The following is a 72,089-nucleotide window of genomic DNA, read 5'->3' on the forward strand; positions in this document are numbered from 1 at the left end:
AAAAACAAATGCTTCGACAGAACATGCCAAACCGTTCGACTGAGGCCTGAAGCTGTGCCCAACAAGTTCGACTTCCCAGAACACCTCCAGAAAGTAATAATGCATGCGTCATATGTAGAGGCCGTATTGATATGCACTAAAAGCTGGCTGAACACACATGCATGAAAAATTCATTAATCTTGCTCAAAATATGCACCTCTAGGAATTCACTTGCATGCATTTAAAACACGCAACAAATTCACAGGGGCAAAAGTATCTTACTTTATGTAGTGTACATTAAGCATGCACAGTTGAAAGCATAGATCGAGAAGTTGGCCGTCAAAAGGAATTCGTTACAAAGTTACCGTGTGAAAAATGTACCTAAGTTATTCAGCCCGAAACGTAGCTCGCAGTTACAGAGTTACTTGAACAAAGGAACGAGTTACTCCCAAATTACTTCGGACACAAAATAGCACTACACAGGTGCAGTTGAGTTCGACCCTGAGGTGCCTGCGTTGAGTTTTCGTTTATGTCCAACAATTCGAACGCTCTACATCTTATTCCCTGTGGGCACACGATGGTTCAGCTTCATTTCAATAGCAGCAGTTCTTACTTCCTGAACAGAATACTGTCATTGACTGGACATCACGTTTTATGACATAAAATGCCGTGGAAGAACCATAAAGAAAGCAAGGAAATAAGTGGACGTGAGTGAAAAGCGAATTAAAAGTAACTTGGAACTTAGCTTAAGTTACTTTGGCAAAGTTACCTGAAAAAGGAGTTCCTCTGAAAGTTACCACGGTGCAAAAGTAGCGAGTTAAGTTATATAGTTTCCAAGAAAAGAAACAGTAACAGTAACGAGTTACCTCGAACTCTGGTTGAAAGTGTGTAATCGCATGAAAATCTAGCCTCTAGAATCATGTTCCCTAGTTAAGAGTTTCAAGCGATGGCTGATGATTGGAATCAGTACTGCACGAAGGGCACCTTAAAGCTGCAGCTAGTCCAATATATGAAAACACTCCTGAATTCTGCATTCATATGCAGTAAAAGCCACTCCATATTGGATAGGACAATACTAAGAGGGGCAAAAGCATATAAAGAAAAAAAGTATTGCATGAAAATTTTGCCTAACGTACAAACCCGTATTAGTACGACATACAAACACACCAGCCACATGTCTCTTTGGTGCGTTCCAGCATGTTTACTTTACTTACAGACAATAAATAATTTTTCAACCTCGAATGTCTACTCTTTATTCTCCCTGCTTAAGTTTGCGACAATATATGTTTGAATGCAGCCCAAATGAAAACAATGTGATCCGTCTGATCAAAGAAGTTTCCCAGTGCTACAGCAGTATTGGACTGTACCACCTTGCCAAGGAATATACAGAGAAGGTGACAGCCAGGCCTCACTGCGAAAGAAATTGTCAAGGTTGATCATATTCAACAACCATTAATGCACTCTGCCCACTTACCTGGTTGACTGCTTCAAACTTGCTGTTGCAACTGGACTTGTGATACTTCGATGTTGGAGCTTTCACCACAAGACCTTGCTACTTAGCCTTTTTATGACTTATTCACTCTACCTCTAGTCATTTTGAACTGTCTTTACCGCCATTTACTTCCCCAGTGCACATATTTCTAGTCGATATGTTTTTACCGTAATATAGCCTTTATATCACATAATATCATTCTAGTCCTTTGGAAGTGCTTTAGTGCCGTACGGCATTTCGTGTCATAACTAGTCATATCCAAACTTCCTGTGCAAAGCATAATGTTTGTACCCAAGCATATTAAGGTAGTTTCATAAACAAACGTGCTACGCATTCCTTGGCATTCCACACCCCCGAGCAGAAAGGAAATGGGAGAAACACGAGAAGCAACACGCTGCACACGCTGACAGACGACAAAGGAAACGTAACACAACACCACACAAAACCAGCAAATCACATAATCGAAGTTCAAAGTACAAAATTGGAACGACACGACCTCACACGAGTACAAAATAGACAGGAAATAACATGTATGTGACGGGATTTCACACAAAAAGCGTAAGGAATCCAATCACGAGGGATTTCTGCAGCGATCCGTGGCAAAATTTTAGCGAAGCAGCAAGGGAAGCGCTCACAAACAGCAAAACTTGTCACAGCTTACATGCATTCCAATGGGCTGTAATGGCTCTTTTGAGCACCGCAATATGGCGGCTGGTTGGCGTACCCTTTCCCGCGGTACCCTCAGTGCACCAAACAGCCAGGAGTTATCAATGCGAGCTCTGCACACCAGTTAGTTTTGGTTTTCGCTGCCTCGCTAATCCGGCTGAGAGAATCCGAGTGACATCGACAGCATCGGCCAAGATGGCGGAACGCGTGATGTGCCTTGCGGGACCTCGTTTTCGTTTGAATGTTTTATATTTTCCTTCGGGCTTCTTCCGAGTTGGAATACTGTGTGTGTTACAGCCGGGAACTGTTGCAGATGAACTGAGCTAGGCTGTGGTGATATATACTGGACGTCTCTAACTTGCATGTGTCGAACGTTAGTGTAGTTGCTTCTTTTGTCCCTGGAATGTTTTCGGAACGCTAGTGTGTTGTCTTCGTGGATTTGTGTTATCTTTTTGTCATGCGTATTCCGATACTTACCTAGTGTGATTCAGTGCTGTTTTCGTTCACATGAGTGCGAGTTCACATATGTGCACGATTAATTGTATTCCAACGTTGTGTTTCAAGCTCGGAAATGACTCAGCGACTTGGTGGCACGGTACTAGTCAGTTAGACATGCAGTCTTCCGCGAGGGATGTTGAATACGGTGTGCTGAGATTTCGATGTACGTGAAAGATCGTTCATTTGTACAGAATTAATCCGTTCACCGACTATTGTTGCGTAGCTTACGATGATTGTTGTCCCGCGACGTAAAACCACGAATAATGGAATTATCAAATTGTGTTGTATTCTGCGCACATATAATGTGGGTTGGAAACCAGCCACCAATGGCTAGCTTACGTAGAAGAGCAGTTGCTAGTTTGTGTTTGTCCACTACAACGGGATGATCAATGATTTCTCGCTTGGATTATGTGCTTCATTTGTTGCTTTGGGGAATTTGCATATGAAATGGTACGCACACTACCCCTGTTACGTCGGTTGCCTTTTCGTTTTCTCGGATGTCCCTAACTGGACCCACAGGCGGCTGCAGAGGGGGGGTCGGATGTCCTTACTCCCTCCTCAATTTCTGTTTTCACATGGTGTTTAATTGATCATGGGTCGCGTACCTAGCGTGCTGTTCATGGCTGGACCCCCTCAGATAAATCCTGGATCCACCCCTGACTGGATCTTTTACGAGGCTATAGACAGATCTATGACAGATCGCCCCATGCATGTTGAAACGGATGTTCATGGCCACCACAAAAGGAAATGGAGCTGTAGGTGCCTGTCCTGTCCAGCACCTGCTCCAGAACCGCTTCTCAATTATTAAAGAAGGTCAATCGTTGTATATATACATCAAAGTGTAAAAAAAATATGCTTTTATGCGGAGTGTTATAAAATATGTGTTCTAGTTTATGCTCTGGGCATCATTTGTGCATGTTCCACAACAATTCGCTGACTCACAGAATTTTAGGTTGTCTACCGCCGCTAGGCACTGTAATCCCACCTAATGCGTCGTGCTCATTGTTGTGCTTTGTGTTTCAGAGAATGCCCGTCAACAAAGTGAAACAACTGCTTGGCGAATGTCCTGTCACGAATGAAGTCCTACTTCGAGTTGCGAATATGCCCATCAGCGCAGCAGGCGTCATTTCTTGTCGCTGCTCATTATGATCCGCATTGACTAATGGTGTGACTTCATTGTGCCGGCGCTCGGGGTTGTATATTGTATCATCTCCAGGAGGATGTCGGCTGCTATCTTCTCAGTGTTTACATTCAAGGCATTTGTGCTTGTTTGTTCCATATTCGGTCACCTAATGCTTTCATTTTCTTCTCGTTATGCAAGGATATATCGTACCATCGAATTTACGGATATATTCGTCCAGAGGCTGCAAATGAATGTGTTGTACTTCATTGCATTTCATTTCATTTTACATGTACTTCCCGGACTTATCAAGTTTTCGAGAATCCTGGGAATGACGGAACTAGAATTTTAAAGCATAAGAATCAAGTGGCCTTTTTCGCTGTCTTTACCCCTGACAGAAAACACCCCTATAATGATATCAAGTGACCGTGATATCTTGATAGCATTGACATTTGAGTGGAATAATTACGGCTTTGCCAGTAGATATCACATTTCACCTTTATAGAGTAACTTATTTTAGCTTCCTGTCCGCGTGTTTTTGCCTCTCGTATAGTTTGTATACTCTGTGTTTGAACTCGAAACAAACAAATGATTGCCGCAGGTTAAAGCACTCGATTTTGTACATTTAGATAGGTTCCAGACGATTGATTAATATGTTTGTTCCTAATGTCATATTAAGCGATTCCTATATATGGGTCATCAATCGCGGCTCAATAAGAACTCACAATTAATCGAACGAATTAAGAGAGCTTTGGATTAATTGAAAATATTTTATTTAAGGCACAAGAAAGCAACAAGTTTCTACAGGCAATGGGGATACGCTGCACGTGTTTATTTGCTGTACATTATCTCTCAAAATTGCCATTATTCACTCAGTTCATTATTATACTCTGCAATCGCTGGTCTAGTCCATCGGCCGCGCTCGGTGGTTCAATCGGTAGCGTGTCCGCCTGCTGATCCCAAGATCGCGGGTTCAAACCCGGCCGAGAACGGTGGCAACTTGGTGGAAAGGTACAAGTTGGTCAGGCACGCCGTCCCTCCGCGAGGGACGTAAAATGTGACGTGCCGTCTGTCGAGATTTCGGCGCACGTTAAAGCACCTTTAAAAGGGGGCCCTCTGATGGGATGTCTCGCGACGTAAAGCCGTGAATTATTATTCGTCCAGTCCCTCGGTTGCAGATACGTTTCACGGTGCCCAGATACAACACGGCGAAAGGCATTAGCACTCTCCTAAGGCAATGTCGTAATTAACTTTCAATAATTAACTTTATAAATATAAATGGTACGGAGTTGTTCCAATGAGAACATCTGATCTCTTTGGTCACCTGTTACCCGAGTCCGTTACCAGAAAAAAAAAAGCGTTCGATAGATCGTCCGCAAAAAATTCGTGGAATAAAACTATTTTTTCCTTTATTTTGTTCATTGCGCACCTCTAGAGACGCTGTTTCCTTCACCCCCAATATGAGAGGATGAAAGGGCACACTGTCGCCTCTTGCGTCGTGGAAAAAGATTAAAAGAAAACAGAAAATGCAACCCAAGATAAGGGCAGTTCCGATAGAGTCACCCGGTCCATTTGTTTTTGTTTTGTTTCCGCAAGTTTAAGCTCATCTTCGACGCATGGGGCGGCACTGTGCTCCTTCACCTTCTCACATTGGGGGGGAAGGAAAGACGCGTCTCCGAAGATGCGCAATGAACAGAATAAAGAAAACACTGGTGTTGCTTCACGAATTTTTGCGGACGATCTATCGGAGGGATTTTTGTTCTGAAAACCGCTCCGGTATCAGGTGACCGAAGAGATTAGATGTTCTCATTGGAACAACTTCGTAGCTTTTATAATTAAAAAGTGAATTATTGAAAGTTAATGAAGGCATTGCCTTGGGAGTCTGCTAATGCCCCCCCTAGGGAGTGCCCTTCAGCGTCTGCTATATTGCAATTGATTTCATCTCGGAAAAAATGATTTATATAGTTTTTAAAAATATATGTTCGCATTTAGCTGGGACACCTTGTATTTCTTTATGTATTTCTAGTGAGGTTCTTATGTGTCTAACGTGAACTACGTATGTGTGACTGGTAACGTGTAGTTATTTTGTAATTCTGGTCCAGGACCGATGCACCCAATATCAAGACTGAATGGGGAATTCAACTGTTCCTTCTGTCCTTATGCTTCGAGGCGGATGTCCAATCTGCGTAGACACGAAAAGACGCACACAGGAGCCAAGCCGTTTACATGTGACGTCTGCAAGAGAGGCTTTTTAGAGAAGTACAACCTCGTTATTCACTTACGTCGTCACACAGGAGAGAAACCTCACAAGTGTCAGCTCTGCTCAAGGTCGTTCACGCGAAGAGAGGAAATGTTAAACCACATGAATACACACGGCAACATCAAACCTCATGCGTGCAGTATCTGCGGCAAGGCATTCAACTGCACGACGGCACTGTACCGGCACAAGGCTGTTCACCGTGGAGACACTCGTTGTGTGATTTGTTCTCGGTCGTTCTCGAGGTATAATTATCTAGTGGAATACATGATGCAACACACAGGTGAACGCCCTTACAAGTGCGGTTGCTGTTCAACAACATTTTGCAACAAGGGCAGCCTTAGACGCCATCTCCACAGTCACGTGAATAATGCATCGTAGTAAAGCCACTTTTATTCGGTACCTCCATTTTCTTTCTTTGTACAATTGCGAGCTGCAATGTAAGTACGTACGACCTGCAAGCTTTGTGTCGTTGTTTTTCATTCTTGTTGTTTTCCTAATTAAAATTGAGTGAAAGACTGCGGCGCACTTTCTGTGTTTTAACTCTCGTCCCACTTTCTCTGTCGCCAGCACAGCATGACCTACAGGGAAAAGTTTGACTAAAGCTTCTGTTAAGTGTGTTCACTATGGCTTCTGTTTCACATTATTATAGGCATCACTGTGGGAAAATGGGAATTTTGACTTCGGATTCTCTTTCGGGCTAAACCGCCGCCATAGTCTGAATAGAGAATGCTTTCCTAACAGACAGCAAACTAAGACACAAAACGAATGTGTGTCACTGCTACACCTATTGCTCGTGTGCGTGGCGTTAGGTATCCTGCTGCTGTATAACTCTGTGTATTTGACATTGCAGACTGGGACATTGAGTCTTGCATGCATACGGGGGTGGTATGTCCTCTTAAGAGGGCATACCACCCCCTTTTTTCTATGTGAACTTTGCATAGGTTTTGTGGCTGAACTACGAGACAGATCGGAATGCGGAAACTTTCATCGGAAAGGTGACGTCAAGATCTCTTAACTCTGGGAACTGAAATATCGCTCTAGCGTTGCAATTTTTTTTAAAAAGAAAAAGAAACGAATTTTGTCGCTACCCAGCTTCAAAAAATCAAAATAAATCAATGAAAGCAAATAAAAACAATCCGCTTCTGAGGTTAACCGGGGACATGTTTCAGGATTCAAATGACGCGTTTTTTGTGTGTTCTTAGCATTCTGTTTTTCCCAAAAAGAATTAAAAGTGAGTACAGGCATGCATTCAAGGCGTTTACCACTGATTCCCGAAGATGGCGCCGTCCGCTCGCAGCGCCCGAACGTAGTCCGCTTGTAAACATCCCCGTATTGCGCAGCAGCTGATCGGCGTCCGTGGTTTCGGTTCGTCCTGAAGTCACCAATTCGTGGCTAAGTTACGCGTTTTTTTCACTTTCTTGACCTGTTCATTTGCTCTCTGTCCTTCTGTGTTTTCTGCGTGTTCATCATATTTCCCATTATGGCTCGAAGTCACGTCTACGGACAACGGAAACGTAAGAAGAAGGACTTTGCGAATTTACGTGGTAGAGGCAGGCATGTGACGGAACCTGCGGATTTGAGAGATTTTGGTAATGCAGGATGCTCCAGCCGTGCTGTTCCGAGTGATCCACCACCGTTGCACTTCGACGACTCCACATCGCGCAGATACCGTTGTAGGCTCAACTTTTGGTGGTAGTGTTGTTACTCAAACTGTAAGTGATGCCGGTCGGAGTGCTTGTTTCGCTTCGAGCACAAGCGAAATTCGTCCTTCAAATTCGTCAGTTGCTGATTCCCTGAGTTGAGATAATGTAGTCCCCCGCAGTTCAGGTTGTGACCAGCTTGCCGGTTCCAGAGCAAGTCCCGTTCCAACCACTGCCGCTGTTACACCCAGTCTATCTCCATCTTTCGATACTGGCAATGTTCACCAGACACAGAGTCAGCGCACAAGCAGTGTGAATGGTCGGCGTATAGTGGAGATTGATCACTTCTCGTCTTTGCAAAGTTTGTCGGTACATAGTCCGTTTGGTTGCGGCCTGGCTGACATGGAAATGGTATCAGAACATCGGCGAGGTCTGTGTAGCTCTTTCAGTTTGAAGTGCAGGATGTGTCTGAGGAAAGATGTAATCACAACGGAGGCACCAGTTCATCAACTTGTTCAACAACGCATGGACGTCAATTCCTCAGCAGTGAACAGTATCGTGTCTACAGGTTCTGGTTTCTCAGGCCTTCTCGAGCTCCTAGGTGCTCTGGACATACCCGGCATGGCTAGTAGCACGTACAGTAAGTATCAGGATATTGTTGCTAAAGGAATCGATAAAACAGCTTGGGAAGAAATAAGAAAAGCAGGCATCGAGGAAGTTTGGTTAGCTAGGGAGGCTGGGGATGCCGATGCTGACGGTTTTCCTATAATTACGGTCGTTGCCGATGGTGCTTGGTGCAAGCGTTCATACACGAACAAGTACGACGCTCTTTCTGGCTTGGTAAGTAAATATTTTTATCTACACTAAATAAAGGTGCCCGAAAAAGAAGGATTTATCTTGCACACCGCTTGGCAGACGGGATATACAGGAAGTCTGTGCCCACCATTTGCGGAAAGAACACTATGAGCATTTATTTGGAGGAAAAAGTTGACCCCTCTGGTGCTATTAGTGGCACTGCTGTCTTTTGGTAAACACACTTGCTAGAGTGGTATACACCCTGTGGCATGAGTTTGTACGATACGCATACAGATGCATAATTCCTGGAAACATTGTCATTGCGGGTAGAGTTTTGTGGAATACAATCCTGACATTTTTTCGTTTTTGCAGGCTGTAATTGTTGGGTACTGCACAAAGAAAATACTGTTCCTAGGCGTCCGGAGCAAATTTTGTACACTGTGCGCAAGTTGCAAGGCAGGGTCGAGCCCAAAAAAGCACCTGTGCTTCAAGAACTGCGATAGCAGCTCTACCAGTATGGAGAAGGATATCGTCGTTGAAGGCTTCAGGCGCAGCATTGAGTTGCACGGGGTAAAGTACTTGCAGTTGATCGCTGACGGTGATTCGAGCACATACAAGTCAATTCTTGAAGCCGCACCGTACCAGCATCAGGTAGTTCAGAAGATAGAATGTCGCAACCACCTTCTTCGAAACTATGTAAGTCGTCTTCGAGATATTGCTTTGGCAAGGAGAACAACCCCCATTCCCCCATCGCTGAAGAAGCTACTTCTCGATAATGCTGTTAGACTAAGAGTTGGAGTTGCTAGGGCTATTCACTATCGCAAAGAGCAGGCTGAGTTCAGCAAACAAGATAAGATTCGGAACCTGGTGGCTGATATCCGTAATGGGCCACTCCATGTGTTCAGCGACCACGCAAAAAGTGCGGGTTACTTTTGCAATCGTACAAAAGAAGGGGAAGTCAATCACGTCCCAGAGCTCAGGAAATGCGGACTTTTCAATGAAATCCTTATAGCGATGAGTCGTTTGGCAAACAATGGTAGCAGCTTGATCCTTGACGTTAACAATAATGCTGCAGAACATTTCAATTCTCTCGTTGCAAAGTTTTCTGGTGGTAAAAGAATAAACTGTTCCCAGAGGGGATCATTCGGAATGCGGGCTTCAGGGGCTGTCGTGTCTTTCAACTTTAAGCAGTACCATCGTGCTGTACATAAGGCAGTGTACAACACCAGCCCTGGGGGGTATGCAAAAATTATGCTGAAGCGTAAAGCAGCTGTTCGTGCTGCTTGCATAACGCATCGGAGTTCTGGGGCTGCTCGCTGTAAGCGTTCACTTGAAGGTGTGCCTTGCAAGCGTGCTTCCAGCGACAACCACTATCGTTCCATAGTGGATGCCCCAGACATGAACCACGATGACTATGTTGAAGCTGCTGCGGCGTACAAGGATTCCCTTATGCTCTCCCAACCAGATGCAGAGCAGCTCGAGGCTGATACTCGAGGTCAAGAAGGGAGAACTTTGTGGATGCAGGAGAGGCGAAAGCGACTCACCGCTTCTAATTTTGGCAAGGTATGCAAGATGCGAGATGCAACGAGCAGTGCAAGTACTGTTCGTTCCTTGTTTAATGGTCATTTTGACACCGAGGCTCTCCGACATGGTCGCGACACTGAGCCCATCGCAATTGCTAAGCTGCAGGATGAGTTAGGGGTGACTGTTTCACCATGCGGCCTTGTTGTTGATCGGGAGTTTGCATACCTTGCTGCAACACCTGATGGGCTTGTCTGTGACGACACTGTCGTGGAAGTGGAGTGCCCTTATTCGGCTCGGTCCCTTACCCCTGTGGAGGGGTGTGAGGCCATCATGGTATTCTACCTTGGCTTGAGTGTATGAAAGTATAGCAAAGCTGTCCCCAAACCGTCGTTCTTCCCAGGCATGGTTGAAACACGTCCGTACGTTGATGCTATATGTGTGAGGCCATCATGGTATTCTACCTTGGCTTGAGTGTATGAAAATTGTAGAAGGAAACATGAATGGTGTTCCTAGCACTTTTGAAGCTCCACCAGCCTGTTCAGATGTCGACATCCTGAGTATGAATCCATTTTGATATTTTGACAAGGTCGGTAAGTATCATAATTGTGCAGAGCTGTCTCCCAACTGTCGCCAGTTCCCCGCATTGTTGAGCACGAGCAACATCCCAACATGTCGCTCTGCGTTACGTCCTCTTGCCATCTTGCCTTTACTTGGGTGTCATTTCAACATATGAAAATTGCCTTTTCAGATTCAGGTTTCCAGTACTACTGCAGATATGATGGCCAGACGCCCAAAGGTCAAACTTCCTTAGTGTTACTGTCTTTATCTGTCATTTGGAAATTTCCCACTCTCTCCCGGATTATGAAGCACATGCCCTTGCTAATGAAAAAAAATAGCATAGGCTCTTTGGCTGCACGTTGAACATATGTTTATAAGTCCCAAACGTCGCCACACCAGCATTGGACAGGTGTTTCGGCCTTGTTGGGCCTTCATCAGCAATGCGTAGGTGGGCGACGTTTGAGCGAGTGGCGTCGGAAGGTCGGACCTTCCGACGCCACTCGCTGCCACTCGACGAATACGGGGCAAGGTGCACACAGTTAGGCGACAGTATTAAACGTCTGATCACTGACATGCATCATACGTTTGTCTGCTTACCTTTCATTCAGGCGTTCATCCATGGCTCGAAGATCTTCGAAATCCACGAAACGAAATCACCTCCTGCTCACATAGGCAGACGCGAGCTACACAACGGTCAGACGGGTCGGCGCCTCGGAGAAACGAACGCGGGCGAATCCACCGGTTAAATGAGCCTCAGCCAATCATGATCGAGAAGGGTCACGTGGGAGACCGGAGCCAATGGAAAGTAAATAGCCGGAATTTGGCGGGAAATGCCAGTGGCGACACTATTTGCGCGGCGGCGAAACCGGCTTACTGTGCCTCCTCTGACGCGACCACCAAGCCTTTGGCAGCCCGCTCGTGCAGACGCGGATGTTCTGTGACGGGGCCCACACAACAAACTCACCGCATGCAAAAATATAAATAAAATCAAATGCGTTTGTGGTGTTTTGCACATTGGTTTAGGGCCTTATGGACCAGCCAAACCAAATATAGTGGGATGATCGTGAGGGTGGGGACGTTTGCCAGAAGATTTCGCGGCACGCTACCCAAACCCGGATTTATTTATCATGAGCATTCTGCATGTATTCCTAAGAATCCTTCGCTGTAGTGCGACGATCATATGTTTAAACACTAAAAACAACAAATTATTTATCGAGCGGTCAAAAGCTTCCTTTTATGAACTGTATATGCACCGCGGAAAGGATGGAAATTCGCCTGCAATCTCTGACGGTGAAAATGAAATCATAGTTCGATTGCCGCGGAAATAAACACTTTCTTTTATTTTTGAATCGGATAGTCCGCAATTGATGCAAACTACACTATGATAAACAGTCGCGTCCGAAATATCGAATATTCAGACAAACAATTCAACACGTCAGCCTGAACCGACTGGAAGACAGGTTGATTTATCTTGCAATTATGAAATTTTTATCGTGGTTGAGGAAGGCCCGGCTAGCATTAAACCCCATAAAAAAGTAACAATAATACCGTGAAGGAAGTAACAAATTGATACCTGCCGTCTGCACGCACACTGTATCACGAAATTGGCCAAATCCGGCGGCCATTTACTCAAAATCGCCGCCAAAATTTTGGCACGATTTTCGGGTATGTTATGGAGCTATCCTTCCCGAGAACACAGAAAGAAAATTGGAATGGACAAATGGGACTGGCCATCGGGCCCGCTGCGAGCCTGGGGAACACTTAGAGCAGAGGTGGGTTTGGATAGGGCCTCAGTATGGAAATATTGGTGTATGGGCAGGGCACGGGCCAGAAAATCCGGCCCATGCAGTGCTCTACCCCTTCTCAAGAGGCGACTGCAGTGCCAAAATGCGCATGACCTGTGCATGCGTGCACTGTGTGGTTTGTTTGATAGCTGAAGAAACTCGGGACGGGGGACAAGACAGCCCTTTCTATAGAAAAGCGCTATCACGCATTTTGTTTTCCCAAATGTTCGCGTAAGCCAGACGGACACTTGGTAGTTTGACGAAATGGGCATTTGGACCGTATGACGTGCAACCCATTATTTGAGGGTGAAATCCATACCCGACCCCTAAATCCTCTGACAAGACCCGCCACCCGCGCTCTACCAGAAAATGAAATCCGCACCCAACCGGACCCGACCAGCAGGGGCTGCGGCGCCTTTGTTTACTTCTTATTTGGTATGATCTTTTCTCTTCGTTGTTGTAGCTGTAGCCGTTGCTTGTTCGTGGCCGACCCGCCAGCAGTGCTTGTGCCAAAAACGCTGCCCGCAACAGTCTCGCTACCCGCGCGGGTGTCAATAATATCACCCGCAACCGACCCGCTACCCGCGGGAAACTCCAAACCGGGATCCGCACCGCAGGATAGAGCGTGTCGTGCAGAACCCTGCACTACGCCTGAAAACTCCGCACTTCGGCTTTCCTCGTGATCAGCGTCTCACTCTGCTTCACGGAGAGAGCGGTGTCGTGTGTACGCGGTTGCTCCTCTCTGGCTTTGTTGAAGGACGCTCCTTGTGCTGTCCAAACGCGCCTGTGGGCCCCAGCGTGTGTGAGTGCATGTGTGTGGAATTTGGAGTAGCAAGCCGTAGCCATCTGGCTGACATCTCCGAACCCCTATGAAGTGCAAGAAGCGAGACCCGACACAAACATTCAGCGGTCGAGCCTCATGGAGTCTGGTGACGTACATGCCGCACCATGGTATGCGTTGTCGAGTCCGAACCTGGCACGGGCACGTGCGAAAAACGGAAGGCCCGGCCCGACAAGGCCCGCGCAATGCTCTACAGGGGAGTGCGAAACCCTATCGAAATTTGTTAGCAGTCCTGTGCGAGCGCACTGGCCTTGAGTTCTACTATGAAATAATGCGAGCCGATTGAGGGAGCGCTTTCACGACACCAATCGACAGCAACGAACGTCATGGTTCAACAGCGTAAATGTCACTAGCAAGAAAAGCAGGGATGTTTTGCAACGGGATGTTGCAGTGTCATATGACCGTCGACAACCCCGCGTCCTTTCTGGATACTGTTGCCTCTGACAAAAATCGCTATTCAGCTCAACTGGAGTCCCCCGATACTCTCAGGGACACGTGATCCTGTGACACCACGAAAACTGCAAACTACGATCACTATATCACGAATAGACACCTCCACGGACAGTCTCTGCGTATCGGGTGAAAAGCTTTAGCTCGCTGCTACCGATCAGAGCAATCTTCATCCACGAGAAAGCGAGGTGGTAACGGCGGTACGCGACAGTCACACGGCATGTTCGAGAAATGCCAGTAAAACCTACACACCAAACAGCAAACACGAAACAACCAAATCCACCGCGCAAAAGCAAATCGGGGAAAGGAGGAAATCTAAAAATAAAGGAAACACAACCCAGCTCATAGGTCTCCGCCTGTCACGTGGGCTTGTCGTGTCCTCCAATCAGAGACGCGATGAACTTCTTACAAAGTCGGAGGAGTGAGAAGGGCGCGTGTGGCGCCATCTATCGCAGAAAAAAGTTCATTTTTGAGTTGAGACCTATGTGATATGTCCTCTTAAAGCTACATGCATTACTTGAAGGGAAAGCCGCCGTCAGTTAAGTCCGGTGCACCCACCCTGTATCTCTCAGATTTCTCGTTATGGTTTCCTTTGATAGCTGCAAATCGTTAGCAGTCATGTAAATAATCAACCCGTAGCATACGTGGTGTTTCACCTAACGGGAAAACAAATCGTTTAAAAAAAATCTACTTGTCTGAACCAGGGTGTCGAACCGAAACGTTTTTCGTTCCGGTTTTCGTTCCGGTTCTATCATAAGCGGTCCGGTACCGGTTCTGCTCCAGAGCAAAAAAATAACGGTTCAGACCGGTTTTAACCAGTTCCGCTTCTGGTGTGCATATTCATTCTCAGAAAAAAAAAACAATGTTGCAAAATGTAAACTCGTTTATGCCGCATACATGGTATTTAATATTAATAGCTGCGAAATTGGTAGCTCCCGGTTCCTGTAGGTGACAGTCTGTTCAAATAGTCTTTCTTTTTTCTGGAAGCGCTTGATACAGACGGACCTGTTTGTTGTGATGTCATACGTAAAGTACTTTCTTGCTGGATTGGTGCGATTGCGTCCCATCCGAGTGCCTGTTGCTGCTTCCTCGCCAGCAAGCAGTGCCGCACGAGTACGACGCAAATCGAGGAACACCTTCACTCACAGTCACAAACGCGCTCGACGGCTCCGTTTTCTTTTGTTCGTGTCCTCTCCAGTGTCCACAAACGAGGCGCCACTTCGCACGCGCTTGCCTCGCGTATACGTAAATGTATTCAACTTCGCTGCTCTCAAACAAGGGACACGTTGCGTGATATTACCGATAGAGAAGCCGTTTCGCACCCTCCTTGGGTCGCTGTTTAGTTGAGAAGAGTTTGGGCAGATGAAATTAAAACGAACACTACGCCACAGTGGTAGAGAGTCACAACCGGTCACATATGTACATCCAAGTCATTGTGCGCGAACGATAAAACGTCACAAAGGGAGCCTAAGGGTCATTGTATACCGACATACATTGCACCGTAACCGTAACCCTCGTAAAGTATCCATGGCATGACTTCAGAACACACGACGACAGTTTCATTCGCCTACTCGTAATCCAACCGGCGAAATTTTTTCTTGGATTGAAAACCGCTAAATTAATGTATGTAAAAAACGGTATACGGTTTCGATTCCGTTCCGGTTCGTACCAAAATAGCGTTTTTTTTTTCGGTTTTCGGTTCCGGTTTTCGATTCGCTCCGACACCCTGGTCTGAACACTATGGTGTGAACGCTGTTTATGACTGGGGATACTTTGTGATGATTTCCAAGCACTTTTATCGAACTAATTCCCGAGAAATTGAATTTTCCCCGTTCACCTTGGAGAAAAAAAGCCGCTACCGGAGTTGACGTAGAACTGACAGACATATGAGCTGCCAAATCACACTTACAACATCGGAATATCTGTTATAGCAAAATGTGTTTATCACGAAAGGCTGTTGTCGGAGGCTTCGCCTGTAGCTTTATGGGCCAAATTTTCTAGGCAGCATCATGTAACCCATATAATCACGCAATATTTGTGTTACTGCAGAACACGATAGTGTCTTCTACGCTCTCTTCCTATGACGTTCTTAATGGTAACAAACGTTTAAGCGAAGGGGCATCCTTTAGGAGTTGCATGTGTAATGACGTTGAGCTCTTAGTGTGCTGGACGCCGGATGGTCTTTGCAGCCATGCGGCTCACGTGTCGCAGTGCAGTTAGAGATTACTTACATCATCTGCAAACAGCTTAAATCTATTAATAAAAAAAAAAGAAATTCAAGGCTACAAAAATGCTTGTCACTACGATTAACAATAACAGGTGTTGGGCTGGTTGGTACATATCTACATATACACATGCGGCTGCTTTTCGTGTGTCCTGTCGCTACGATTCATGCAATCAAAGTTTCGAAATCGAACGAAGATTGAGAAGGGCGCAAAACTTCCCATACAGCAAAATAGCAAAAACGGTTCATTTAAATCAGGGGTGCCGAGCACATTCCGTCCGCGGGCCGCATTCAGCCATGGTGAAACTACGCGGGCCAGATACTAGGGCTTGGAGTAGCCTGTTTCTGATATAGACGACACAACACAGAACTTAAAACGACATAAAACGTATTACATAGCGTTCATCAATCACAGGTTCAGCTATCCTTTTTATTTGCTGTGTCATGGGAAAACTCGGCACATCTTGTTTTTAACTATTGCGTTAACATCGTGTGAATGATTGCGCAATTGCAATCTTAATGACTGCGCCTAGGTGTTGGTTTGTTAGTTGTGAGCGTAACTTTAACTTATGAATGACCGTTCATGAAGCTTCGGCCGAATATTTCTTATTTATTTTTTGCTGAGGGGCAACGCGGACGGCGTGATAACACCAGGCTGGCCGCCACTTCGGCACCCCTGATTGAGATGTTTTGCAATAATTACGCCTACGTAATTGAAAAAAAAAATACATTGGTGAGATGGTACCCACTCGTCGAACTCGACAAACTCGCTCATGAGCACGCTCACCCGTGTTCCCTCATGCTTAGTTTGGTGAATGAGCTCAGCTTGAGTGAGCAACCGGAGCGCTGAGCATGGAATGAAGGAGCATGAGTAAGCAATCTGAGGGCTCACCGAGGGGTGAGTGAGGGCGAGGAAACGAAGTGCTACGATGAGCGGTAAGTCTCTAGATGACTGGGGTCACTGTGCAGATCAGCCGGATAAGGCGCACTCTTCGAGAGCCGGCTAATGAATAGGCAACGAAAAAGTGGAAACATGTTACATTCGACAACAAATAAAAGCCACTGAATGCCGTGGGTGTTGTGTATAGCATTCCAGTAACATGTGAAAAAAAAAAACAGAGAAAGGAATAGATCCATTATAACGGAATCCCTTATCGCAATCACAAAATAAAGTTGTGTTAGATGTATCAATACCCGACTTATTGAGCATACTGGGTTTCTCTCTTTTGCACCTGATCCTCGTTTCCAATGGAAATGAAATAAAGAATGCATGCATGCATACATACATGAATAATGCATGTACATGCATACATACATTCATACATACCCACCCAGGCAGCACTGAATCTTGGACCAATATTGGTTGGTCGTAGGAAGGACTGGTCCAATATTGGACCAACTTTGCCAATGCCCAGCCAGTAATGGTTTTAGCATGGAAATATTGGTCCAACATTGCCCATTACCAGCCTATGTTGGCTATAAACGGGCAATGTTGGCCCATGATTGTCAATAACGAGCCTATATTCGCTGGAAGCTTGGAACGGCGGCATCACATAGCCCCCATACAACTCACATTCGGCCAATATTGTTATTTGGTTGGCAATACAGAAAGAATGTTGCCCTTCAAGAATCCTTCCAGTTACAATATCGGAAGTAGACGGGCAATACATAACTGATATTCCAGATGAAATGCCAATATCAGCATTCGGTTGGAAATGTTTGCCGTATATTGGCACTGCAAACTGGCTGCATTTTTTAGGGGCACTGCTTTTTTTTTTTTTTGCATTTGTGCTCTGCAAATTGGCCAATGTATGAACGTTGATCACCTATAGAGAGCAGTTACGGGACGATGTTTTTAGTGAGACCTTCTAGCTGTACGCAGACCTTTATTTCATCTCGAAGATACCCCCAGAGGACGTTTTGCTTGCATTCAATTGATTCCTACTACAGTAACATTTTCCACGGTTGTAACAAGAAATAAATAATATCCCACCTTACTGCTGTCAAAATATTGTAGCAACAGAGATATTAGAACAAACGAGCAAACAATCCGCAAAGAATCGACAGAATTAAGCTCATTTGAGTGACTGAGTTTATTACTTTTATATCATATCTATCTATCTGTGCGATTCAAACTCAGGGCTGTCTATGAAATCAATCAAACAAGTGTTGAAACTAACAAAGGAGTACACTTCGTCCTTTAAACGCGTACAGTGTGCTTTCCATTAAATTATGTTAGCTGTGAACCACAGGAAGTACTACATAGTCCTCCTCATATGGCAAACATATGTAGTGCGTAGCTTTCAATAGTTCTTCCACAGTATAGCATTCTGAGGTTATTCTGCAGAACCTGTAAATGTCCACCTTGCCCGATCGGAGCGGTGTCGAAAAAAAATCTGTCCTCCCCGACAGCACTTTGACATCAGCATGGTTCCCCTCAACTTTCTGAACAACAATGAACTTTCTTTCAATGTAGTAGCAGTACCCTACCCGAACAGTGTACTTTCGTGCAGAAGATCGACTGCGCATGCCCTCAGACAGCCTTCTGCTGACTTGCGAGAGCGGTCTGTTGCCGGACCTAAGGAACCTTTTAAGTTTACCTAGGAAGCTCTCAAAAGGAAAGGCGCTGAAGCAGTCCAGCGCACCATGGACAGCGCTATCATCTGCCAGATGGCAGAGAGAGTGAACGTTGTACACCATATTTACAGCACCGTAAATATCATGAAAGGCTTGCGTAAAGTTCTTCAGCAGGGCACCTGCGTAGGTGTTGTGCTGGTCATACATTTGTGGTGAGCACAAAACCCGTATTGCGACATGCAATTGCAGAAAATGTTCATACTGTTCTTTTGGAAGCAAATTCTTCAGTACAACAGGTCCCAGATACAACAGAAAGGTCCGGAACTCGGTGGCTTTCCAGCGCTCCAGTTCCGTGATCCCTCTGGGCTTCCGCTGAAACGTCGATGGAAAGGAATGCGAACACTGCACCAAGTGGCGTGTCAGCAAGTTACACAATGTGGAACCGATGCAGTGCGGACGGTTTCCACGAACCCATATCAACAGCATTTTGCGCATCACACCCAAGCATACGAGATGCATGTACTCTGCCGGGAAAAGATGAATTATGTCATGTTGAAGAGACAAAAACGGCGACACACCCAAGTGATGTTCTTGCTGCTGACATTCACGGAATGCTCTGTCAGTCCGTTTCGGTGCATTCACTTCTGGAAAGGTGACCCTTCTGTCAACGTACACTCCCCTCTGCACACACTTCTCACATCCGTAATAACCTGTATGTGATTTTATCCTCTTCAAAAGGCTTCTTGCTGGTGCATCGCAGATCACTGCGGTAAGCTGTACAGAAACGTTAATACCTTTGTGCACGAACCCTTCGTCTTCTAGTTTGGTGAGCTCTGTTATGAAGGGTCGTACAAATTCGTCTATGTTCTCAGGCTTGCCATTACCGCAGTGTAGGCTCACAATAAATGGTTCCGTGTTTGCATAGTTGGTAATTCTGCACAATATTGGCCAGAATGTTTTACTTGAACTTTTGAACAACGGTAATCCGTCAATATTTGCCTGCAGCTGTATAGAAGTGGGAATGTTGTGGACCAAGATTTCTCTCAAACCCTTTACAAGACCAAAATGTACAAAAGTTCCTTCCTCATTCACGTTTGCCTTTCTCTCGGTGTTCAGTATCGTCCGACTGTCCTTTGGAATGTCATGGCCGTGACGCCGAAAGATATCAATTAATGCATTGAACATAGCATGTGAGGGGTGGAACTCTGCATAAAAGTTTCGAAGGTCCTCGCAGAGGTCAATTCCTACAGATGGCCGTTGGTGCTCTGACGTTCGTGCATCGTCGATACTCGCGATTTCCTCTTCAGGATAACTCGACGGCCACAAATCCTCTGATTCTGCGTCAGAATGCAGATCTGAACCACTTGAGTCGTCGGAAGCTGCCAGTTCCAAAGGTGAACACACGATGGGGCTCTCAAAATCTGCTTCGTCTCCTTGTCCCACGCGTGATACTGCAGTTCCGGAACAGCCCGCAGTATCAAGGGTCTCATCTTCTGCAGACTCGGTTGACAAGAGAGCATCCTGCACTTCTCGAACACTTGCCTCATAGAGAGCTCTTACGTTTCTGCTTCTTTTCCACTTGTTTGTTTCTGCGGGGTTCATTTCACAGTTTGCGAAGCACAAGCTACCCGAGCGGAGCTAAAAGCACGGCGACACACAGGACGAAACACGCCACGCCATGAACGATACAAAAGGGCTCAATTCGAAACACCTACACGTTTAGCAGTGCCGCCGGCCGAAACACCGTCTACCACTTCAATTGTTGTCACACATTTTCATTGAATGACGATTTCACGGCGGTAGACAACAGAGGAAACAGCAGGCCAGTGGGTGAACGATGGCACTGGTGATTGGTGGCTTGAATTGGAGACAATTGGAGACGTGCAGCTCGAAGACATAATTTGTGACAGGCAATGATTTCAAATATTATAAAACATACTTTTGAATAAGTATCTACAGACAGGATGTGTAACCAGCCGCAAATAAGCAACATGAGTGATCTACAATACAGCCGCTCCGCTCCCGTTACTGTACAGTAGCGCCACGCCACTTCGTCGTCGTCGATCTCAGCGATGTACCTCGCGACCTCGCGACCCTCGATGACAGCCCTTTGCTTCCGCCTGGATCACGGAGCACGTTGCCGTTGTCAGTTGTCGATTTGGAGCTTCGCAGTTGCAAGAATTTGCAGGTACGTAATTATCACTCACTTCCATATCGCGAAGCAGCAGCGGATGTTCTATATTTCCTTGCAAGTTATTAGTTTGTCTTCTCGAGAAATCTCTTCTCGCGGCACATTTTAGCGTCAGGGCTTTGCCACGACAAACGCCTGAAACTGCAGAGCTCAGAATTTACACGAAATGTTCTCTCTTTTTGTGTGTGTGTGTGGGAGGGGGGTTATGCTACCTTGCGAATGAATAAATGAAGCAATAGCATTTAGGGTGCCCGAAGGGGCAGACTTGTTTTCGAAAGTTTTGTGGTGAGAGAGCGGGAACGCGAGCACAATCCGAAACTTTAGGTTTAGGGTGGCGCAACGGGTTCTACTACCCTGAGGCTATGAGCTTTTACGAATGTTTTCGTCGTTCACATAGTAACTTAGAGTAGGTATATTACATTGATTTAATAAGCTCAGCCTACGCCTTCCGATCGAACTGCAATTATTGCGTGTCACCCCGCCATAAGTACTACGCGTACAGATAATCCGAAGCAGATGCAAGAAGTGCTAATTCTTTTCATACGAGAATTTGGTGAAACGCTCAACACACACTTGTGACTGCCGAACGTTCTCGCGGAACGAACTCAAGTGGTTCGACCACTTGTGTGCATAATGGTGTGCTGATACGAGTTGAATGCTCAATCTAGAACTATATGGGTGTTGTTTTCACGCAGTGGATTGGACCGAATCAGCCTGTGGTTATACATGATGTCAAGATTTGTCGTGGTGGAGTTTCCTGCAGAAAATAGGGTGGCTATTGTCCCTGACACATGGCTTCTGAACTCTGGCAAGCTTTGTTCATGGCCGCCAAAATCCTGGTCTGATGGCAAAATAACTGCTGCTGTGAAGACGAAGAAACCACCTGAAAGCGGATGGTGTATCGTGCCATCACGGCGTTTATCTAAATGCGGTATGCTACTATGTCGTCATCCTATCTTGCTGCGTGTTAATTTTTCGTTTGACATTGCATTGCATTGTAGGCAAAAGTACTGACCATTACGATCATCACTGCAATGTTGTGGCATACCTTAGTTAGAGACTTCCATTTAAATTTACCAGCTGCGTTTATGTAAAGTCTATCCTAGGCCGCTTAGAGAAAATTTGTTTTCTTTTATTGCAGCTACTTACAAGCAGGCCTTGCGACGCCAAGAGCGATGCCAGTATACGTCCCACTGTGATTCTACCAGTAATGATACTGACTCAGAAAATGGTGATGATTTATATATATATTAGTAAGACTTTCATAAGGCATTAATATGACTTTCCATGGAGTTCATATGAACAAGTGTGTGCTACCTTCTGGTGGGAGGGGGTTGCGGGAAGGGAGTGGTTGAGGTTAACCTTCTCAAGTAGTGGCTGCGTGTGCCCAAGTTGTGTTGCTTCATCCACATACCTTCTGCAGCTGCTCAGAGGACTTCCGCCACCAATACATCATCAGCCCTTCCTGTGCCACCAAAGGGGAAGTTACCAGCACCATGGACACCTTTGCAGACAGTGAACCACAATGCCAAGAAATGTAGGTTTACAAAGGTGTTTATGATTGTATGCGATTCATGTTGCACTCTGTGTAGCCACAGCAACAGCTGCTGACGTCGATATGGATGTGTCAGATAACGAAACTCAGCAATGTGCAGAGACGGAGGAAATGAGTAGGCCACTTTTGATTGTGCAGAACTTTTGCTGCTTCATGAAATGCTCAGTTACTTGCTGTGCTTTACTGATCCCAACTGTAGGCATGCCCTCTGAACCATCCTTGACTCCGAATCAGAAGAAGCGTCCTACTGCTGCACGGGACTTTGCATCCAAACCGCTGTCGACTCCAAGTCACCAAGAAAAACATCCTTCCAATGGTGTTCTTGAACTGAGTCCACATGAATGTAAGGCGAAAGTACGGAGGCCCAACAGATATTTAAATGGTTATAGCATTTCTTGCAGCTGACGGGAGGAAGACACCGCCAGTAACATTGGAGGCACTTGCCCGTGAGTTGAGTGGTAGCCACAGAGACTTAAAGGAGACCACACAACCAGTGTTCTCATCAGCTTCATCACAAATTTTTGAATTGTTGTGGTCAGAGAGTCCTTGAAATTGTAAAAAAATATGAAATTTCCTGTTCCCAGCTAACAGTTCTCCCTTTCCTTTTGTAGCTCTCGATCGTCACATCTTGAAATGTTTTGCGGAGGCCAAACAGCAGAACAGAGAAATATTGAGCACTCTGCAGGACATAAAGCAAGCTCAGCTGGATGTTTTCCACCGCCTTTCACAACTCCAGAGCCAAAGTACTGCAGACCTAGTTGAGGATACGTTTGACGTCGATGACCTACGCCTCCCGCTAAGGACAATGGAGGCATTCAGAGCAGCTGAGAAGCAGCTTGAAGACAAATGTGCGCGTCAAACACTGGTATGTCATTACTTTTGTCAGCGTGAAGCCTAGGCACACCTTTAAATATGCCTTATTATAAATGATTATTATAGATGTGATACACGTGTGACATCGTGCTCTTATTTGCCACGATGTGTGTTTTACAGGCATATTCTGGTGTCTTGCCATCTGTCAACCGTATCAGTGCCATCTCATTCATAGAAGCATGGTGCTTGCAAAAGTGCATAATATAAAAGGATGTATTTTGTGTGGCTCTACAGCACTGCGAAAATTTGTTTTTGCAGAAAGGGTATCTCAGTGCCTTTGGAGGTGCCACCCTTGAGGGCACAACACGAGTAATCATGTCACGAGTGATGACTCCTGCCCTGCAGGTCCTCTTTAACATGAAGGGAAGGAAAGGCTCAAAACTGCCCTTTGAGGGCACAAACATGTGCTCAGTTGTCGTCGGTAAGCAAAACATTTAAAGAAATTATGCCATGTAGTATATGAAAGGCTCAGTTTCTAGGCTGCTTGGAAGGGATGACCATAGCCAAATGAGCGCTTCCTGCCAGCATCTCTTAACTTCACATATGTGGATCTCGCGCCTCAGTGATGTCAGCATATTTGACATTGTGTATATAGTTCTCAATTTCTGCAAACAAGCTAGCTGTAGAGCACATGGAGTTTACTGCCCTCGATGTTTCGTATTCTCATACTTCTCCTGTCGCATGCATTACAATTCTCTATAGGTGCAATCGAAGGACGTTCCTCCAACGACAGAGTTGCCATTGAGCACGCTGTGGGGCGATACCTTGCGGGAGCCAAGGACCGTGATGGAGGACGCCGGGCCAGGCTGGAAGCTCCAGCAGCTGCAACGAGTGTGCCTGCAATGCCGCCACCGCTCACCCACTGCACTCCACCGCGTACTTAACATAATCCATTTTGCACTATTACATTCCGTCACGTAGTTAACTGCCTTTCGTATTTTGGCATATATGTACTCTGCAATGCTATAGCGAACAGTGAGGGCAACACTATTGCATTCCACGTATATGGGTCACTATGTTGCATTCATTAACATTGTTGCACTTTCCCATTAGTTTGCATTTTCAATTTCTAAATGGTCTGGAAGGACCAGCACTGTTGCTGAATAAAGTGTTCATCGAAGCAGACCCTTTCGTGTCCGTGGCTGTTGTTAGCACACAAACTACCATGCCCAGCACACAACCGTCACACAGCATATTTCGAGGTAGTGTCTCAGTGGTTCAGTATTAAAATTCATTTAAAAATAATGAAAATGGCAAAAGGGGTTAAAATTGGCAATATGGGAAGAGCACTGGCAATATGGGAAACCAATATTGGCATGCCAATATTGGACCAATATTGGGCCGGGTTGCATTTGCAAAATTGGGCCAATATTGGCATCACTAATTGCCAATATTGGTCCAATGTGGGTCCAATATTGGCGTGCTGCCTGGGCAAGCAGCACACAATATTGGGCCAATATTGGCTGGTCATTGGCCGTACGGCTCCAGTATGGGGCCCGTTTCGCCAAGATTTCCCCCATATTGGCTGAAACTGGGGAATATAGGGCCCCATATTGCCCAACAGTTTGAGCCAATATGGGGAAAATCCTGGCAATATGGGCCCCATATTGCCCGTGTACACCCCATATTCACTGAAAATAGTGAAAATGGTACGTACACGTGTTGCACAAATGCCCAAGCAGCACGGCAAGATTGGTGAAGCGTGTGAAATACCCAATTCAGTACGTCGTTACATCCAACAAATTCCCGCAGATGATACACATTGTTCGAAACACTCAACGTACGTGGCAATCCCATTGTAACATTCACTAGAACTCGACAACTCAACTTTCGACTTTCTGGAAGCAGCCGCGATCTTGCTTCGCGATGCCAATGCCACTCGGTGGCACCGGCTGACAGCGACCGTGGTCGTTTGAGCGAAATCATGCATCCTCCAACTAATGCGCATGCGCGACAGTCGGATCGGACGTTTCATACAGGCTAAAATGTTGCTAGTTCCTCTAATGATAACGGAATTGCTGCAGGTTACTGAAAGCAGTGTCAGTTGCTCTGGCGTATGTCCGTCACCGTCACGAAAGTGTTTCTCTCCTTTGTACTCTCGGAGCGGGTTTCAAATTTTTGGTTTATAGAGTGTTGCGATGACAATGAAGGCTTCTGAGGGATGTTTGGCATCCGTAGTTCCATGTCCGTTCGTTTTTGGGGCAATGCAATGTTGTTTTTGTAATTGTGTGCACCGTGGATCAATGAGATCTGCAGAAATGAAAAAGCAAAAAGAAGAGAGGAGTAATATCAGTGGTGGATATCAAACCAGATAATGTTTTATTATTACACGGACTCCTCGTTGGCGTTATCACAGAAATATTCGCAATATTGGCGCAAAATGCTTGCCAATATGGGCAGCCCATACGGGTCCAATATTGGCGTGCTGCTTCGGTACAAACATACATACATATCCACCAGTAGAAGTGAGATTACGTATTTCGTCTTTCTTTTAGTTTTTTTTTTCTCTAGATCTTCTAATTGATCAACGTTGCACCGCGTTGCAAAAACAAAACTACCTCACCCTAACAACGAAGAACAGGAATAGTGCCCGGGTAGACGTATGGCCAACAGTAGGATAGGACAATTTTCCGCATTTTCAGTCAATATGGGGTGCACATGGGCAATATGGGGCCCAAATTGCCGACATTCCCCCCTTATTAGTTAAAACTTTGCAATATGGGACCATATTGCTGACATTTTCCCCATCACTGGCTCAAACTTGGCAACAGGTGTCCGATATTGCCACGTTTGAACCAATACGGGGATAATCCTTGTAACACGGGTCTCATGTAGGACCCGTATCGCCAACGCCCAGCCAATATGGGCCCACTATTGTGTGCTGCGTGGGTTGATTCCTCCCAACTCAGCCATGGTGGTCCTTCCCAACACAGTATAGCATTCCGAAGGGCGTTGACGGTCATGCCTCGAGCTAAAGAGTTAGCGGGGATTTCCTGTCAAGCACAGCAGCGCCACTGCTCCGAATTCGTTGTTGACTGCATTTCTTTAGCTCGATTACACACGAGTCTTCCACGTTGCTGCTGGCTTCTTTGAGGCAGGCTGAAGTACAGAGCGTTTGGTGTGCCCAACGTGACTGATTGCCTCGTGAATATTTGACCACGCAAGCTTTATGGTATCCAGCAGGCGATTCCAAGTCAATCGCAGACTCTTGAGATATCATCCTGCGCGAGTTCTTGGGGTATATTGACCTTCACCGGCGCTTCACCCCCGGCTGAGCCTCGCCGTTACATATTCTGTAATGCATAGTGCCCTTCGAGCATTCACTAAACATCATTGATCGATTCTACAAGCGTATGACGTGATGCATAAAGTGACAAACATATAACGTGAGCGTGACAAACATATAACGTGAGCCAGTGGGTGGACTCGATACCAACTACCGATGCTGATAGTGATCGAGTCGGAACTATCACGGCGATGTTGCAACGACGCAAATGCGCGCGGAAGGTAGTGTCTGGTAACGCGAGGAGAGTCAGGTGAGAAGGACGACAGCCGGCAAAAAGCCTCACCCTGGTGCGACATGTGGCTCCCGCCTAGTATCACAGGGTTGGGGTCATACAATCTGTTCCGTGGAGCCCCTGCCGCTGCCAGTGCTTCCTACGAGGAGTCGCCTCAAGGCCGTGAAGAATATTTAATATTCCCGTATATGATACAGTATGATGAACTATGCTACAGCATGATATGTCCTCTCAGTACCGTTGCGGTACTGCCTCAGTAGTAAAGCATCCGGCTCGCAATCTGAATGGCGTAGATTCGAATCCTAGACGGTGACAAGCCCACGTTTCCGAGGTTCTTTATTCTAAGAGATTACGGATGCGCTTGTGTGACAGTCAGGGAAAACTCGAATGTTCTTAAGCAGCACAGTGAAGCGGAAATTTTAGTTCATAGGTAATAATGCCTTCTCACCCCAGCGATGTGGTGTACACCACGTAATGCACGAGAAAATATGTATTTCTGTTCTGACCGTCTGTCCGCATGCAAAGGAAGCACGAATAATATTTTGTGCGCGGTCAACAGATGGTGCTACCGATTTCCACTCGGTCACACAGCGAGAGTCCGACTGAGTCTGAATACAGCGTGACAACAGTACCCTGCAGAAGAGCCACTAGGCTGTGAATGTATCAGGAAAGATGTTCATAGTGGGGTACCCGTCGACCTGTATCAATTTTTGTTGTGACTGCAGTGAGCCGGTACGGGTGTATCCCGTTTGAAACCATTAAAAATAATATTCCGGAAATAAACGCGTAAGTACCCACTGTTCAAAATATGCTTTCCAGGATATACTCTTAAAAATCAACGCACAAAATTAATCGCCGAAATATCCCCGTCCAAATAAAAACGCTAAGGAATCTACGGTTAATAATATATCGTTAAAAATAAATCTTTTCAGAATCCCCCAAATTCACCCTAAAGTGCTAGAGTCATGTGGTGTGGCCCAAATCAAGGTGAGCTGGAATCAAGGGGCTTAAAACTAACCTCACAGGAGCAAACTAGCCTAAACTATTCCAAACTAACCGAAACCAAATTAAACTAATCTAACATAACCTGATCTAACCCAGCGCAAAGTGGGGAGACACCCAAAATCCACAATTAAAAATAAACCGCTTAAAAATACACAGTTAAAAATAAATCGGGAAGAATAAACCGGTTAAAATAACCGCCTAAATATCACCGGTTAACAATACACCATTAAAAATAAACTGTTTCAAAATCCCCCATAATCTAGCACGGCGGCGGATTAATACGGGACTGTACAGCTACGCAGGGGATAGGTGGGATGTCTACATCGTATTGGCACGGGATTGGGAAGTGATACAGGTTTGGCACCGGCTGTGCTGTCTCAGGTTTTCACTCGTTTTTCCGAAGACTTTCCAGACTGAAGTTGGCACAGCTCCCCCGAAGTCAGCCCAGCACACATCCTAACCCCCCGTGTCTCCCACTCCTTCCTGCTGTCCTCTCTCTCCATCTGTCCACATCTGTACGTCGCTCATCGCCACAATTGCTTCACAGCGCTAACACTGAACTTAAAAGAAAAACTCTGCTTATAAGCGCACAGTCTGGTTGCGTGGCTAGCGCACTGGTTGTGGAATGCATATGGATGCCTCTATTTAGTGTTTTCGGGTGCTTCTAATCACAATACGTCATTCTCCGTTCTCCACTGACACCAAAAACTTGTTAAATAAGACATATCAATCCACATAAACTGTTTATTTTGCAACAGGGTTCACCGTTGGATGATAGTATCACAAGGTAGACAAAGTTATTCCCATGCGCAAGAGGGAGACACAGATTTGTACATCAAGGAAATGAGATCTTTTATTACCATTGTACGCCATGCAGTAGTGCAGCGAGAAACAAATATTTTGATTTCGGGGGGGGGGGGGGGATCACTGTCGAGCATTATTTGTGTACAGTTTATTTTAATGTAAGGGCAAACAACACCACTTTCTGCAACACTTTGCTTCAAATTATGCATCATTCCCTAAAACATCTGACTGGGCTTGTTGGCGATTATTTACTTTACATAGCTGCTAGACATCCAATGACAGGTTTTATCTTTATGGATGCTTCACCTCAAACGTGAGATAGTCTCCGAAGAACAGCATAGAGTTTGTGGGAGAGTTATACAATTAGTTAGGTATTCTGCTCATTTTTACACAGACAGAAGATTATCATGATTTCTTTAAATTGCTCTTGATCACACTAAAAGGCGATAAGTGTAATGTAAAAAAACAATGACAGAATAAATCTGGTATGTTACCTTAAGGGAGAAAATTTATCGGCCTTTTAATGTAGCAATGATTGGTTCTCAGTAAACCCTTGCCAAGACAAAGAGAGATTTTCACGAAAAAAGGCTCCCAAGAGATGGATATTTTGGCGATGTTGCGGGAGTTTCCATTATATTTCGTTCCAGACAGTCATTCCCTCTTGTGTGAGAGTCAATATTTTGAGTGATTTCTGCTTATTTACTGTTGGTTTCCTTTGAACCACATAGCTAAGCAGGCAACTCAATCATTTTCCCTTGTGATAAACTAAGTAAGTGATAAGCCACAGTATCTCCATCTGTGGCATAGCCATAGGGGGGCTAGGGGCCACGAGCCCCCCATACCTGCCACAGACCAACTCAGGCAAATCGAGCAGATCAGAGGTGAAAAAATATATGGGTGGGGGTGAGGACCAGTGCGACGATCGCGAAAGTTCTTGCAGTTCATGGCGTCTAGCTATAAGCAGCACTGTTGAATGGTTTTCAAAGTAAGAGGTTTTCAAAATACTTCCAAACTCGTGACACCGCCTCATTGGTCATGACAGCCTAGGTGTAATCGTATTGCGAACGTCCAAATCATTTATTTTCGTTTTTTTTCATCTGCATTTTGCGGTGTGTACGAGTATGCTTGTGTTGTCGCACCCAAGATCAGCAGGAGGGATGAGGGGAAGTGGGGCAAGTTTTCCTATCAAGCCTCCCCTAGCTTGGAGGTCTGGCTATGCCACTGATCTCCTCCGAGGTTATAAGAAGAAAGTGTCGTCACAGGAAATGTTTGTTTGATGAGCAACGAAAGGTTCTTCTAAAACACGTTTTTAATTGGTTGTCACATCTGAGGTTATCGTGAGAAACAAAAAATCGAAAAGGTTTAGTTGGAGAGGTGATGTCGAGGCTGTTGGCCAGACCAGTGGACAGGTTTACCTGGTGCTTTACATAGCACAGTAGTAGTAAATGGTCATGCCGAGGCAAAAGCGTGGCGAGTGACAGGCTCGTTTATTGACTGTAGTAGGCGGTTTACATACAAAGGATACCCATACACAAAAGTACAAGTGAAAATATATTTATTAAAGTCAATAGTGTCGCGAATTATGTTATGACTCTGTGTGAAGGAGGAAAACCCAGCCAAAAAACCTCAAGCAGAAGAAACACAATACAATACACGTGACAAAGATTATACTTATTTTATGTACGATGCTATAGCATTGAAGGGGTATCACACATCATACACAATATTTTTTTATTAATGATAATCATACAAGTTTTCAATGAATCAGAACTAAAATGGAGTAGCACATCTTAATCAAAGAAGATGTTTTTAATCTATACAATCACAATCGAAATTACAAGTTTTATTATAAAAAGCCTAACATTGTTATACGTGAGCACCATAGTGGAGTTTTAATTACAAACGCCCTCAAATGTTTTGCAACTCCACCAACTTTTTTTCCCTGTGTACCACTGTTACAATGTACCTGCACCCCTACCTCGGTGCAACTCTCCTCCGCCACCAAGAGCTTACCGTTCTGAATAAAATCCTCGAGCGCAGGCAGAAGCCATTATACTATCAACATGAAGGGGTACTTACGCAGTGCCGCGATGGTACAAAAAAATCCATTATTGAGTCATGTCAAAACGAGGTGCCAATTTCACACAAACTGAGATATCGCTACTGCTGGATCTTATAAGTAAATATAAGAACATGTTAGAGAATAAAAAAAAAATAAAAAAAGCTCTGATAGATGTACCTAACTTCAAGCACAACAGCTGATATTGCAATATGGCATAATTAATCAGATTCTTATGAAGTGATCGATAGAGTTGGCGGAGGGCCTTTGTTTACCTTCGGACATATTTCAACCTGGGCCGACTTCTCTCACGATTTTTTCCAGCGCGAGGTGGGTGGTGCGCGGGTGAGGGGCTGTCCGAATGCATACCACGCATGCATACCGAATGCATGGGCTGCGCGTGCCCTTATCGTTCTGTATTTTTTTTCATCTGCACTCTTAAAAATGAACTTCACCGCATAGTACGTTCCTAGCCAACCATCATCTGGAATAATATCGTTATCCCGTTTTCAACAAATCAGGGCAGATAACGATATCATTGGAGATGATGGTAGGCTAGGAACATGCTATGCGGTGAAGTGCATTTTTAAGAGTGTGCGCCGACTTCTTTGCCGATTTTTCCCCCTCTTCCGGCGACTTCGTTCACATTTTTTTCAGGCGGTGCGTGAGTGGTTTACACACAAATACGGGCATGCACACTGGCATACCAACCAGGCGATGATACCATCACACCTGGGCCGACTTCTTTGGAAAATTTTTCTGCCTGGGCTGACTTCTTTCATAATTTTTTTCGCTTCAACAGGGGTGCAGTAGGCGGTTTACACGCAAGTAGGGGCATGCACACTGACAACCGCACCAAGCGATGGTGTCGTCACACCTGGGCCGACTTCATTCGCGATTTTCACCCTGGGCCGACTTCATTCGTAATTCTTTTCCAATACAACAGCTGCGCGGTGGACGGCTCACATGCAAGTATAGTTATACAAAAGATAGCCATGCACAAAAGTACAAGATGAATTAAATTAAAGCCAATAATGGCAGGAATTATGTTGTGACTGCGTCAAGAAGAAAAACCCAACCAAAAACATGAAATGGAAGAAACAGAACACACATAATAAAGAATATGGGAAGGTAGTTGGAAGGAAAACGAAAAAGAAAGTAGAAGAAACGCAATACATATAATAAAGAATATGGGAAGCTCATTAAATATTCCAACATGACACAATATAATCAATTTCTTATGACGTGAATAGCACACATAGAAGGAAATAACGAGAAACACGATCAACAGCAAATAGAGTACCAAACCTATGCATCGTCCAACTCGTAAAAAGGAGATACGTACAGGAAAATAATTGAAAAAATAATCTATAAAAACGAGAAGCATGACAAATTTAATGCAGCGACTAACACAGAGCTAACGCTGAATAGCAGAGAAACACTTTGAATGGCGCATCATCCACGCGTAAACAATAGATACATGCAAGGAAATAATGAGAAACACGATAAACTAATACAGAACCAAAACAATGCACCATCCAACACGTAAACGAGTGGTACACAAAAGAAAAATAATTGAAAAACAATCTATGAAAACGATAAACATGCACGCACTTAACACTGAATAGCAGAGAAACACTCTAAACGGCGCATCTGCCAACGTGTAAACAGCAGACACATGCAGGAAAATAATATCGAAACAAACTATCAACCAAGAAACATTGCAAATTTAATAAATTGAAATGGAAATAATCTATCTTTTGAACTATTATAAAATCATCCTTGTCAGTCAGCGGCTTGGTTGACTAGCGCCAACATTGCATGTGATGTTTCTTTAGAACTATCTCGCCGGACCATTCCTGTCCTATCACCTGCGGAACGGGATCCTCGTGGCACCCAGCCTTGTTCAAGTTCTTCAGTTCAAGGTTGCAGCGGCAGCACTGTGAAGCCCCGGAAGGTTTTATAAGCGTACCGTGCCTGTGACTAACGGCAGTCAGCGGCTTGGTTGACTAGCGCTAACATTGCATCTGATGTTTCTTTAGAACTATCTCGCCGGACCATTCCTGTCCTATCACCTGCGGAACGGGATCCTCGTGGCACCCAATCTTGTTCAAGTTCTTCAGTTCAAGGTTGCAGCGGCAGCACTGTGAAGCCCCGGAAGGTTTTATAAGCGTACCGTGCCTGTGACTAAGGGTACATTTATGCTGCAGCATCGCTGCTGGCACATGGCACATCGCTGTTTGGCGATGACGAAACAAACACATGTATCTCTGTGGGCGCGTTCATGCTGCAGCATCGCTGCTTGCCAAAGATGCACGCCATGATCATCGCCACAACAATGCTGCCAAACATGTTTGAACATGCCCGGGGACTACCTGACTTCTGGCGATGACAGGTCAAACACAGAGCTTTCTGTTGGTGCATTTACCCTGCAGCCTGGCTGCTCGCTTATCCTCGCCGTTGCTTGCCGCTCTGCTCGCTGCACCTAGGAATGTAAACATGTTTGTCTTCCTGGTATCATTGATGACTGGCGTCTTGAAATCCGACCTAGGATTGGTTGTGATGAAGTCGGTTTCCTCCTTCCCACTTTTCCTCGTTTCCATCCTTCCACAGTGAACGCTGCTAGGCGACTGATATAGCGAAAGCGAGCAGCATCTTGAGCAATCTGCAGGGTAAACGCACCCTAGCGGTTATGCGAGCAGCGAGCAGCGATGCTGCAGCATAAATGTACCCTAACGGCAGTCAGCGGCTTGGTTGACTAGCGCTAACATTGCATCTGATGTTTCTTTAGAACTATCTCGCCGGACCATTCCTGTCCTATCACCTGCGGAACGGGATCCTCGTGGCACCCAATCTTGTTCAAGTTCTTCAGTTCAAGGTTGCAGCGGCAGCACTGTGAAGCCCCGGAAGGTTTTACAAGCGTACCGTGCCTGTGACTAACGGCAGTCAGCGGCTTGGTTGACTAGCGCTAACATTGCATCTGATGTTTCTTTAGAACTATCTCGCCGGACCTTTCCTGTCCTATCACCTGCGGAACGGGATCCTCGTGGCACCCAATCTTGTTCAAGTTCTTCAGTTCAAGGTTGCAGCGGCAGCACTGTGAAGCCCCGGAAGGTTTTATAAGCGTACCGTGCCTGTGACTAACGGCAGTCAGCGGCTTGGTTGACTAGCGCTAACATTGCATCTGATGTTTCTTTAGAACTATCTCGCCGGACCATTCCTGTCCTATCACCTGCGGAACGGGATCCTCGTGGCACCCAATCTTGTTCAAGTTCTTTAGTTCAAGGTTGCAGCGGCAGCACTGTGAAGCCCCGGAAGGTTTTATAAGCGTACCGTGCCTGTGACTAACTGCAGTCAGCGGCTTGTTTGACTAGCGCTAACATTGCATCTGATGTTTCTTTAGAACTATCTCACCGGACCATTTCTGTCCTATCACCTGCGGAACGGGATCCTCGTGGCACCCAATCTTGTTCAAGTTCTTCAGTTCAAGGTTGCAGCGGCAGCACTGTGAAGCCCCGGAAGGTTTTATAAGCGTACCGTGCCTGTGACTAACGGCAGTCAGCGGCTTGTTTGACTAGCGCTAACATTGCATCTGATGTTTCTTTAGAACTATCTCGCCGGACCATTCCTGTCCTATCACCTGCGGAACGGGATCCTCGTGGCACCCAATCTTGTTCAAGTTCTTCAGTTCAAGGTTGCAGCGGCAGCACTGTGAAGCCCCGGAAGGTTTTATAAGCGTACCGTGCCTGTGACTAACGGCAGTCAGCGGCTTGTTTGACTAGCGCTAACATTGCATCTGATGTTTCTTTAGAACTATCTCGCCGGACCATTCCTGTCCTATCACCTGCGGAACGGGATCCTCGTGGCACCCAATCTTGTTCAAGTTCTTCAGTTCAAGGTTGCAGCGGCAGCACTGTGAAGCCCCGGAAGGTTTTATAAGCGTACCGTGCCTGTGACTAACGGCAGTCAGCGGCTTGTTTGACTAGCGCTAACACTGCATCTGATGTTTCTTTAGAACTATCTCGCCGGACCATTCCTGTCCTATCACCTGCGGAACGGGATCCTCGTGGCACCCAATCTTGTTCAAGTTCTTCAGTTCAAGGTTGCAGCGGCAGCACTGTGAAGCCCCGGAAGGTTTAATAAGCGTACCGTGCCTGTGACTAACGGCAGTCAGCGGCTTGGTTGACTAGCGCTAACATTGCATCTGATGTTTCTTTAGGTAAGGCGCACTATATTACTCACTGTGCGATACAATTGATTGTGCCGCTGACTGCACCATGAGTGATTGCATCTGTTGTAATAAGACTTTGCCTCGTGATGGTTATTTCTTGAGCTGTTCGAATTGTAAATACGAATTTCACCTCGCATCACAATGTTCTGGAGTGACTGAAAAAAACATTCCGGTCTATGAGTGTTTTAAAGCGCCAAGAATGGATATGTCGCACCTGTCGAACTCATGATGCCCGGTCCGGTGATGTGGTTTCAGGGTCGCAACCCAGTACGGCGTCTTCATCGGGTACGGGAGACATAAAAGATAGTATTGATAAACTAATGTGCGAATTGTTGTCAGTGAAAGCAACTGTGAACCAGATACCATTACTAAGCCAGAAGGTTGAAGGCCTTGCAGCCCTCAAACCAGTGGTTGAATCACTGTTGCCTATTAAGGACGCGATCGATGAACTCAAAAATTCTATCACTTTCGTCTCGAATATGTACGATGAAGTTCGCGCTAACGTCAACAAAAATGCGGATGACATAAATGAAACAACTAAGAGAGTGACTGTGCTTGAAGATACGGTGGAAAAGCAAGCTGAAGAAATACAGAAACTACTAACATTACAGAACGATAGTGAGCAGCACAATCGTAATCTCAACCTAGAGCTTCACGGGATACCCGTACAGGAGGGCGAAAACCTCAGAGACATTGTTCGGAACATAGCTAGTAAAGCTAGCATATCTGATTTTAAGCCTAAAGCTGTGCAACACATTCACCGTCTACCTGTGAAAGGTGGCAAGATACCGCCTATATTGGTTAGGTTTACTTCGTTGGAAGCCAGGAACGCTCTGTTGCAGAAGCGCAAGATGATAAGAATGCTTTCAGAAAATAGAGATTTGCCTGATAACCTGTACGTGAACGAAAACTTAACAGGTTTCAACAGAGACCTGTTATGGAAGGCAAAGCAACCCAAGCAGCACAATGTACTGAAAGTCGGGTGCAACAGGGGTGGACGGTATGTATCTTATCAGTGTTCTTTAGTTTCACGAGTTTGTTCAAGGCCTTCCACCTACCCGTCCACCCCTATTGCACTCGACTTTCAGTTCATTTTGCTGCTTGGGAACGTGCGAAGAACAAGCATACAGGTTCGTGTGGACAAAGAACGGAAAAATTTATGTCAGGAAGGTTTAAAGGGATCCAGTGTTGCGTATCACAGGCCACAAAGACCTCGCTAAAATTGTCTAATCCGTCATGAACACTTGCTTTGTATTGCCAAACTTTGATGCCTTGTTGGAGGTAGTAAACCCACCTAATCTTCGTACTTCCTTTGGTGTCGTCCATATCAACATCAGAAGCATGCGCAGACACTGGTGTCAATTACAAACAATTATTAGCAAATTGCAAGATTGCATTGACGTGTTTGCTATCTCTGAAATAAACATAACCTCGCTGGAAGGGTTTTCATGCTCAGATAGCCCCTGTTTCAGCCAATGAAATGGAATGTACCGTGTTAAATGTCACTGGAAATAACACCTCGTTGACTGTGCTTTCTGTTTATCGTCCCCCTAAGAGTAATGACACGCTGTTCCTTGATGAGCTAAAACATATTCTTTCTAAGTCTCTGTCCACAGACATTTGTATGATTGGAGATCTTAACGTAGACGTTATGAAAAGCACCAACCGTGTTGTATGCGACTACCTTGATATCCTTGCAGAGTTTGGTATGAATGCATTGATACAACAACCGACTCGTGTAGAGCCGTTACGTGACCATATTGTTTCCGCGTGCTTGGATCATGTAAATGTAAGATGCCGTGATGGCTCTGCATGGGGTGGAGTTGTTGAAGAAAAGCTGTCTGACCACTACCTCACTTTCGGTTTTTCGTGCAATCAAGGCCAGGCCGATGCCAGTTGCTCAACAATCGCTCAAGTTATTGATACTGACTTATTTGATAGACAACTCGCACAACAAGACTGGTCGGATGAATTCATGCATCGCACGCACCACGAGATGTATAACATCCTCGTAGGAAAGTTTACGATGTGCTACGAGAAAGCCAAGCGCCCTGTTAGATTTATTAAACGAAAGGTGGATCATCACTGGCTTGACAATGATATTCTGTCTCTAATCAAACAGAAAGAAATTTGTTGGCAGCGATGTCGTAGACACCCAAGTGATACTGAATTAAAAAAAAACAAATTTCGTGCACTGAGGAATAGGGTAACGGCACTTATTAGACTGGCAAGAGGTGCTTATTACCATAATAAATTCAATAGCGCTAAAGGGAACATCAAAGAAACCTGGCGTGTAATTAACCACTTACGTTGTCATGATGCGGAGCGTAGCATTGATCAGCACCTGGCCAACAGTTTTGATACTGTACACAACTTGGCTGACAGGTTTAGCGCACATTTCGCTAATATTCCAACACAGCCATGTTCAGGTAGAGACACTAGACTGGCCTCACCTAATAAAAACTCATGTAGATTTCCTGATATGAAGGAAGACGACCTGCTTCTCATTGTTAGTAACTTATCCAACACTAGGGCCCCTGTCTGTGATGGGATCCGTAGTATCGATGTCAAAAGGAATATTCACGTTATGAAACATATCATTGTATCTATTTTAAACGGTATTTTTTCAACTGGCGAGGATGCTTAAAAGATCACTCATTCGACCAGTCTTTAAAAAGGGAAAGCGCGATGATGTGGCTAATTATAGACCAATATCTATAGTCCCAGTCCTGGCCCTGATAATGGAAAAAATATGTGTACTCTGTCATGAACAATTTTGCTAACCGGTTTAATCTCATATCTGATAGTTAGTTTGGCTTTATTGAGGGACGAGGCACCTTGGCCCTATTGGAAGACTTCAGTGATTTTCTATACAACGCGTTAGAAAAAAAGCAGTTTGCGGTAGCCTTGTCTCTTGATCTTTCTAGGGCTTTTAACACCATACACCTTGATATATTGTTGTCAGTGTTATATGACCATGGATACAGAGGTCGTATTTATCACTGGTTGGTAAATTTTCAAAATAACCGCACTCAGATTGTCTCTGTTTGCGGTAACATGAGTGATGTTGTCGACGTAAAAATGGGTGTCCCGCAAGGTTTCGTCCTTGCGGGACTCTTGCGGGACTCTCTCTCTCCTACGGGATTCTTGTGGACTCTGTATATCGGGTCACCAGCCTTTGAAGTATGCACAAACAATGAAGTATTTGGGTTTGTACTTCGACTCCGATATGACATGGAGCACACAAGCTTCGCATGTGTGCAACAAACTAAGACAAATTTCCTGTTTATTATTTTCTTTGAGATATGTGTCTCCCGTCAGAGTTCGCAGAACTATTCTTGATGCCCTAGGTTACAGCGTACTCCGCTATGGCATTACCCTTTTTGGCCATTGTAGTGAAACTTGGAAGACCAGAATGAATGGGATCTTGAGGAGTTGCTTAAAGAGTGTAGACTACAAAAATTCAGCTACAAACGTCTCTTACGACCTATTCCGACGTCTTGGTTTCCCCTCATTCTTTAACCTTTTTAAATACGTTGTCACTTTAAAACATTTTTGGGACCCCTCATATAGGACCCCGGTTAGCGAATGCTGCCCTTCTAGACACAGGCTGGTTAACTTTGTTGTGCCATTTTCACATACAAAATATGGATTCTGTCGCAGGCAATGCTACGTACCTCGTATCTTCAATGAACTCCCTGTTGACATTTTCTGTTTGGAGTCTAAGTACAAACTAAAAAAAGCCCTACGGAAACTTTATCATAGGATGTAGTTCTTCTATATGTTCGTATATTGTCAAACTGTATGCTGCTGATTGCCTCAGGCCGAGTGCCACAAGCCTTTCCGCTTAGACGGGCCTGTTTTGTTATATATCTATTTTGCTTTCTTGAATAAAAATTATTATTATTATTATTATTAATATTGTAAGCTAATCTAGTCGAACAATATACAATTTTCATCCCACTCAAGCGCTATAAACATTACCTTCTTTCCTTCTTTCCTCCAAAGTGAAATATCCTTAGGACCGTAATGCAAATAGATGTTAGTATTATTCGATTCTCAAAAACACAATAAGAATTATATCAAAACAATCAATAGCAAGCAAAAAATCTGGGAATAGACGTCAATATCGGTGCAAACTGGTCTTAGACAAACATTATAAGCAAGCGAGAAATATCATCTGCGGAAACAATACTCAATCAAAAAGAGAAACGCTGCATTTAATGTATTTCAGATCGGACACAACTATCATGCATATATTATTCTCAACTCACAAAATATCAATCGAGTGAACATCTGAAGCAAAGATAGAAAGTCAAGTTTATTCAGTGATAGAAACAATACTAATTCGAAAACGGGAAACAAATTTAATTACATCATTTTTATAAGTTTGCAACAGTAATTTCTACACGCAGAAGCCACACACAAACAACTCCTCTGAAATGCAAATTATTGTAAAAGCTTTCTTTAGCGGAAAGGAACGCACACATCTCAAAAATACATTCCCATCTAGTAGAATATTTTTATAAATATCAATCGAGTGATCACCTGAAACAAAGTCATAGCAGTAATTAATTTAGGCAGACATTTTCCTAACCACGCAGCCCAAATACATCCCAGAAACACGTCTTTTTCATTCAACCCACTAGCGGATCCGGAGTGAGGGAGGGAAAGCCGCTAGGCCGTAAAGTTCCCATACACTTTCGTTAAGGTTATGCCAGCAGGGAGTAGGGGAATTCTACGATGGCATTCGTACACAATCTATAGTTGAAAATCATAAACTCGCTCCTGCAAGTCAAGTTAGGGAAGGGGGTTTTCTAGCGCTGTCTTGTACGTAGAATCATGAAAGCGCACGTTTTTCTTACTCATTACATCTTTTTGTAAATTGATTTTCGTAATTCTCACGGCAGGTGGATATTAATAACATTCTAAACCTGATAACATAATAAGTTTTTAATTAATAAAATGAGCACCGATATGGCTTAAGTAAGTGTAGAAGCACACTACAAAACAGAAAAAAATGAAGTTTTAGCGAAGAGATGGATGGATTTTGTACTCGTTACCATAGGTCAATGGAGGACATGATAAAAAGCTGCTTTGAAAAAGAAGAGCAACGAAATGATTCTATTATCACAGCATTCCAATACGTCTTAGACATGGTCGGATTCGGAGATATGGTACAAAAAAATGGAATTGATGGTGCAAGAACTTGTATGCCGAATGTACAATAGTTACAAAAATATTTGCACGTCAACAACGGAAGGGCCACTGGGATTGATGGTGGAGTTTTTCAGGTTTGCTAACGACGAATTGAAATATACTAGACCAGATGAAATTGTAATCATTGCAATGGGCATTGCATTAATCAAGAAAGCAATCAGATCAAATTATCATATACAAGCAGTCTGTATCGCGCGATTCATTACGGATTTGTTGAAATTACACCTAACAATTGAAATGGAAAGTACATAAAAATATTATCACGTGATATGTTCCACTACAGCCTCGACAGAACTATTTACTTGTATCAGTTCTTGCAATGATGTCGAATGAGCAGAAGTTCACTATTGTCGTACAAGGTCTGATGTATCATCACTTATTGAAACTCAACGAACATGTCAATTGTGGTGGTCCATCAGGCGATTTTCGTGTAATACTATCTTGTACGCCATTCAAGAATCTTCATACAAAGAAAAGAAACATCAACAAGAGATTGATATTTTTTTCGAAAGAAATATGCTTAAAATTCGAAGAAATGGTCACCCGCGTCGACGAACCCGTTTCCGGAAGCATTCCATAACCACTGCGGAATCTGTCACAATCCCCCTGGATGTTGCAACCGGGAATTTGGAGACACTGCAGCAATCAAAGTGACTTTACACTCGAAGCAATAGCAAGAGACAGTAGTTAACACCCCCTGCTCAATTTTGTGGCTACCAGCTGTGAGCGGAACTCATCATCTGATAGTTGGGCCTCAAAGTTTTTCAATTCCTCGGTTTGCAGTGAGAAGTCTTCAGACATCCTTGATACCGTCGAAGGTGCTTTTTCCTCGAGGAGTTTGAGTCCCATGGTGCTCTGCTCCTTGATATTGTGGAGGTCTTTCACGATTGCTTCGGTCACTGAAGTAATAGCATTTTGTAATATCAACATATGTAATACACTTACACTCGCCAAACAATTTTTAGGCTTAAAGGAGCCACTAAATCGGTCTGAATTATCGAGCCGTTCATATTTTTAAACAAGTGTATAAATCTGCACTGTTTCAACGAAACTTTATTTGGACTCTAACACTCGCTCGAAATAACTGTCTACACAAGTTAGCTTCACGAACACGGGATAGTACTTTGCGTTGTTTCTGTTAGGGTAGCCTTGTTGCGACACTTTAGGGAACAAAGGCAACTTTATCGTTACCACTGTTGTCTGAACCTTGCTGCAGCAGATCAGGAGCCTGGCTGGTTATATCAGACAGTTTGGGCGAAATTCGCCTTTGTTGTCTACGTCTGCACGCAGCTAATCTTACACGCGGACCTCGACAACAGAGGTTGTGTTTTGATTGCGCTTTTCTTCTAAACGGTAGCATTGTGTCAACTACTTTTGTCTGAGGGGTACTTATTGAAATACAGACTTTCACTTGAGAGTAAGTTTTAGATAACCCTGTCGCACGTTTGAAAGTATGTGGTACCATTTATGTACCACGTTTATGGTACAAGTTTGACCTGTGCTGCTGTATGTCACCAATCATATAAGGTGACAACGTTCTCTTGGTCAGTGACATACTCTTTTCGCAGTGAGCGAATTTTTTTAAATGCGTGCCTCGCTCTCGTTAACTACGTAGCTTATCTGTGACCTCATTTTATTCATTGCATGATACTCCGGGACAGAAAAAAAATGGGGTCGCCTCAGTGCTCTTTTATGCACACTGTACTTTTCATACTGCAGCTTGTGGTTTGGACGCATATACATGGTGTCTCAGCTAAGGAATGACAGGAACTTAAAGGATAGATCCATGCATGCAAACAAAGCTGGCTGAAAGCTGTTAAATGTTGCGCTCTCCACTCTGACACTCTGTTTTGGTGACCCATGAATTGAGCATAACTAGTTAGCCAGCTTTTTAACTACTACCCTTATGGGAGAAGTAAGAATTAGAGCATGTTGAGTAACCTACATGTTTCCATGCCCTGCAGATTTACTTTTACGGAAATATCTCCATTAGAGGTTTCTTCTTGCATTTGCCCTAGAGCTGTGACTAGAAAGTTAACTAGTCAATTATGTCTCATTTATCTGCAGCAACAACAAAAAGCTGTTAACATGGAGCACAACACAGCTTTCAGCAAGTTTCAGTCGCACACAGCACTCCCATCATAGACTGGACTCCCTGTACATGCAGCAGTATGAGTGTAATCATTAAACTTTTTACAAGCGAGCGGAGCACTGATGCTCACAAAAAAGCTGAAACTCTGCTTACCTTGGCTACAACGTCTGGAAGAATATTGCTTGCCAGGCTTCTCATTGGCGGACATAGGCCCAATAGAGGTGTTGTCAGACTTCTCAGTAGCAATGCTAGACAGAAGTGAAGAGGATGTCTCTTCATCTGCAATGATGTAACAGTGACATTAGTTCTTATTGCTATGATCATTTTTCATCCAGTGTAGCAGTTACAGCATACTTGGCTAAAATGTGCCATTGTTCGGGCTGAACATTTTTGGTCCACATGCAGCTTCCATGTTTTTGTAGGATCTTTCGCAAATACAAAATAAGCAACTGATACGGTGTGTTAAATCACACACTTCCATTTTCAGACAAGTGCTCTGCAAGCAGTACGTGTTTAGGGAAGCCACTAAATACCCACTCACCAGAAAGGCTGTCCACAGATAAATCTTCAAAACTGAATGTTAACAAGGTCTGGTTTTATGCGGTCCACAGTGCAATATTCATTACCTGAATCTACGATACTGCGACAATAGCTGTGGTGAAGCATTTTCCCATGCATTTTTTTCGTTGTCAGATAAAGATAGAGAGTTGGTTTCATGTGCTATACACGATAAAATAAGAACAAATCAGAACATGATCTTGTAGCCACATTCCTCATTAAAGGACTATCACATCCGAGAAGGTATGTATGTAACTGACGCGGTAATGTCTGTCATCGCTTCACATTCAATTTGGCCAAGTTCCTGCTTCAAATACGGCGTCCAAATTAAATAAATGAATTTTAATGATTGAGACGCCCTCTGCAGCTAACATAATCGAAGTTCGGAGTTCGGAGTTCAGTTTCAGTTTTGTCCGAGGACGCCTGCTTGGCATTCGCATTGCACTACGCCGTATTTTCTCGACTCTGAGGACACCCTCTTCTTTTTTTTCAAGGTGAGATCCAAAGTGGGGAGGTGTCCATACATTCCAGCATTAGGAATTTAGAAACTCTAGTGAGACATTAAGAATGAAGTTCAATGGATCATCCAGAACAAATTATTTGTTACTTAATTACAGCTTAACTTAATTGAAGCTATACTTTTTGAGTCACCACCGCTCTCCCACACGGGTGACTCTGACTCAAAAGTCGTCACGCTCGCAAAGGTTATCGCTTTCAGAGTAGTGTATTGCTTACTTGAAGGATTCTTCAGTAATTCCTGGCTGTAGATCCTTTTCAAGGTGAGATACGCACTGCATGATGACTCTGGGCCCCCGGCAATACTTTCGTATCTTTTCAAACCTTTCCTTGCCGGATCATGTCAGCAGTGTGTTGCTTTCAGCTTGGCCTCTCGCTTTGCAGAGGTGAAATTTTTAGTACATAAACCATTTGCCACATGACCGTAAATATTTTTCCGTGCGATGTATCGGCACTTTACTATTGGATAAAAATATAATCGGCGGATTTTACCAACAGTTATTAACGAAAAAAACCGAACTTGCCGCAATGTGCGCTGACTTTGCTTGTCTAGTACGTTTTAATGGGCTGGTCGCTTGAGGTATGGAAGCTGTCAGAGATTAAACTATCCTTCCTCAAAACGCCTTAATTAGAATTCCTTTATTTATTTGTAGCCGTATTCCCCTACACAAGCGCCAAAGCGTGCCTTGGTTTTTGGCCCGGAGCCCACAGTCGACCCTGCCGTACGGTCGTTCTACACTGTGTTGAAAAAAAAATATTCTGGTGCACGCTTACGCATGTCGCAACATCACATACAGTCAGCCCTCGCTGTATGAACCTCCGGTTTACGAATTTCCTCGGTTTATGAACGGCGTCAAAAGGAACCAAACTTTTTCCATTGCGTATTCCTGCCTCGGTTTATGAACACTCGATAGCCGAACCGCAAAAACATGTTTGTCCTGACATCGATTTAAGAACGGGGTTTCTAATGCACGGGGAAGTATTGAGATCGCGTCAATACATATAAAGCATAAATGTCAAACACCCGTGCAGTGTCCCACAGCCACAATAATGAGTGGCAGAAAACAGAGAAGTGGATTTCCAGTGCTGACGGTGAACACATAGCTGAGCCGCTTGATGATGGTACTTTAGGACAGTTGTCAAATAATGGTAACGAAGATGATCATGTAGTGAGAGTGAAGATAACTAGCAGGACTGTTCCAAAGCTGTGACAGCTCGTTCAGCTTGGAATCACATTCAGTGTGTTATACAGTACTTCGAGGACAAGGCGGACGAGCCAAGTGCCAGACTTCGATCGTCTCTTCCGCAGAAGACAAATACAGTCGAATGTATGGTGCAGAGCAGAATTAAGCAGTATTTCCACAAATGACGTAATCTAGTGCATTTCCCGTCGTATTTCAGCCCATTTCCCTTCCGCGCCCCTTGAACCCCGATTTATGAATACCTCGATTTATGAACGATTTTTCGAGAAATGAAGAGTGTTCATAAATCAAAGGTTAACTGTACTTTTTTTTCTCCGAAATCGACGTTGGTCGAGCGACACCGCTGGGACCGTTGAGCTGGAATGACCCATTTAAGTTTTTGTTCTGCATTGCCAATTGAGTACTGATGTACTTGAAATCAGAGAGAGAGTACAGAACAACATACAAATATCGAAATGTACTTAAAGTGAACTTAAGTACTTGGTGCTTCAAGTACTAATTTGTTAACCACGTATTATCAAAGAAACGACCTCCCTCTGCTATTTTCTTTTATTCTTTATTTAATTCTTTGATTGTCACCGGTAATGATACAGAGAATAACACACGATGTAATGGCACAGCTTTTGTTCAGTTCGCTTAAATGCACCGAAGGAGCAGACGACGGCTGTTGAGATTGTTGCGGAAGTTCCTCTCTGGAAATATGAGAAATCTCCAGAATGAAGCCGACCAATGAAAGGATGGCTTTGAAAATCCTGTGCCGATTGAGCGACGGCAATCTCCAAGGAGCGTATTAAGTGAAGTAAACGAACTCTCCACGGATGCCAATTGCCTGCTTGATTCCCTCAGATCTGCCATTCAAAAGTGCGTCACAATGATGTTTTGCCACTGTAGGTTGCTCGGCTGCAATGCTAATTTATGAAACTGGTTACCTACGTGAGGCCAACAACGGCAAGCGGTTTCACCATCACCACCTATGAAACTGGTTTATTTTTAATCAATATTTAAACACTTTTCGGAAGATAAAACTGGAAAGAAAAAAAACGACTGTGCAATGTCAAACACTATGGGACGGTACGTGTTTCAAACGAACATTTCTGTGGGCGGCGTTCCTATACGCGGGTCGAAATACCGGGACACAGATTACTTTCGAGTAGGAGTTTCTTGTAGCACCAGAAGAAAAGGGAAGCACAGCTATAAACATAAGCCATGTCTGTGGTGATTGCAATGCTGTTCTTTTCGAAGAGCGTTAGTAGTAAAAAAAGAAGAATCACAAGATTACATACAGATTCCAAACGATTATGTTATGTTATATGACGTTATTATGATATGCAACCAATATAACTCATTAAAATCCTGAGTTACAGCATTTCTTCATATACTTATTGCACGCTAGCATATACGGCAGAACAACTGTATTCGTATACGGGTATCTTCTTAGGCCCACAGATGTAGTCATACATCTCCACGCAACACGGGTCCACGTTGCCTAGATCCGTCACTAACATGACACAAGCGTCCTCTGAAAGAGCCGGAACAAGTAGATGAACAGCAGTAAGGGTAAATAGGACCAAGTGGAATAAAGGTTATGCTGGATTTATAATAGTATAAATATATATATATATATTTTTACTGATACTGTTACGAACACGGCAGTCTCAAATCTCCAAACCGTGGCTGAGCGCTCCCGTATCGGCGGTGTGGAGAACGAAGGACCTAAGGGCTTCGAACTTCCGCTCTAAAACCAAAATTGCAATTCGTTTGCGAGTGGCCCACCAGGGTGAACTTAAATATTTGTCGCGATCGTCCCACAAAAAACACCTTGGAGAAATTTTTTGCACTTATAACTAGGAAACTATAATACATTTGCGCGGAAATTTCGTTCTTTTAGCGCGTCCGCCAATGCCATTTTTTCTTCGGCGAAGTTTTCAATTTTTCCTAAAGGTACCGTCTCTCCCATTTTTTTACAGCCTAACAATTTAATGTTCTGGCGTCAAAACTTTTTGGTGGAATGTACTGGTAGGCCCCTAAAAATAAAAAAATATAACTTAGCAATTTCTGCTCATAGTCTTTTTTTTCAAGAAAGATGTTGAATTCGTGCCGTTTTGCGCCTCTTTCGCTGAAGCGTAGCTAGCTACTTTTCCACTCGCGGCGACTGCAAATCCGATGATAACCAGCTTGAACTTTTCGGAAGCGCGTCCCGTTTGATTTTTTCAGATATGTAAAGCCGTTCAACCCTCTGCGCTTGCTCAAACGCATTACAGTTTTGCGTTCGGAGCGGAACTTCGAAGCCCCCTAGCGGCGGTTCCGTGCGTATCCCGAATGATATATTTCACACAGAACGTATGTACGTCAGTGAGAAGGACATAAATATATATATATATATATTTTTTCTTTTTTTTTCACGAAAATCGGCCGTGGTCGAGCCACGCCATTGTGACGTTTGAGCTGGGCATAACACTATTATTGAAGCTAAAGAATCATGTTTGCATGGTAAGCAATTGAGAAAGACACAGTCCATCTATTCCTGAGGGAACTGTGTTAATAAGCTGTGCGTGACTTTCGGCTCGTCTTTAGGAAAGTTGATGGCTTTTCGTCCTTGACCTTATTGTATTTCGTATAATTTGTCCCTCTGGAATGCACATTTCAGCTGTGTTTGGGACTTCTTCCGTGTGTGCCTGTTTTCGTACTGCCTCGTATCTCGTACCTCGAGGTTTTAGTGATATGTATCATATCCTTGTTTGCAACAGGAACACTGGGTAAAACGGTGCTATTCTCGTGTATGTGGCCAAGAGCGAGGTATATAGGCAATCAAATATTTGGCTGTATCGCATGTAGCATGTCATCTCTAGCATGCGTCAAGCCTCCCACCGACCGCAACTTATTTTGCTCTGTCAGTGCTACCACACCCCGATTCCCCCATACGAACGCAGCTTACTGTGTACGGCGACGGCATTCAAGAGGACGCAGCTCCCGTACTTTATGTAGAGTGCCAGGAAAGGAATGGGTGGTTCATCGTTCACTGTAATCAATCCAAATAAAAAAAAATACCATAAACATCCGACTTCATGCATAATGTATAATGTAAAAACCCCGAGACTAGGGAATACGAAGGGACAGACACAACACGAAGTCTACTTCGTGTTGTGTCTGTCCCTTCGTGTTCCCTAGTCTTGGGGTTTTTACATTATGTATCATCTTCACCAGCTCGCTTGCTTCCTAGGCTTTTTTTTATTATCCGACTTCAGTTTTGAAGTTGCTGACTGCAAAATAGAGGCTTTAGCGATAAGGATCGGCATCGAATTTCACAGGTCCCCGAAGTCATTGTTCGAGCTATTCCAAGCTCTTTGCAGCTGTACCAAGGTAAGATAATCTTGTTCGGGTGTTGTCTAAGTATACTTTGCGTGGTCATCCCTGAACAAATGTAAGTAACTACGTATGCAAGTAAATAAGTAAGTAAGTAAAGTGACGTAAAGTAAGTAAGTAGATAGGTGCTAGACACAGACAGACAGAAAGATAGATAGATAGAATGCCGACATCATGAGTTTTCCGCAGTGCTCAAGAAGACAAATTCTCATTTTTCTGTGTCTCAAATTTTCACTTTTCTTTTTCCTTTTCTTTCTAGAGCTCTAAGAGTGTTGGCATACCTCTCACGGAAGCAGAGGATACCCCCAAAGGATACTTTTTAGTTAGCCATACAGCAGTGGCGTCGAATTGTTGTGCAAGTAAATTCTGTTGAAGGACTGTACGCTCGTTAGGCTAGATTGGTTCCGCAATCCCGATCTTCTGGTTGGTGATCTTCGGTTAGTCAGCGATAAAGCATTTGCTCGGAGACTTTCATCAAGTTCCCGCGCGAAGTCTGGTTGCAAAATTTATTTGAAATCCAAGACGACCTTAAAGGGTTAGCACGCATGACGTTGGGGTCGCGCCAGATTAAAGGGTCAGTGACGCGCAAAAATTTCTCGTCGCGCTATGAAAAATATTGTCACCATGACAGTAACGCGAGAGAACGGGGTACATCCGTTGCATTTAAAACGCGACGAAAAGTGCCATAGTTCATTGGATTTTCGTGATTATTTTTATGTGAAAGCACCACCCGTGTAATGAACAACTGCACCGGTCTCGGACTTTAGATAACAGCGGTTTTCGAGAAACACAATAGACTGTGCACTGCGCGAGCGTCAGCGATTAGCAAAGCGGTGCTTTCCTAGTGCATTGAGGGTCACTCATTCGCTCTACGGAGAAGTAAGATACGTAATAATTTTTTTTCGTGCATTCTATAGGCGTACAGAACTCAAACATGATCTCTGAAATTATTGTGTGCTTCGCGCGATAAAATTGATTGAAAATGGCAAAAACGGCCGATAGCTCAATTTTGTTCACACATCCCAGCCTCGTTTCAAGAACGATATATAACTGACGTTAATTAGTTTTACATCAAATGATAGCATATTAATAGCGCTTTCAAATCATCCATTTCGCGATCGGCTAGATAATTCACTAGAGATGGTATATTACTTAGATACATGCACTGTATGAGAAAAATGTATGTCATTTTCTGACACACAGCACATCTGGTTTTAACGAGAAAATTTATATTTGTTCACTATTATGCAACGTTTCTATTGACATCGATTTTATACATGGTAGAAGTACGTAACCGAGATTACGGAGCGGAATACGAACACCAATTTCGCAGTAACGTCCATCACTCGACGGCCGCCACACGACGGCTCCTAGAAGACGCTGCGGGGTACATATCGTAGTGATCGGTTCATTCACTGATCTTTGCATGGGACAAAATGGCAATGGGTGTACCAGGTGCCATATATGGTTCCGTATATGGTAATAGCAGGTGCACTAGTTTGGTTTTATTCTGGAAATGCATTTTCGCATCTTCGCGTCTTTGAAATCACACCGATAAAGGTAATTCTCATTAGCGCATGACACGATAGCGCTGTATTTTACAACAAAGCACATTCTTTCTCATGCGGTATAGAGACGTCTTAATCCAAGCGACCTTGCTGACCACTGCTCACTGTTTGGTGTTTGTGGTCAGTAGTAATCTCGAAAAGCGGGTGAGTGGATCTCCACGCACGATGTTGCTGGTTCAGCCAAGTGAAGGGAGACAACTGCTCGGCCAATGCATGCACGTGCGACATGGTTGTGATGGTACGAAACATCTACAGTGCTCAACGTGTCTTTTGTGCGGATTATGCGTGACCATAAAAAGATGGACAAGCAGCCTGACTTCGTTAGTATTACAAGCGCGGACACCAGTGCACCGAAGGAAGCCTTGCGTGCGGAACAATGTGATGCAGTGGACAACGTGGACGAATTCTGCAAGAACTGTGCAACGTGTTTTCGGTGAGCTATAGATGAGCTAGATCAACAGACTCATGCATGTGATAAATAGCGGAAGAAGAGAGCTTGTTACCAAAGGCTTCATGACACGTTCAATAAGTGGATACTTAGTCTTTTTAAGGACGCTTATGCCGACATCAGGATGGGGATGACAAAGTTCTACACACTTCGACATAACTGAGTCCGGACTCTTCCACGTCTAAGGGTATGCGCGTGTTCGTTGTCTACACAACGTCCAGAGGAACTTCAACTTTGCTGAAAATTGGACCCTTAGTTTTTTTTTTTTAACCAAGTACATACTGGAAAACAGATCAGATTTATTTTGTCACATGTGTCGTAGTGACACTCGTTTTCACCAAGACCGTCGCAACAGTGAGCGACTACCTGTTCCACGAGAGTGCAAATGCGTTCCTCGCGTTGAAAAGATAGTAGAGGATTTCCATGGGGGATATCCTGCCCCCATTTTCACATGTCATCTCCGTTTCTAATGGTGCCGCTCCAGATTTCAAGAATAGGTTCCAGCTCTACGAGGTGAGTAAAAACGGTTTGTTGTTGAGATGGCTATTCATTACCAGTAGACACGGCAAAAGCGCCCGTGATCGTGTTGGCGCGTCCCTGAAGCAGACGGCAAGTTTACATGAAATGAAGTGCCGAGTTAATGACGCTTTTCAAACTCCTGCCGATTTTTTGCGTGCTGTAACTGAAAAGGCATACTCCACCCGTTTGCTGAATCTTCCGTCAAGTGAAGTTAGAGAATTTCGGGAAGCGAAACAAGACGAGTGGGGGTCCGTGCCAGCTGTTCCGGGGATTCGTTCCTCACACGTGTGGTATAAGGCACCAAACGAACCTATATTAAAAGTTATGGCAGCAAGCACATCTATTGAGATGGGTTCATCAGCGTAACGAGTACGTTGTGAACCGTCGAGATTTTTCCTCTATTGAACTGATTCGGGATTCAACAGGATGTGCATATATTGTGTTCATGGCTTGGTCTCTCTCTCTCTCTCCCATCTCATCGTCATCATGTTGTTGTTGTTTCTTGTTGTTGTTGTTGATCATCTCTGCATATCCCTTATGTACTCTTCGAATTAAACTGTGTAGGAGTGCTTACATGTTTTATGTCGATAATTTACAACATCCCTGTCTGAAAAAGAAATTGTTGTCTGGTGAATAAATTACAACCAAATTAATGTTAATATTATGTGATATTACGCTGTATGACTGTCAACTTATGTGTACATAACACCAAACTAGTGCATCTGGCGAGAGAGAAATATCCATGGTCATTTTGTCAAATGAGAAGGTCAGTGAATGAAACAACAGGTAGGGGGCTAGGTAGATAGGTAGGTGGGTAGGGAGGTATTGAGGTAGGTAGGTAGGTAGGTTAAAAGAGATAGTGTTACATTGCACTTATTTTTTTTATTTTACGTTTCTTCTCGTCAAAGTGTAGCTAGCCAAGGACTTACGAATTTGCTCCTTAATGTTGCTGACATTGTATCCAAGCCCGGACCTGAGCTTGTATACGACATGACGATTAACCTCACTGCAAAAGAACGAAGGTAAAATAAATTAGTGGCCTTTCGGTTTGAGAAATTCACCTAATGCGCCCTAATTTCTGCCGCCCATGTGCTATGCTTGTCTACAGTGCCCACCAGACGCAGGGCCTTCGTCTTCTGGCGGAGTACTTGTGCTCCACCGGTCTGGCGACGGCTCTTTGAAAGCCCCATCATCATCCCTTCATCCTCCCCCAACGCGAAATAGGGCAGTGTACCGCCTCAGCGGCGGTGAATCGCCCACCCCATTACCATCCAATGTATGTGTGTTGTCTACAGTGTCCAGACAAACGAGACAGTGCCTGCCAGAGACGTCCCAAAGCAAACCAGCCTGAGATGGAGTGCGGTCAGCTCTAGTATATCTGTATATGTGGGATTGCGGTCTGATGGGCCATTAACGGGCGTAGAAAGGAATGACGGACATTCCCTGCACGCTGCAGTGAAGCTCTGCACCCTACGCTGTAGTAGTCATCTGTCCGCTGTTTCAGCATGGTCCACTGTTTCTCAAACTGTGAGAGATGACACCTAAACGGGTCATGAACCTTTTTCTGGGGTCATGGAGTGTGCAAGCAGACAATGCGATATGGGTTGAGCCACAAAGACCACCGTATTGATTTGCTTGTATCAACAAAACAAACACATCATTCTCGTTAAAATACATGATTAAATGAATCTTCGTTAAAGGACATTAATATTAATTTTTGGTAGTTCTCTTTGTGTTTTTGTCTTTTAAATACAGTACAATGTAACTACTCAACAAACTACTCAAAGAGGTCACGTACTGGAAAAGTTTGAGAAAAACTGGCATGGTGTATGCGTCTGTGTGTTTTTGCAATATGCAACTTACACGCGAATATTATTTGTACTCTATGTAGCAGCAGGCGGTCGCAACGGCCCGCATTTATGCCCGCCAAAAAAGAGAGAAAAGTTAGAAATATGGTCCCAGCAATAGTGGTAACTTGTTAGATAGCTGGGTCCTTGATATGATTGTGGCTAACGGATAACCAAATGACAGAGAAAGCCGTTGACCGTGACAACCAATGCAGACTGACGAAGGGCATGCGCAACACAGTTTATTCTCTGGGCGCCAGGCGCTAGTGGCGTTGAGGATGATGGTGCCTCTGTACGGCTCCCCCACCCCCCTAGCCAACTGCCGGTGGCAGAGTGATGTACAGCGAGGGCAGGGGTCCAGGGGACGCGTTTCAAGGGCGCCTTGGTAAATGGAACAGCACGATAGTACCGGTCTGCGCGGTGGAGATCCGGGAATGGGCCGGGGTAGGGGCTGGAGTGGTTTTCGCACGGCGTCGCAGCGGATGAAGACGTGTATACAGGTGATCGATCACGGTGTTGGTAGCTTCTGGGGGAGCGTGGTGAGAACCTGTGACGGTGCGAAGCCGAGAGGCATAGTCCGAGGCGCTACTCAGAGAGTCGACGGAAGGGGGGCACAGTAGCTCTTCGAGAAAGAGCAGTGTTGTGCCATAGACGTGCTCGGCCACGGATCATCCCAGATCGGGCTGTAAGGCGGCGCGTAAGCACGGAAGTGCAACCAGGATAATCTCGGGCCCTGGGATCTGGGGAGAGGCGCAGAGCGCAAGTTTGAGTTGTTGGTGTAGCCGTTCGACCAGGCTGTTGGACGCAGGATGGCATGCCGTGGTCCGGATTCGTTTGGTGCGGAGAGAGTTAGTGGGCGCGGCAAATAATGCTAACTCGAACCGGCGACCCCGGTCGGTTGTGACGATGGACGACGTGCCAAAACGAGAGAACCGCGTAGTGACGAGGGCTGCAGCCTCAGTGGAGGCGGTCGCGTCAGGAACAGGAACGCATTCGTGCCCGCGGGTACAGCGGGCAATCATGGTGAGTATGTGAGTGGAGCCTTGACTGGATGGAAAAGGTCCAACTACGTCGATGTGGATGTGGTCGAAATGCCCGTTTGGTAGCAGAAAGGTTCAAGGTGGAAAGCAGGCGCGGCGCTGAACCTTGCCGCGCTGGCACTGTACACATGCGCGAGCCTAGAGTCGGATGTTAGCGTTCGTGCCAGGCCAGACATATCGCGTACCAATAAGCCGTTGCGTCCCGCGGACGCCAGGGTGACATGAGTGATGGAAATGACTGAAGATAGCACTGCGAAACACGGAGGGAACAAAAGGTCTAGCTGACGAGTGTGACGTGTCGCAGGTGACTGGGGTCGATGCGACTGGAAGTAGAACGTCTTCAGGCCGGAGGCTGGTCGAGGCGGGACTTGCGCTGAAACGGGCGAGTTCGTCGTCAGCAACCTGAGCTGTCGCAAAGGTGTCGACAGAGAGGATGGTTTGGCAGCGCTGCTCCTACGGCACGGTGACAGCAGACGCGCGGCTGAGGGCGTCATCCGCAGCGTTATTTGCACGACTTACATGCTGGATATCAGAAGAAAATTCAGATATGAAGGAGAGCTCGTGGTGTATATGCAGTGCCGGAGGACGAGATGGCTTACGTGAGAGGCTTGTGGTCTGTATATATGGTAAATGGGCGACCCTCCTGAAAATGCCGAAAGTGCTTCACTGTGTGGAAGATAGCGACGAGTTCATGCCCAAAGATGCTATACCTTGTTTCGGCCGGCTCGAGCATGCGCGAGAAGAAAGCGACAGGGTGCCAAGCAGATGAGACACGCTGCTGAAGGACAGCACCGACCGCGACGTTCAAGGTATCCACCATGATGCTTGTAGGGGCGTCTTGACGGGGGTGGAACACGAGTGTAGCGGAAACGAGGTCGTCATGGATCTTGCTAAAGGCGCAAGAGCTTCCGAATGTCATGATAGGCTGGAGGAATCGCGGCCGTGACCGGCTAGCAAAGCCTTAAGAGAACGAAGTGTCTGCGCATAAGGTGGTATGAAGCCACGATAGACGTTCACCAAACCAAGGAATTCCGGAGCTGGTTCGGTGATGATGGATGTGGAACGCAACTATACAGGGTGTCTTTTTTAATGCGATACATATTTTTCATTAAACAACTATAAGGACTATAGACATGCTGTTTTCACTTCTATCATCTCTGGGCCGGCGGACGTATTACCTAAAAATTGTTAATTAACATTTTTTAATTATAAGAGATACGAAGTTGTTTCAATGCGATCATACGTTCCCTTCGGTGACCTGATATCGTTTCCATTTTCAGAACAAAAATTCGCTCGGTAGATCGTCCGCAAAAAAATCGTGAAGGAAAACATTTTTTTCTTTATTCTGTTGAATGCACATCTTCGAAGACCCGTCTTTATTCACCCCTCACTGTGAGAGGGGGGAAGAGCACATTGTCGCCTCTTGCGTCCTGGAAAAACATTAACAGAAAATGCAGCCCAAGATAAGGGCATTGCCAATAGCGTCACCCGATACATGTGTTTTTGTTTTCTTTCAGCAAGTTAAAGCTCATCTTCAAGGAATGAGGCGGCACCGTAGCGGCATCTTCGACGCGTGAAGCTCCTTCACCATCTCTCGAATTTTTTGTGGACGACCTACCGAACGGATTTTTGTTCTGGAAACGGCTACGATATCAGGTCACCGAAAAGAACTGATGTTCTAATTGGGACAACTTCGTAGCTTTTAGAATTAAAAAAGTTAATTAACGATTTTTAGGTACTTAGTGATCTGACGGTTGAGTAACAGATGGCTAAGGACGTCCGCCGGCCCAAAGATGATAGAAGTGAAAACAGCATGTCTATAACCCTGATAGTTTTTTTTAATGAAAAATCTGCATCGCCTAAACAAAGACAACCTGTATAATAGAGCGAACTATCGTAGTGGCCCAGCCCACCTGTCGCCATGAGTGGCTGGCAGGAGGCTTTCCCGTCCACGAGCATGACTGGAAGCAGTGATATCGTCGGCTCCGAAGTGACAGTGGTACAAGGGGCGTTCATTTCAAAGCGGGACTTTCTGTCTCCTGAGTGCGCAAATGGCTCGCACTACTTCTTTTTCATCATTTTCACACGCGACAGGCCTTCGCGTTCACCACGTAGTGGTCTCAAGTTTGTGCAAAACAGAAGACACGTGCTAGACAAGATGGCCGACAACGAGGTGAGCGCGCACATCGAACAGCGAATTGTCATGATGTTTCTCGTGAATGAAGGCGTAAAGTCATCTGAAATTCACAGAAAACTTCAAGCTCAGTATGGCCACGATACACTTAGCAGCAGCAAAGCGTTTGAGTGGTGCAAACGGTTCCGAGACGGCCGTACATCTGTGCAGGACGATCCCGGCCGGAGCTGCTCGAGCCTAGTGTCAGAGATCCTGAGAACGTCCAACTTGTGGAGCGCCTGACCCTCAAGGACCGACGGATAGCATGACTCGAACTGGCTCGAAAGACGGACCTTTCTGTGGGAACGTTGAACACTATCATTCATGAACACCTCCAGTTTCGTCCTTTCGAGTCCTCCTCCTACAGGACAATGCACGCCCGCATACCGCGCATCTCACGACACGCACCTTACAGGAACTTGGCTGGGAGTTGCTGCCACATCCCCCTTACAGTCCAGACCTCGCCCCCAGCAATTGCCATCTCTTCGGGCCACTGAAGGCGTTCCTTGGTGGCCGTTACTTCAGCTGCGACGACGTGGTCAAGAATGCGGTCCGATCATGGCTGCTACACGTCGGTAAGGATTTCTACGCTGCTGGCATCCAAGCTCTCGTGAAACGCTAGGACAAGTGCATTAGTGTAGCTGGAGATTACGTTGCAAAATAAAATTAGTTTCTCGCTTGTAAGTCCATTTTACTTTTGCGGAAAATGATAAGTCCCGGTTTGACTTGAACGTACCTCGTACAAACAAATCCTATCAGACTGCACATTGCGGGAAACTGTTTGCCGAGCGGTGTGACGGGAGATTGAGCGTGGGCCGGAATAACGTGGGCGGGAATAACGTGGGCTTGGGGAGCGACTTGGGGTAGCGAGCGCCGCAACAACTTCTGTGAGCTGGGGAGACGCACAACGTCAGAGCAGGCTGGGGTGGAGGGAGGGTCTTGACGAGGTACGCGGTCTGGATTAATGTCTACAGTGGCCGCTACGTCCAAAGTCAAGAATGTAGGTGCAGCGACCTCCATTACGGCATTGGCACGACCAGCTAGCTTGTCCGTGGAGAGATTTGAAGGAGTGGCCAAAACCATTTGTACATGTCGGGGAGGGCGTTACAGAAAGAATTCCCGGTGGAAACTGTCGCTGGAAGACACATAAGTGTCGCCAAGAAGCTGCTTCATGCGGCGTAACAGATGGGTAGGGCGCCGATCTCTGAGTTCCTAGTCTGAGCGAAGCTGATGAAGCCGAGAGAGGTCGGAACGGGTCGTGCTTTTGAGTAGAGCTGACTTCAGCGTGTCATAAGGTAGACCGGAGGGAGGGTTAGCAATAATGGCATAGACTTCTTCAGCAGCAGATGGAGACAGTGCCAATATGACGCGGTAGAATTTTTTTGCTGGGAGCTAATACTGGAAAGATGAAATTGAGCCTCGGATTGGATGAACCAGGTGACAGGGTTCCTGTCCCAGATCGGCAGTAACCTGACCGCAATAGTTGAGACGGCGGCAGCAGGAGGTCGGTCAGAGGGAGTCGGGCTGTGTCGCGTTCCGTTGTAGACTGTTACCCTTACTGTTCCTCCGTGGTTCGACGAGACTTCCAAACCGACGTCCGGCGGGGAAAGAAAAATCGCGTAACGGTACAAGACCGCGGCAGAATCAAACATGTTCACAAACAATTTGCTTGTGTTAGTGAGGACTGACGACCACTGAGAGGCAGAGTGCACCTATTTTAGGTCATCATCGAGGTGTATATTTCAGTTTTAATGCGTTTAAAAACGTTGAGAGGGACCTGTCCCAAATACGCAGATGCAAGTGCGAGGCGGCGGAAGAGTCGAGGAGAGAAGGTGAAAGAAGGAGTAGAATGCACGCGTTATCACTTCTCCGGGAAATTCGTACACCTCCTATACGCCTTCGTCTGCAACGAAGGGAAGAAGGACCATCTTTTCTCATTTTGTGAGGAGTGAATCTTATGCGAGAGGAGCACTAATTTGGAAAATTAACACCGTTTCCAGACACCTTTTTGATTAACAGTGTGCATACATGTGACGCTCCCTTCTCAAGGTGAGTAAGCCAATACACGAACCCTCCAGGTAACGTATCAAAGGCAATACCAAGGTGCTCCAAAGCTATGAAGACTCACATCAAGTTTTCATTTGAAATGGTACTCACACTTGCCCGTTGCTTCCAAGGTGTGCATTCTTAAAAACGATTTTTAGGTTCCGAGGTGGACTGAGCTGCTTTTCAATAAAACACTTGTCCTCGATATCTTGTTCGAAGTTCTTCCAGTAGCCATAGTATATTCTTGGGACTGAGTAAGCCTACGACGAAAAAATACGATTTGCAATATTTCTGCTAGCGCTACGAAAACAACACTGGCCTGTGTCAACAGCAAAACAAACTTCTCACGTAACTGATATCGATCATGATTGTTACGGCGAACTAATAAGGAACAACAGTGCTGATAATGCATGTTATTAGTAGTTTGCTATACAGGGCGTCTTTATCCTGCGCATATTTCTTTGGCAAAAAGCTGTGAGCATTGCACTAATGCTATATTTGTAGGCGCTTTATGCAGTCAGGTGGTGATCCTCTTAGAAAGGGCATGAAGCTACTCGACGACAACTTCATTCATTCTTAGTTCAGAAAATTATCTTCTTTATTACATGTTTTCAGGGATACGCGAGTTATTATACGAATGTACATTCTTTTATAAAAGCCCTGAAACGAGGATGCACAGGTTGGGACAAATGTTTACGGAACACGCGAGCGGTGTACTTTTTCTTCGTTGCGACACCCTAGCGGCTGCGGAAGCGGGTGAGTTCACCGTTTCGGAGGGGTGGAAGGGTGCGCTGGTAGCGACACACAGCGGTAGCTTCCACTTGCCAGACACACCCATGCGACACCGGAACTGCCACTGTGTGTCTAACAGCCAGGGGCGGATCCAGACCCTCGGTTTGGGGGGGGGGGGGAGGTTTCATTGCAGGACCGCGTAGTGGGGAGGGGGAGAGAGAAATCCAATGTATAAACTGACATTTTTTTGGAAGGGGGGCGATCGCCTAACCGCCCCTCCCCCCGTGGATTCGCCACTGCTCGCACCCTTCCACCCCTCCGAAACAGTGTGCTCACCTGCTCACTTCCGCAAGCCGCTATGGTGTCGCATTGAAGAAAAAGTACGCCGCAACGTGTTCCGTAAACTTTTGTCCCAACCTGTACTTTGGGGCACACATCCCGAGATTTTGACATGCGAATGAGCCAACACTAGAACACACACCATCTAATACCACTGTCACACGCAAAATAAATGTGACTTCAAGCGAATGACATTCGCACAATTGACATTCGCGTCACACGGTGAATCAAAACGGCGCTATATGTGAACGACATTCGCCCAGCGAATTCGCGTTTACCTTTCGCACCGACCGGTTACCTTTTCAGGAGAGACGTAGCAAAAACAAGAATAATAAACCATTAGGAGAAATTAAACACGAATGAAAAGTTGCACTGCAATATTTTTTTCACCAATTTAACAAATTTTAACACCAAACTTTTTTTTTTTCATTGAAATCCGATCAGGCCGTGTATCTTTACATTTTCAATTTCCAGGCCAAACATATATTTGTTAGTTGGTGCTGAATGACGAATAAATAGCCTGTTTCCAATGTCCAAACTGCACCCGTTTCCGGAGAAGAAGAGGAGAAAAAATCAGAGTTCGAGGTAACTCGTTACTGTAACTAAGTTCCTTTTGTTGGTAACCTGCAACTTAACTCGGTACTTTTGCACCGTGGTAACTTTCAGAGGAACTCGTTCCTTTTTCAGGGAACTTTGCCAAAGGTTAAGTTCCAAGTTACTTTTAACTCGCTTTTCACTTACGTCCGCATATTTTCTTGCTTTCTCTCCGGTTTCTTTGTGGCATTTCTTGCCATAAAACGTGATATTCAATCAACGACAGTATTTTGTTGAGCAAGTAAGAACCGCTGCGATTGAAATGAAGCTGAACTATTGTGCGCCCACAGGGAGTAAGATGCAAAGCGTTTAAATAGATCTCAACCAGAGAAGCGTCATCATGACATTGGTAGAACATTGACTGAAACCGAAACAAATCGGAAGGAGAGGGCTGGGTTCCACGAACGGGCACTTGTTCGCTGCCTCCCACTGAAAGAAAAGTAGGACCGAGGGTCGCGTCCCTTTAATGGACCATATCTTAATCCCCTCAAGACCGTGGCTTTCGGGCGCGACCTTGTTCACCTCTAGCTTCGAGCGTAGTTCAGTTCTATCAAATTTTGGTGCTGTCGAACACTATGACGTCATTTGTTTACAAACAGAGAGAAGTCTATTGTTGGACATAAACGAAAACGATCTAAGCGTGTTGCACTACTCCACACGCAACTCAAGGTCTAACTCAACTGCTCACGCGCGCTGCACCTGCGTAATGCTTATTTGTGTCCGAAGTAACTTGGAAATAACTCGTTCTTTTTTAAGTAACTCAGTAACTTCGTTCTTAACTTAGTTACATTTTGCACACGGTAACTTAATTTGTAACGAGTTTTTTTTGACGGGTATACTTCTCGATCTACGAAAAAAATCCCCTCGTTGTCCGGCCTGACGGCAGCAGCGATTTATTTCAGTTGTCTCTTAGCGCCGCGAAGCAACTGTGGCTATGAGTTCGAGTCGCGATTTTGAAGGTTTCCCCAACCACAAGCCTACGTTCCACGAGGTTGAAGCATTTTCTGTGCATAAGACAACACACAGAAAATACTTCGACTTCGTACAAGCACGTACACAAAAAGTAGACACTGCATGTTGTTGTAAGTAACGTAGTTATTTTCTTTATAAAAAAAAACACGACAATGTTGCAAGCAAACGCTACAATATCCCCGTTTTAGACGCTTGCCTCCTCGCAGAAGCATGAATAACACACCGTTGTGTTCGTCTTTCAAATATTTTTTCTTTTGGTGTAAATGCCGTGCAATTCTTTATACATTGGACAGATAGCATTTACGTGAATTAGAAAGTGGTACGCGAAATTAAACCTATCTGCATGTTTCTAGCAAAATACCCCCTTAATATTGTGACTTCATTTTTTCCGTGTTATAGATATTTCCTTCACCACGAATAGTGCAACATTAGAATTCGTTTTCTGTCATGGGCGCGGTAAGAAATTTTTGAAGTGGGGCGGCGAGCGCGCGCACGATTAGAGCGCACACGTCGTCTACTAGGCCTTCTACGGGAGCTTCTTGTCGCGTAAATCTAATATACCTGATAATTAGGAAATAATAAAGGAGGAAAATAGAGAAATGAAACAGCAAGAATGATACACGTGATCTTATACATTGCAACCTCGATACCAGTTTTCCTAGGAGCATTTTTGCACCCTTTAATTCCGAGTGCGTTAGATGCTGAACTTGGTTTTCTCCATACATAGCCAGAAATAGGCTTCAACACTGCCCAGTGAACACACTATTCTAAATTCGACGTAGAAAAGACGTTGCATATCAACAAAATGAATGCTGAATCTACTTTGAAAGCGAACGCGAATTCATGATGCCAAATGTCCCCTCAGAAGCAAGTTGATCTAACAAGTGCCAATCAATGCATGTTTAATATGTGTGAAATTCAGTTTCTATCTGAATGCAACGTACCGGACTCTATGAGAGCATAAAATAAACACCGCTTGACAACGCTTCTCCTACGATGCCAGAACGATAAAAATTACGCGTCTAATATAGTTTTACGTTTATTTTAGTATTTGCCTTTAACACTTTGAATGCTTCTTGAATTCTTTAGCCATCCCAAGTCTGATACGCAAATAATTTCAGAGGAAAGGGAGGAATAGAACCATTTTATTACCTAAATACATGTGGCATAGCTGCTGACTTGCTGAGTCAAACAATTAGACATGGCTTTCCAAGCATTTTGTAGCACGGCTGTGCAGTGTCCTCTTCTTATCTGGACACTTGAGCACTTGGACGTTGCATCTGCAAAAGATCGTGAAGTTCCAACTGATATGAGGTACTTATGCCTGTGTCAAGACTACTTTGTGGTTATTTATGTTTGCAAACCACAGAGCGTCCGTTTATACAGATGGCGATCACAATATCGCCACCATACATAAATAAGAAAGATCATCGATGTTACTCACCAGTATAATTAGCTCGTATTCTGCATAGTATCGACGCAACTGTAGCCTGAGGTCCCTTGAAGCCTTATGAACGGATACCGATTTCATTGCTGCTTCATGTGTTTTCTAATCTCTGGAATTCACAGGCCAAGTTGAAGCTCTCCCGCGTAGCACTGTGATAAAAACGACAGATACATGATACAGGCATATCAACGTTGGAGGATCGTTCCCATTTACCTAGCATTCCTACCTGTAACGCATTGGACGATAAATAATTCCAAGCTTGCTTAAAGAGAAAACATCCGATACTTTCCCAGAGTTGCTTAGAGGATAGCCGTCTCAAAGAACATATAAGATGGAAACCACAGTGAGTCGCCTACAAGCATAGCCCCAGGATCGTTTTCATTTTCATTAACTCGGTGGGATGAAACGACTGGAAGAACAATATGGTCTCAATCGAAAGTTAATAAACAAATACACCATGGCCTTTTACCTGTATTTATGCCATATTGTATACCTTATTGTATCATAGGCATTGGCGGCATGTGCTGTATCCATTACCTACGACGGATACTCACACAAGGCTTCACAAACTTCAAGGTGTTCTGCAGCTGTTCGCGTTTGGAATTACAGCATTCCTCCAACCCCAGGCAAAAATCTGGAGTGCGACGACTTCAACGTGGTTTGTTGGACAGATTCCACTTTGAATGTGGGACCACTTAATGACTGGGACCAGTTGAAAGTGGAACCAGTTTCACGGTGGTCCCACTTGGAGCGGAACTAGTGGAACTGATCCACTGGCTCCCCCTGTTAAGTGGTCCGGGATCCGGCCACTTAGCAGCTGGGACCACTGAATGCATGACCGAAAATAACGCGTAGAAATGCACACGTTGCTCAAGTAAATACCGTTTATTCTGCTAAACACTGAATAGAAAGAAATAATTATAATCAATACATATCTACATGTACATACTACCCAGGCAGCACAGCGCGACGACCCAACATCAGTGCGCCGGCGGTGCCCGACCCGACCATGGTCCGGCATAGGTTTGCAACACGGGGATGCTAATGGTCCGTTATCGGCAGCCTGTATCGTACACCAACGACTTCCCGAGGTGCAGCCAATGCACACTTACGGGTACCTACTACCCCAAAAACAAGAGTTAATTTAATATGTCATTGTAGAAAACTCTTGATTTGATCATAGTCAGAAGATTTATGGGCTCTTTAATGCATCACTTCACCAGCAATGAAAAAAAAAAAAAAGAGTGTTACATTGAAAGTATATAACCACCAGTCCCGCGTATGTACTATTTACTTCACAAATATTCAATTAACTCAGGTTATATGGTACAGAGATGGAAGTTGGAACTGTTGCCAGTTAAGTTAGACTGTTGAAAGATGGAAGTCACTGAAAAGGTTAGCCAGAACATCATTGTAGGCCGGTTCCACGTTAGCTCACACAGGGAGGTCCCATGGACCTCCTGAATTTCCAGGATTTTTTTATATATATTTAGAAGGTCATCGCAGATGATGATCAACATTGGTAAAATTAATCATTCGAATACTTTCCGTGCAAAAAATCGAGAAATCCAGCCCTGAATTCGATTGTTGAATTTTGCCGTGTTTGCACGTGTATACATCCTGAGTTTTATAACATATCGTAGTGCAATTTTTTTGCGCTTTTGTATACCTACCTGCCAGCACTCCAAGAGCAAATTTAGGCACACAGGTGCAAGACTGTATTGTATAAAAAGCGGCGAACAAGCCCTGTCGCGCAGTTTTGTTCACACTTCGACGCTTCTTGCTCTGGCTGTAGATATCTCCGACACGTTCGTATGCAGTTGGGCCGCGTTTTAACGCGCTAATCAGCAGTATACGCCTTTGGAGAAGAAGTTTTTGCGTTAGATGAAATGCCTAACATCGGGCCATATCCTGGCAAAATACAGGGTGTCCCAGCTAAATGTGATCATATTTCTTAAAAGTATATCTATCACTTTTTCCGAGATCAATTGCAATATAGCATATGCTGAAGGGCACTCCATAGGAGGGCTTTAGCAGACTCCTAAGGCAACGTCTGAATTAACTTTCAATAATTAACTTTTTAATTATAAAAGCTACGAAGTTGTTCCAATGAGAACATCTGATCTGTTCGGTCATCGGATACCAAAGCAGTTTTCAGAACAAAAATCCGTTCCATAGATCGTCCCCAAAAAATTCGTGAAGGAACACCATTTTTTCTTTATTTTGTTAATTGCGCATCTTCGGAGAAGCGTCTTTCCTTTACCCCCAGTGTGAGAGAGAGAAAGAGCACAGTGCCGCCTCATGCGTCGAAGATTTGTTTTAACTTGCGGAAACAAAAAAAAAAAAAAAAATGCACCCGGGGACTCCATCGGCAACTGCCCTTATCTTGAGCTTCATTTTCTGCTTTCTTTTAATCTTTTTCTAGGATGCAAGAGGCGATAGCGTGCTCTTTCATACTCTCGTGTTGGTGGTGAAGGAAAGACGCGTCTCTAGAGATGCGCAATGAATAAAATAAAGAAAAAAATGGTGTTCCTTCACGAATTTTTTGCCAACGATCTATCGAATGAAGTTTTGTTTTGAAAACGGCTTTGGTATCTGGTGACCGAAGAGATCAGATGCCCTCATTGGAACAATTCGTAGCTTTTATAATGAAAAAGTTAAATAATTCAAGTTAATTATGACATTGTCTTAGGAGCCTGATAATGTCCTCCTACGGAGTGCCCGTCAGCACATGCTACATTGCAATTGATTTCATCTGGGAAAAAGTGATAGATATATTTAAAAAAAATATGGTCACATTTAGCTGGGACACCCTGTATATACGAAATCAAATGGGACCTTTTTGAGAAATACAGCGCAAAATCCATGTTTATTTCGAAATATGCCTAAACATTTGCCTATTTCAGCACATGCCGCTAGGAAGTATATGCAGGATAGGTATATAGATGAAAGAAAGCTGAGTGAGCTGACACCAAGTATTGCGGTCAGGGACATCTATAGCCAGAGGTATCAGGCGTCGAAACTAGGACAAACGTGCGCGAGAGGGCATGTTCGCCATTTTTTATAGCACACAGCGTTGCACCTGCGCGCTAAAATTTGCTTTCCGACAGCTGGCCTGTAGGCATAATAGAGCAGCATCAAAAAATTTCACAACAGTATCTCTTAACACTCGGGAGGTATACGCGTGCAAACATAGCAGAACTGAAACATTCGAATTCGGGGCCGGATTTTCTCGATTTTTCTTGCACGAAAGCTATTCAGCAAAAATGTTGATCATAATATACGATGAGCTTATAAATATAAAAAATACGGAAGACCCAGGATGTCGATGGGACCTCCCTGCCTGAACTGACGTGAAACCCGCCCGTAACTATGTTTCAAACGCAGTTACACGTAATAAAACGTAATGAAAATTGACGTGAAGTTCCTAAGCTACTTTAGAAATGTAACAGGTTACCTTCAAGTTATTGTCTACTCAATATATATACTTTTCGGCTCCTGAACTGTCTATATGGCTAATTCAGACCTTGCTGTCACAATGGGCGATTCAAGACATTTCAAAATAGTTTTGATATAAAAAAAGGATATCAATATCTGCTGCGACAAAAGAAAACCTACATTTGTAGGCTTCTTTAGGGAGGGACTTGATGATTTTGATCTTGTAATACGGCACATGAAAAAGGAGCACAAAGCAAGCTTATGCTCTACGAGTTGTCCCCTACATACATATCGTAGAACCGTGCCAAGTTTTAATCCTGCTACTCAATGCCCTCTATCATTATCAATATACTGCTTACCGTTAAGATGCGCGTTACCTGAGCTTCCTAATGCTCGGCTAAAACATAATTTGTAACATTCACCGTCTAACAACGGGAGTTAGTCGCGCCGTGCACGTGCCATCTTTCATCTCAAGTCATGGGGGGAGGACTGAGCTTGCGATGTTTGTAGACCAGAATCGAACAAACTTTCTTCAAGTTACTTTGACGAACTTAACCCCCCACAACCGAAACAAAAGAAAAAGGGAAAGGAACGAGCTCCTCAAGAAGTTACTGGAGCTCAAAAGCAAAGAGCTATGTAAAAAGTTACTGAAAATAGCTAAGCCGAGTAGCCTGGTTACAGTATCGAGTTACTGGTAACGAGTTACGCCCAACAACATGGAACATGTGAACAACTTGAGAATCCATACTACATGTGTCATGATCGTTCTATACCTTCCTTAAGAAAATAGAAGAAATATTTGCGCACCTTTGCTAATACGAGGGCAACATACACACAATTTGGGAACCACAATCTAAGAGAAAAGGTGTGAGAAGGTGGTAACTTCCTTAGTCACCTCCTAAGCCAACATAGCGTCTGATAAGGGGTGTAAAAAGGTGGTAAAAGAAATTATCATCCATCCAAATTACAAGAAAAAGGTGTACGCCCCCCTCTCTCACCGAATCAGAAGCGGTAACCCTATTATTCGTGGCAGAGAGTGAGGTAGCACGTAGAACTTTGCAACCTTTTAGGCACAACATATGCGACAACTATTACCTCCTAAAAGGTCTAATTGCTCCACCATTTTTTTTCTGAGAGTGCAGTATGGCACATGTAGTGTGACTCGAACCCTTGTCTTTAGGAGAAATATTAGTATATCAAGAAGATGCCGTTTCTTATGGCTTTACGAAGGCCTCTTATTATGTATACCTGAAGTCCTTTTAAAAGAAAAGAACACAGCATACAAGATTGTATTCCTTTTAAGCAAGCATCACAGCGCGATAGGTTCATAGTGTTGTAACCGAAGTGCGGGGTGGATTCTGAAAGTGGAAGATAGCTTGAGGTCAGGGTTACACTGAGAAAAGTACACCACACCACAAGATGCACACGTTACTCAGTACAGACCAAATAGCTAAACTTAGTTTTCAGCATGACATGACAAGATCCGCTAGAAAAATCTTGACCATCATCACTGGCTCTGATGCAGAGATCTGGTGGTGGGCACTTCGGTGATACCTTCATCAAGGCATTGATTTCTTTAAGCACGCACTGGTAGTGGTCCAGCATGACATTCTGAATGAAAGATCAGGATACCTTTTGTTCATTCACAGTTTCAAACAAATTGACATATCATACGTCGATCACATTACGCAAACGGATTGAAGCGGAACAATTTATTCACTTCAGGGGTTCCTTTTTTCTTTTCTTTTTATTTAGAATGACTACAAAAACGAACCTTGAGCTGAAGTCATCCAACATTCCAGTTTTGTACGCACGCAGGAGATGGAAAGCACAGCTGCAGCACGCAGTCGTCCTGAGAAATGGTTATATTTCGTTTGATGTCAAATACACAATACATGCGATTCCACACTTTACTGAACCATATTTTCACCAAAAACGGAGTCCATTATCCTAAAAGCAACGCATAAACCACAATGGATCACTGAAATCGAAGCTATGCGATGCTGCGATGCTAAGTTTCGAGAGAAGCCTTCTAGAACGGTGTCATTCATGTTGAAAAGCATCTATGAGTAACGTTTATCAAAGCGAGGAATACCACAAAAAGAAATAGCACTTATCACTCGTTGAATCGCTTAAAAATTTTGGAATTCCTCGAAAGTTTCGGGAGCACGGCCGGATACATTGGTTTCTCGCAGCGAGAGCGACGGGGACTCCGACAGTGCAAACACGGCTGGATGATCGGGGAACATCATTGGCCAGATTCGAAACTGTTGGTTACGTGATTGCATCACTCGGCGCCTGACAATATGGAAGAGAAATCCGTTGCTGCACCCCGGTAATGTGACTGATTATCGTGAAGTGACGAGATCAGCATCAGGGAGCGATCCTATGTTTTGGTCACATGAACAAGGTCAGTCCAGACCGGGAAATGATCAGAGTAGCATCGGGGAGCGATCCTATATTATTGTTTACATGACCAAAAGGAGACCAGAGCGGGAAATGATCAGGGCACCGTCGGGGGACTACCTTATCTTCACTTATGTTCTACCTCCTCAGTTCCCACACCGCTGGGAACCAGTCGGGCACTATCGCCGGTTCAGGAGCCGAAGTCCGCATTGCGTTCCCATTCTTTTCCAGAGGGTTTGTGCTGCCTGGGTACGTAGTATAATCTCATCACTCACCGTGTCTCTACAAGGCATATGCCTGACTGTGCGATGCACTCACGGACCACAGCAGCCTTCGTTCTGTTTTCCACCTCACATCTTGTATTTTCTTAGAGAAGATGACACATGACACTCCTGTTTTCCATGCAGGTCGCGACCTACACCCCCTTTCTCTTCACCATACGTTCGGAATCACCTTATCCTGTTTCTCTTCAAGTTCTTCCTAAGTTTCTAAAATGAAATATCTAATTAATAGTAATCAAAACATGACGGTCACCACTCATACCTGCGAACATCCGCGACGTGCAGTCCGAATCGGGTTTCACCGTCTGTTCTTGCCCATACGCCGTTTACGTCTTCTTAGCGTCAAAACTCTTCTGGGAAATCGACAGTGTGTTGCACAGGAACCATTGTCATCACATTGTCTTAGAAAGCTCCTAAAACACACGCAAATACTGCACAGGAGATGCACCATCCTTGCGATGGCAACCGAAGACAAGACCAACTTGCTGCGACCAAGTTCCAACTGCCACCGCCACTCTCGCCTCTCCCTCTCGGCCCTCGCCGTTTGAAGTTTGAATTTGTAGCCGGCGTCTGGACATGGCATCAGCATCTGTAATTACCTTTTGTGCGTTTTCTCGTTTTCTTTCTTCTGGTTATTTAGCTTAGTTTTTGTCGTTCTTGAGATGTATTTTTTTTTACATTTCTCTGGTACTTAATATATTGTGATTATATGCACCTTCAGATGAGAATATGTGCACGAATTGAAGTTACAAGGATACAGCATATATTTCATCCCAAACGCGCGCACCTGGATAAAAAAATAAAATAAGAAGAGATCATGCATGTGCTAAAATAGATCAGAGTAATTGAGACTCTGCGACAAACTTGTGGTGCCGCGATGCGGCCTCCGGAGAAAGTACCTTGCATGATAATCGCCGGGTAGCCGACACACTGGAACTTTTGCAGCGCTAGTTGTGCCATCACTTAAAAGAACTCTTCACATGGGACCAGATATTTTATTTCTCGTGATTGCTGTGCTTCCAATACCACCGGGGGCACTAGACTCGCAGTGAATAGCGTTCGTGACGCGCGTTCGGCCATTGCATGAGGTGTGCCCAACACGAGCGAATATGTTCTATTTCTTTTGTTCTAGTTTCGATGATGAAACTGAATGAGGACCTGCAAAATGATCAATGATTTACAGTTGCCACATTCGTTACGGTGAAACGCCGCTGGGTACTGTATCACCGTCAACTGCACTGAGCAAACGGCAACCTATGACGAGATAATGATTGAGATGTTTCATCGCCAGTGCCCAGAGCCGATATTACTCCCGGTAATCTAGTTGACGAGCCTCACAGTGAGAACGTTAGTTCTACGTTGTGCAAAACGTTAATATTCACGCACTAACCATTTCACAGCTGTCGTGGCGCAAGCCTACGGCGGTAGCGGAGGTGAAAACTCATATAATTTCTTCTATGAGAATCTATTTACCGTTATTGTATCTGAAGATACTGGCAAAACTGCAGTACAAGACAAAAAGTTGTGACCTCACGTGTTTATTTGTATGGATCAAACGGACGCACGATGTAGATTTCAGTGACGAAGCTATGTGTGTGCAAAGAGGACGAAAAGAATAGAAGACTCAGTCAAAAACATTATATTACAAATGTCTGGAGTCAGAGAAATACACGTACGTAGCCTTCGCTAGCAAGCCAGCATTTTGTAAGACGTCAAATAACCATCCTCTCGACCTAACACTTACAGGTCTTTTGACCAGACAGATGCGAGTGGCTGTTCTTCTTCCGCTCTGTTAGATGCATTATAAATACGGTGGTTGCTTCTGTGCACTTTGTCTCCATTCTCTTCGTTCTCGCCCCAGAAAAATTCCAAATTATTTGCACTTCGAAAATTAGCCCTTTTAATTACGGCGGTCGCCACGCAAGCTACGGTTCCACTTGCGAATGCATAGAGCGGGCGGCGTGGTATCACGTCGGATACTTCCAAGACCGCCACTGGCGGCGCTGTCGCGACGGAGCAGCGCGCCCCCTTTACGTGTCGCACGGTCCCTATTACAAAACCAGAAAGATGTTTGTCAAGTGGGGCAAGATGGAATCTCGAAGTAGGAAGCTGCGAAGCTGCCCAACATGGAATCTCAGGTGACCATTCTGGGAACAAAATGGTACCTGTGAGGCTCCAGCTGGAACTTCTGGAACCATCTGAGACTAGAGCGGTACCACTGATGTCACCAAAGTGGAACCAGCCACCCCACTTGGGAATCCAGCTAGGACCACCCACATTCAACTGGAACCAGTCCAAGTTCATTCCCCAATCAATTCAACCAATCAATTCAATTCCCGGGATCGAAAGACATTCAAAACGTCGCGCAGAAACAACAGCCGCATTGTTTACAAACGTTTTGGCCGCCGATCACGGGCGCCACCATCTTTAAGGTCATGTGTGCCTTGACGTTTGCTGTGGCGTGCGACCAGGACCTGTCCAGGTTGTATTGCGTTCGCCCAGCGCGCTTTCATCTACGGAGCAATACATTGAATGCCACCCCCGAGATTTGCGCTGTATGTCTCTCCTATGCGCTCTCTCTCGGCCGGGTCTGGCGGGAACAGCTCCCCATAGTGCCCATAGCTTGAGATAAATCAGGCAACACTGGCCATGCGGCCAATGAAAATGCGTCGTGATGCTTAGCAGCCAGCTAATCAGGAACCACTCGGTCTGGCTCGCTTTCGGCCGATCCTGGCTATCATCGGCTTCTACTGGTTTTCGTACCTGGTGCCTGTTATTCTAAAATAACTAAGACACATTTTTGACAGGCGAAATACACATTCATTTGATGCAGCGGGTTGACTCAAACGTTTCTCATATATTCACCGTGCGTAACTGCAACCAAACCAAATTCAAAGTTGCAAAACGCATACACAGTCTACTTCTGGGAGCGAGCGAAGCCCACGAGCGAGTGCGATTTCACAAAAGAGAATATCCTTTTAATGCTGCCAGTGCACCGAAGGTTGCTTCGTCACGGGAAATACTTATGTCGTTCGGAATCCTGTCTTCGTTGTCACTGTATTTGAAAATGGGACAGCGCTCGAAAGTGTTCCTAAGGCGTCAGCTCACCACAGGATTCCAGTTCCGAACCGACTATACTGTTCGTAGAATGATACATGTATCGGGAAACAGTGCATGGGTAGAGTCACTATAACTCACAAACAAACCCGCGAACACACTTGCTCTTTGTTCGTAGTGGTCAACCGACATGGGCGAGACGCGGAGACGCTGCGACCCTGCTTGTTTGACAAAGCATCGTAGCTGAAGCCAAGGCGTATTTGACGAAGGCGACTCGCAGGTCGTCGCTCCAGGGTAAGGGTACCGCGGGTGAGGGAGCTGGTTTGGTCTTAAACAGTTCTGCGAGGGGTCGACGAACTACCGCGCAGAACGGAAGAAATGCCTGTAGAAGTTCACGAGTCGAAGGAAACGACGTAGCAGGCGGGCAGAGGAAGCTCTTTGATCGCCCGCACTTTTTGTGGAAGGCGAAAGAGGAACTCCAGCGAAAGCTTGCCGAATTCGCACTTGTGGGCGTTGACAACGATGCCGTGCTCTTGCAATCGTGCGAAATCCTGGCTGAGGTGTTGCGCGTGCTGCTCCTCAGTGTCACTGCCCACGAGGACATCGTCCAGGTATGCAAGAGCGAACGGCAAATCCCGCAAGACAGAGCCGACGAATCTTTGGAACGTCTGCGCAGCATTCGTCAAGCCGAAGGGCATCCTCAGAAATTCAGACAGCACAAAATGCGTCATGATGACAGTCTTGGGAACGTCTTCGGCAGCCATCGGAATCTGCTGGTACGTTTTCACCAGGTCTATCTTACTGAATTGACAAGCACCGGCCAAATTAATTGTGATCCTGAATATTGGGTAATGGGTATCGATCCGGCTTTATGACCACACTGAGTGCCCTGTAGCCCCACAAGGTCTCCAATCAACCGTTTTCTCAGGGATCATATGTAAAGGCGAGACCCAGTCACTTTGAGACGGTCTCGCAATACCAATGTCAAGCATGTGTTGGAACTCGGCTAGAGCGATCTTCAATTTTTCGGGCACAAGCCTACGGGCTCGAAAGTGTATGGGGGACCAGTTTGAATGTGGTGATACACATCGTCGCGTACTGGCTGGGTCCAATCCAGAGGCTCCCTTAAAGAAGGAAAGTCGGTGAGGACAGCAGCAAAAAGACGACTGAAGCGAGGAGAAGGTGAGGGCTGGTGGGGGTTGACGTACAATGGAAGGATACACGGGAGTACGGAAGTTTGTCTTCGGGTCTTCGATTGCTTTGCGACCGAGATCGACGATCAAACCGAAGTGGTGCAGAAAATCCGTGTCGAGTATGCTGTGTTCAATTGGAAGTTTTCAACACCAACCTTCCGTTGGTGTTCAAAACTTGGTGTTCAAAACTAGGTGTTTCCGTTACTGTTCGGCGTTCAAAAGCGCCGAAGTCCAAGAGTGAAAGTCACAGAACCTTCACCGTAAACGGGAATGCCATTGCCGTTTGCAGCTGCGAGGAGGTAGATGGTATGTTCTATCGGAGACGTACAGATGGGGACTGCCGCTGCTGAGAGTTGAACGGGGTGCGCACGACGCTGTTAGCAACACGTGCGAC

General features: G+C 45.0%; 1 protein-coding gene across 1 annotated transcript; it reads left to right on the top strand.

Annotated features, from left to right (window-relative positions):
* Positions 1 to 17,166: 17,166 nt before the first annotated feature.
* LOC135375518 (uncharacterized) lies at positions 17,167 to 24,152 on the top strand. Its single transcript, XM_064608204.1, has 10 exons — positions 17,167 to 20,596; positions 21,295 to 21,530; positions 21,741 to 21,830; positions 22,023 to 22,136; positions 22,192 to 22,269; positions 22,354 to 22,497; positions 22,556 to 22,600; positions 22,766 to 23,019; positions 23,286 to 23,448; positions 23,730 to 24,152. Exons 1-10 carry the CDS (start codon positions 20,481 to 20,483, stop codon positions 23,909 to 23,911), a joined length of 1,422 nt encoding a protein of 473 aa, XP_064464274.1. The 5' UTR covers positions 17,167 to 20,480; the 3' UTR covers positions 23,912 to 24,152.
* The last annotated feature ends 47,937 nt before the right edge of the window (positions 24,153 to 72,089 follow it).

This window comes from Ornithodoros turicata, unplaced genomic scaffold, assembly GCF_037126465.1.
Source record: "Ornithodoros turicata isolate Travis unplaced genomic scaffold, ASM3712646v1 ctg00000885.1, whole genome shotgun sequence".
NCBI classification, from domain to species: domain Eukaryota; kingdom Metazoa; phylum Arthropoda; class Arachnida; order Ixodida; family Argasidae; genus Ornithodoros; species Ornithodoros turicata.

Bases quoted from the DNA above. Each gene is read 5' to 3' on its own strand.
- LOC135375518 (XM_064608204.1), top strand. From the start codon at position 20,481: ATGTACCTCGCGACCTCGCGACCCTCGATGACAGCCCTTTGCTTCCGC. The intron at 21,531-21,740 runs GTATGCTACTAT...CTTTTATTGCAG, and splicing joins ACGGCGTTTATCTAAATGCG to CTACTTACAAGCAGGCCTTG. The intron at 22,137-22,191 runs GTAGGTTTACAA...CACTCTGTGTAG, and splicing joins GAACCACAATGCCAAGAAAT to CCACAGCAACAGCTGCTGAC.